General features: G+C 40.3%; 6 protein-coding genes across 8 annotated transcripts in view; 5 read left to right on the top strand and 1 right to left on the bottom strand.

Moving 5' to 3' along the window:
* med14 (mediator complex subunit 14) overlaps positions 1-1413 on the top strand; it is a 24441-nt gene extending 23028 nt beyond the window's left edge. For both annotated transcript variants that reach the window (XM_036540923.1, XM_036540922.1), the window contains 2 exons: positions 278-467; positions 980-1413. In XM_036540923.1, the coding sequence (XP_036396816.1) occupies positions 278-467; positions 980-1053 (264 nt within the window). In that variant the 3' untranslated portion in view covers positions 1054-1413. The remainder of the gene's footprint in view (positions 1-277; positions 468-979) is intronic.
* Positions 1414-2548: 1135 nt separating this feature from the next.
* LOC118786257 (uncharacterized protein CXorf38-like) lies at positions 2549-5511 on the top strand. The gene is made up of 6 exons (XM_036541373.1): positions 2549-2978; positions 3211-3345; positions 3612-3734; positions 4133-4282; positions 4538-4714; positions 5290-5511. The coding sequence occupies exons 1-6, from the start codon at positions 2769-2771 to the stop codon at positions 5428-5430; spliced, it is 936 nt and encodes a 311-aa protein (XP_036397266.1). The 5' UTR covers positions 2549-2768; the 3' UTR covers positions 5431-5511.
* A 1698-nt stretch (positions 5512-7209) lies between these two features.
* LOC118785368 lies at positions 7210-14927 on the top strand. Its single transcript, XM_036539985.1, has 21 exons — positions 7210-7420; positions 7828-7956; positions 8251-8376; positions 8556-8708; positions 8865-9047; positions 9802-9973; positions 10184-10291; positions 10508-10696; positions 10945-11076; positions 11222-11362; positions 11577-11792; positions 11868-12017; positions 12112-12252; positions 12337-12486; positions 12814-13020; positions 13103-13240; positions 13451-13663; positions 13745-13888; positions 14034-14339; positions 14471-14611; positions 14786-14927. The coding sequence occupies exons 1-21, from the start codon at positions 7214-7216 to the stop codon at positions 14884-14886; spliced, it is 3447 nt and encodes a 1148-aa protein (XP_036395878.1). The 5' UTR covers positions 7210-7213; the 3' UTR covers positions 14887-14927.
* Positions 14928-15561: 634 nt separating this feature from the next.
* On the top strand, positions 15562-18945 carry si:ch211-218d20.15. The gene is made up of 8 exons (XM_036541189.1): positions 15562-15715; positions 16124-16242; positions 16351-16411; positions 16640-16707; positions 16867-16969; positions 17638-17756; positions 17880-18025; positions 18288-18945. Exons 1-8 carry the CDS (start codon positions 15652-15654, stop codon positions 18391-18393), a joined length of 786 nt encoding a protein of 261 aa, XP_036397082.1. The 5' UTR covers positions 15562-15651; the 3' UTR covers positions 18394-18945.
* Positions 18946-25903: 6958 nt separating this feature from the next.
* ppp2r3b (protein phosphatase 2, regulatory subunit B'', beta) lies at positions 25904-53602 on the bottom strand. Of its 2 annotated transcripts, none has more exons than XM_036541109.1 (14): positions 53551-53602; positions 51677-52071; positions 38972-39157; positions 37617-37720; positions 36612-36714; positions 35120-35194; positions 34348-34434; positions 32292-32448; positions 31724-31772; positions 30539-30628; positions 30133-30308; positions 28925-29043; positions 28678-28784; positions 25904-26845 (listed from the first exon to the last, which is right to left on the bottom strand). In XM_036541109.1, exons 2-14 carry the CDS (start codon positions 52022-52024, stop codon positions 26701-26703), a joined length of 1746 nt encoding a protein of 581 aa, XP_036397002.1. In that variant the 5' UTR covers positions 52025-52071; positions 53551-53602; the 3' UTR covers positions 25904-26700. The 2 variants fall into 2 exon arrangements, with proteins under 2 accessions (XP_036397002.1, XP_036397003.1); XM_036541110.1 differs by lacking the exons at positions 51677-52071; positions 53551-53602 and adding exons at positions 42676-43035; positions 43180-43224.
* Positions 53603-57616: 4014 nt separating this feature from the next.
* LOC118786221 (SH2 domain-containing protein 1A-like) lies at positions 57617-65710 on the top strand. The gene is made up of 4 exons (XM_036541325.1): positions 57617-57876; positions 59394-59454; positions 60971-61112; positions 65514-65710. The coding sequence occupies exons 1-4, from the start codon at positions 57743-57745 to the stop codon at positions 65534-65536; spliced, it is 360 nt and encodes a 119-aa protein (XP_036397218.1). The 5' UTR covers positions 57617-57742; the 3' UTR covers positions 65537-65710.
* The last annotated feature ends 5369 nt before the right edge of the window (positions 65711-71079 follow it).

Raw genomic sequence — 71079 nt, 5'->3', positions numbered from 1 at the left:
TGCTTTTATCCAAAGCGACTTACAAGTGAGACAGTACAACACAAGCAAGAAGCCATATAAGGAGTTAACAATATTAGAAGCGCTGCATTACCAAGTTTCATTAGTTGGCCAGACAAGGTACAAACTAGCTGGTAGAGACACACGTGCATTAAACCATTAAATTTGAAGTTTGAGTTGAGTTTAGGATGTAAGAAATTTCTTTAGGTGGTAGCGATTCTGGTGATCAAGTGAATCTGACCCCCCCCCCCCCCCCTCTCTCTCTCTGCCCCTCCTCCAGCTCCAGCTGACCCAGCGGCTGCCCGTGCCCCAGGAGCCGGTCAGCATCATCGTGCCCATTGTGTACGACATGGCGACGGGCCTCACCCAGCAGGCTGACATCCCGCGCCAGCAGAGCTCATCGGGCGCCGCCGCCCTCATGGTCAGCAGCATCCTCAAGAGGTTCAACGACATGCACCCAGCGCGCCAAGGTGAGGGGGGGGGGGGGGGTTACAGGGAACGGTCTGGCTCCAGGTATTTCACTTGTAATAAGAAACAACTTGGATTTAAACAGTGGAGGGTATTAATGTGTAAAGCGTATGCCATGAAGGGCATTTATCCCTGAATAACAGTGGTGTGGTGTAATGGTAAGGAGCAGGGCTCGTAACCAAAAGGTTTCTGGTTCGATTCCCTGCCAGGGCACTGATATTGTACCCTTGGGCAAGGGACTACAAATGCCTCAGTAAATATCCAGCTGTATAAATGGACAAAATTGTAATGTAATATTTGTAAGTCACTCTGGATAAGAGCATCTGCTAAATGACAATAATGTAATGAATTAGTCAAGAATTAGTTAGTCAAGTATGGTGGAGCAAAGTAATTTCTCTGAAACAAGGCTTTAGGTATCAGAAATTTGAACATGTTCTACAGCTTCATTATTTTTGACTTCTTAGTTTTAAGGGTTATGCATGTTGCAATGGCACCCTTTCTTTCCTTTTCCTAGGTGAATGCACAATCTTTGCTTCAGTTCATGAACTCATGGCCAGTCTCACATTGCCCCCTGGTGGACGCCCTTAGCACAGCATCTCTTGGAATAGAATCCAAATTTGGGATTGCATTTCACAGCGAAGTGGGGACACTACACGCACTGGCTACCTGATGTCTGAGTACAGATGCCTCTTCTTGGCTGCAGCCATAGAACTTTTACAAGTCTGGTATATTATGTGTTAAAAAGGGAGTGGATTATGATCAGCCATTGAACACTATGTTTTTTATATAAAGAAGAAATTGTAAAATGAATGAAGAGCCAACTAGAGGAAGAACCTCTAGGGTAAAGCCAGTCATAAATTATTTTGAAGAGCTAAACAAGAAAATTATTTTTTGTTTTCAGAGACGCACTTCTTGAATAACAGATTAATAATGATAGATTTGTTTACCTACGGCTGTACATTATTTTATATTTCACTGTTTCAAAGAATTAAGACATTTAGATGAGTTTTGCAAGAAGCTATTCACGTTCATTTTTATACTGCAAGATACCGATATTGTTGAAGTATTGGACATGTGTTCCTTATTAGTACTCTATGTAAATGTTTTTTTTTTCCTTTTTGATGTCATGACTTAAATTAAACCCTTTTCAGTTAAGCCTGTCACTTTTGAGTACAGTAAAACTGTGACAAACTTTATAAGGCATATTTTATTATGACTGCTTTTGAGTCTGAAAGGAAGAATCTAAGACTACCTGTCTGTCTTTGATGAATTCTATTTAATAAATGGATACAGAAATATGTGCACAGTGTTTGTTGGCTTTTTAATAGTTCAGTGTTTTTAATGACAATTGTCTTTATGAACCTGTAATAATGCTGAAAGGTCAATAAACATAAACTAATAATTTTTCATGCTATAGTAGCCTTTACAAGGCACAAATTAAATACCCTCAGAACCTTTGGGTGATTTTCTTCACATGACCAGGGTGGGCTGCCGTTTTTCTTATTTCATCCCCGAACCTAACTTTGATGTCTTGGCTAATAAACTGGCAATGGAAGATTATAGCTATATTAGTTATGTAAAAGCATTATCAGTTCATAAGCACGTTTGAGCATTCGTCTCACTTTTGGCGTGTTAATTTGGTGCTGCCCAACAAGGTGAACGCTGCTGTCATAAACAAGATATTTGTAAATATAATTCACATTCATTCATTCAGCTTCTTTTCCCATACCTAAAAATCACTGTCCATTCAAAAGACCACAGCTTCCCCTCTGAATTGATTTGCTGTAATGACACAATTGGGTTTTATTTGTACCTGAACAGATGACCTTTGGATTGATTTTTCTTGCTGAAATCTTACGTTGACCCAATGCAATAGTAAATGATGTGTTTAAAATTAATTTTTTTTAAAATAAGAAATGCTCTGAATTAAAACTCAGAGGAGTCAGGACTCCTGTATTCCGCGACAGTAGTCAATGACTACAAGTCCCATGATGCATTGCAGCAGAAACAAGGCGAAGATGTCCAGACACATCCGCGAAATACGGAACTCAGTACATTACGCACGGACTAAACCCAAGGAACTGTTCGAGTTTGGAAAAACTGAAAGTACTTGATTACTTTGTGTATGATAATAACTTGTGAAGCACCATCGTTTTGCCTAACCAGAGTGACTGTCGACTGTTTAAAATCTCTAATTACGGCTGACTTGTGATACCGCTGATAAATATGATTTAGGTGTCTTTTATAAATCCAACTTCTCATTAGATCTTTGCAGACTAAACGTAAAGCTGAAAGCCTTTGAGATGGTCCACGAGGAGTTGAGCGCTCGTCTGAACGAAGTCGGCTACAAAAACTGGTTGAAAGCAGGCTACTGCCTCTTAAAACTGAAAGACGGGCTGCATGGCTATATCAACAATGAAATGAAATCTTTCCACGGCATCATTATTAGCAGTAATGATGTTCTGCAAAGGCAGCAACAGTGTAGGAACAACTGCAGACCAAATGGTAACCACGTAAGTAGCGAAATTCCGTCTTTGTTATGAAAGCGTGTTGGCGAGGGTAGTTGCTGTATTTATCCTGACAAGACTGAATAATTCACAGTAGTTTCTTCCATTGTGTGTGTCGCCTTAGAAGGAAATGTTCGCTATAATAAGCCGCAGGCAACTGTAACAAGATAATCCATATTCTGTATTTATTGCAGTTTATCGTTAAACCAAGTGACAGTTTGTATGCTCTTTCTGCAAGCTGCACTCTCTCTGTTGGCTGTGCGAGGAGTGGAAGAGAGAAATTTTACGGCATCACACCAACAGAACAGGAGTTGTGAACTGGGGAAACTGTAAACCTTGGCTTTGGCCATCTCAACACTGGGAGTTGGCAAAGGTAGGTGAATGATCTTGCACAAGCATCCCGCCTTTACACGACTAAAATGAATCTTGCTTTTGCCACTTAAAACGCTAGCCCGTGTTATTGCACAGGGTGTTTTTTCAGCCCAGCATTCAGATCATTTCCACGTGACAGTTATCTTGCAGGGTATGTGTTTAGTGAGAGGGGATTCTGTTGTATTTTGGGAGAATATGGGAATCTCCATGTTTTGTCTTCAGGGACTGTTGACAGAAACTTCGAGCCCCCCCACCTCTCCCCCACAGGCATACATGCCCAGAGGGCAGTCCAACATCACAGGAGCTGATCAATGTGATGCTGCTGCACTCCTGAACCTCATTAGCTTCTGCGATCACTTCAGCTTCATCGACCAACGGCAAGTGAGGGAGGTGAGAACTGAGAAATGGGAACCTCAGTTGTTCCAGATAAGTAATTTCTTTCCAGACCATTGCTGCAAGCCTACAGCCCAATTTAAAACACCTAGGGCAGCGTTTCTCAAACCTCTCCTGGCGACCCACTGTCCTGCGTATCTTCTATCTATCCTTGCTGCTTGAGTAAATCAGGTGTGCTCGGGTAATCAAAAGTGCCACTGATGAGTTCAGTCAGGTAGGTAGAGCAAGGATAGACAGAAGATATGCAGGACAGTGGGCCGCCAGGAGTAACTTGAGAAACACTGACGTAGGGTAATTTTTGGAGTGAGCCTAATGCTTCCCTCTGTGTAGTTCTTCTTATGGCCCTAGTGAAGGTTTGCCTTTATGATGTTGTTGCTATTGTTGTGGCTGATCAGGTGATCAGGCAGCGGAATGAACTGATGCACTCCAGTGAGATGCGGGTGTCGGCCCAGTGGATGCTGCAGTACCAGAAGAGCCTGGACAGGCTGCTGCAACAGCTCCAGCACGTCCCGGAGGTGGCCGCCGCCAGACGGGAAATAAAAGAGGTAAGTGGGCTGTAGGCGTGGTGATCCACTGGGCTGCACAGGGTGATTCCTGATGAGTGAAAATTCACCTTTTGCATTCACTAAAATTAAGCTCTTCCACCTCCGCAGAGGTGAAAGAGAATTGTGGAAGCTGAATTGTGGATCCTCCACAAAGAGCAAAGAAAATGAATGAATGAATGAATGAAATGAAGCTCATCGAGTTAATCTGAGTATTTGCTGGGCCTCTGTGCTCATGACTGTGCCCTGTGTGTGCAGATGCTGTCAGTGGATTGGACCATTTGTGTACCTGGGGCGGACAGCGTTGACGGGCCTGAGTGGACGGGGCTGGAACCAACGCTTGTCAGTCAGGTGGAAGCAGAGCTGCTGAGGGAAAAACTACAGGAGCTTCTGCTATATACAGAGGCACAGACTCCCGTGGGCCTGCATGCTCAGGTAAGAGCCTCTGCTCAGGCCAGTCACACTCACACTCACACACACACGCACACCCAGACACATACAGATACATACACACGCACACATAGATGCCTTTTCTCCATTAATAGTGGCTCACACAACACCACGGCAGGTTCGCCAGTCGTATATATATGTAGCTACATATTTTGTCCTTGCAACTGCTCTCAGACCAGGTAATAGATTATATGCACAGAACATATTGACTAGCACTAAATCTAAATGACAAGAGACAATTTATCACCATAGAGACCTGAGTTCCTTCTCCAGATAAGCAATTGGAGTTTAAATTTTGAACCTAAAGGTTTACGATGTTTGAAGAACTCAAGCTTCAACAATGCAGGTACGTTTTCAGCTTTCAGTGTAAAGTGAAAAGGGTAAACACTGTGCAGCATCTCTGGCACACGGTTGTTTTTTTAGGCCTCTGTTTTCCCACATTACCCCTGAATCAGGACTGGTTTGGTAGCCTGGCTAAATAATTCCCACAGGGTTTTACATTTTAGAGGGTTGTAACCCCTCTGTGTTTTCTCTGGTTAATTTCTGTATCCACTCTGCAGGACCTGTCAGAGTTACAGAATCTCCAGGTTTTCTTACGAGGCCAGCGGGATCTGGAGGAGCAGTTTCATGCTGAGCTACAGACAGTTCGGCTGCAGCTGCAGCAGGCTGGGATCCAGGACAGGGGGGAGCTACAGAACTGAAGAAAAAGGCCAATTAATTTGCCATTATTCTTTAGTATTTCTGAAGACCAAAATTTGTCTGAAAGGCATTATGCCAGGGTGTATGGGAAACAATGGAATGAAAGTTAAGAATTGTATAAAATATTGTAACTCAATATTGTGACCTTAATAAAACTGGATTTTGGAAAAATGCTTTATACAGGATATTCTTTCTATAGCAGCCCAAGGTAATAGCAGTCATGACATGGTTGAGCAATATTTTTCTTAAGAAGCTTCAGGTTATAGTTGAAACATTTCACTTGAAAACATTTCTCTCTCTCTCTCACACACACACACACACACATATCTATATATATATATATATATATATATATATATATATATATATATATGTATATGTATATACACACACACTATGTGGGCAAAGGTATTTGGCCACACCTGTTAATTATTGAGTTCAGGTGTTTCAATCAGACCCATTGCCACAGGTGTATAAAATCAAGCTCCTAGCCATGCAGTCTCCATTTGCAAACATTTGTGATACAAAATGGGTTGTTCTGAAGAGCTCAGTGATTTCAAGCGTGGTACTGTGATAGGATGCCACCTTGGCAATAAGACGGTTTGTGAAATTTCATCCCTCCTGGATATTCCACGGTCAACTATAAGTGATATTAGAAAGTGGAAGCGTTTAGAAACAACAGCAACTCAGCCACGAAGCGGAAGACCACGTAAAATTACAGAGCGGGGTCAACGACTGCTAAGGCGCATGGTGCGTAAAAGTTGCCAACGCTCTGCTGATTCCATAGCTGAAGAGTTCCAAACTTCCACTGGCATTAATGTAAGCACAAAAACTGTGTGGCGGGAGCTTCATGGAATGGGTTTCCATGGCCGAGCAGCTGCATGCAAGCCTCACATCACCAATGCAGTCTTAATGCTTCAGCATACCAAGACATTTTGGACAATGCTATGCTTCCAACTTTGTGGCAACAGTTTGGGGAAGGCCCTTTTCTATTCCAACATGACTGTGCCTCAGTGCACAAAGCAAGGACTATAAAGACATGGCTTGATGAGTTCGGTGTGGAAGAACTTGACTGGCCCGCACAGAGCCCTGACCTCATCCCCATCAAGCACCTTTGGGATGAACTGGAACGGAGATTGTGAGCCAGGCCTTCTCGTCCAACATCAGTACCTGACCTCATAAATGTTCTACAGAATGAATGGGCACAAATTCCCACAGAAACACTCCAAAATCTTGTGGAAAGAGCTGTTATAGCTGCAAAATACTGCAATATTGTATCCATTTATTAAATGCTCATTATTATTTATATATATATATGTATGTGTGTGTGTGTGTGTGTATATATGTATATGTGTGTATATATATATGTATGTATGTATGTGTGTGTGTATATATATATATATATATATATATATATATATATATATATATATATATATATATATATATATAATAATATTATTATTATTTTTTATTATTATTATTTATTATTATTATTTATTATTATTATTATTGAGAGCATTTAATAAATGGATACAATATTGGTCAAACTGATTTTTTTGTGTAATGTGTAATAAATTAAACCAGTTTCTCATGATTTGGTATTTCCTTATCATGTGATACAGTTTGATCCGGGCGGAGACTGCCAGTCCTTGAATGGAATATGTGCAGTTAGTAATGTGCCACGCACAGTCGTCGCTTCTAGCGCTTGAGATAGTTGACCGGTTTTTGCGACAGCATTGAAATATCAAAACGCTTTTTTAAAAACCCTATACCGCGGTCGCCATGGCGTCCCACAGTCGATTTAAAGATGAGAAGTACAAGAACTGGCTCAAAACAACCATGAGTCTACAGCTTCTGAGATGCGGTCTCGGCACTTTCCTCGAAAACGAAACCGAAACTTTCCACGATTCCCTGCGGAATAAACTAAAGGAAGCAACTTGTAAATTGAGATGTGACTTCAAAAAACCTAAAGACGACCCTTGGAAAATGGTAAAATGATTACTTGAATAAGTAGATGCACCTTTAAAGTTGTTTTCTTTTTGTTGCATTTTTGCATTTCGTTCCTTGTAATGCAATGTAAACTCTTCAGAATTGTTGGTTATCATTACTGATAGAGTAACTGAGAAGTGATTCGCGTGTTCTAATTATTATTGGCTCTTATAAATGCATCTTATCTTGAAGTACCGTTTTATTTTATTTTGTATTGACTGTATAGATACGCACGCGTGGGGTACACAAAGTAATGGAAATGCCAAATCAGACAGGACTCGTATTTTGGAGTACATCGAAATCACACTTAAAATTGTGTTTCCTATTAAATTCACTCCTAGCAACCAATATGTTTCTGCTACAAAATACATTTAAAATCAGACTAACAGACTTTTTTCCCTCAATAGACACCTCCACTTTGTGAAGATTGTGGACGCTGGAGAGATGAGATCAGAAAACACCACAAAGGTGGATTGATTTATTGGAATAATAGCACACCTTCCCGGTGGTCATCTGACAAGTGGGAAGTGGCAAAGGTAAATTAAATTTTTGGTTGAATTTAGTGGTAATTTTCATTGTAGAGAATAGGAATAGAGCATGTAAATGGGGGCAATATAGGTGTACATTTTAGACTAGACACCTGTAAACAAGATTTTATGTTAGTAACCGTGTTAGTGACTATTATGAGTATTCATATTATTGTAGGTATTTTGACAACCCCCCACCCCATGTAAGTGCTCAACTTTCTAATCAAAGTCCATACCCATACAGGCTATATATTGAGCTGAAGTTCATCTGCCTTGTTAATAGACATGTGTTTTCCATTGCAGGTCTACATGCCACGAGGAAACAGGAACCACAGCAAGTTGGATCAGTTTGACATTTCTGCGTTTCTTAATCTCATGACAAGTTGCAAACATTTTAATAAATTTGTAAAAGAAAAAGTTATTACAGAGGTACTGAAATTATTTATTTGAACTGTGTAGCTGTGTATATATCTTCCCTGAGTTGTTCCTTGAAAACAAAAAAGAGCCAAATAATGTAAAAACAAAAGTAACATTATACTGAGGAGAGAGAAAGTACAATATTGAAATCATTATCCACCTCTCTCCCCTGCAACTGTGAATCTCTGAAGGTCACCAATGTGAGAAACCAGATGATGCACTCACCTGACATGAAAGTGGCTAAAGAGGACATGGAAAATCACCTAAGAAAAATCCTGGGGCTTGTCAGTCACCTGCAGGTTCACATTCCAGACATGGAGGTGCTGTGCAGTGAGATCAACCAGGTAAGGACTTCACGGTAACAAATGGGGAGCCTCAGTCTTCTGTTGTATGCTCAGATGAACACCTTTTGCTCTGAGGATGCTGTGTTCTGAGACAGGGACTGTGCCATTTTATTGCTGATTATCTCATCCATGCTGCTGTTCTCTCTGTTCATCTAGCTTGAGAAGACAGAGCTCAATGTAATGTTGGAGGGGCAGGACACCAGTAGGGATGCTAGTAAGACAGATGTTATTAAGAATTTACGGGACGTGCAGAAGATGCAAGACTTGGAACAGCAGGTTCTGAAGGAGAAGATCGAGACTCTGGCTTTTCGTCTTGAGGAGGACAAAGGACTTGCTAAAGTAAGCGCATGTGTCTTGGGAACATACTGCTTCTCACCTTCTCCCCTTTGCACACTGAAACTGAGGGGGCAGTTTCACCCGTACTAGGTTCAGTCTAATTTGCTATCACAGTGGGGTGTCGGTCAGGACACAGGAGTCAGGTTCCGGGTTTAGGTGTTTATTGGGGATTTTGAATGGATGGATGCAAGGGTTTGTGGTGTATGTGTGTGTGTGTGTGGTTTCTTTAGCACAGACGCACACAACAACAGCACAATGTTTGGTCCCCAAAGGCTTGGTCTCCCCAGTTCTTCACCTCCCAGGTATTGTTGCGGTACTGAGGTGGGGGAGGTCACTACCACCTTTATCTTGTCCCGTATCCCCAGCCCTATTGAGGCCCTGATTGGTGGCCAAAGGATACGGGCAGGTCCGAGGGCAAATGGTGACCTGGGGGCTGTCCTTGGGGGTGTGCCTGTGACTCAAGTTCCCTGTGGGGGTCCTGCTGATAAGGGGAGCAGCAGGACCGGTTTGACCAGGTTTCAGCTGAGTCGTAAACAAGTGCCTGTGAGAGGTGGGGGTGGTGCGCAAACAAAGACAAAGACAGAGACAGAAACATGTGGCCCTTTTCTACTAACACTGTCAGTGAACTCTCTTGCTACACCCATCATTCTAAAAACTGTAAAAGATCAGGTCCAGCTGGGGTATTAGCATGGCTCCTTAATTTCGAAGATGTCAAGTTAACAGCTTCTAACCTGGGTATACATGGATCTGTTTTCAGACAGAGGAGTTCCTTGGGATGAAGGAGTTCCTGGATCAGAACAAGGACTTGCTGGTCCAGCTGGGTCCACAAGTGGAGAAGCTGAATATGATCCAGGAGAAGGTGGATCAGCACGATGTGCAGCTGAATGCCCTGATGGAGAAAGTGGACCAACTGGAGAAAAATGTTAACGGTGTGTGTGATGAGAGCGATCAGAAACTCGATGAGGTGACATTCATGAGACTTCAGCTGTCTGATCATTTTTTTTTTAAATCACTGTGACTAGCTATGTTGAATAGGCCTATGTTTTAAAGTTGTCTGATCTTAGCAAGTTTTTAGCTCTGTTTTGTTGTAGATTAGGTCTGAATTGAATTGCCTTTAATGTACAGTTAATTGTCAACAGAACCTGTTTTCAGTGCTGATGTGGTCAAATACAAAAACCATCTGTTTGAAGAAGCGAGGAAGAACAAATGGCCAGACCCTGAGTTCAAAGAAATACGCAAGCCTCAAGGTATCAAAATGAAATTTGATTCTTCATTTTTAAATTAAAATTGTAGTGGGAATTGTTGATAAACTAGCACAACATTGCCCTGCCCAGTAATTATATATTTGGTTAATTACGTGTGGCTTACATTTTGCATAATATGTACTTATTGTATCTATGTTGATAGTATAGATTATACAATGGAATTCCTGCATGTTTCAATCACTGATGTCTCTTTGCCAGGTTATATAGGACAGGTGGTGGTCAATGGGCAAACTTTCACAGGTGACCGTGTCCACCCCAAAGTGAAAGCTGCTCATCAGGAGGTGGCAAAGATTGCCCTTGAACAACTAAGGATGCAGCCATCAGCTATGGAAGAGGGCAGCCTCTCTGTCCGTCACACTGACCAATCAGAGACCTCTACCTCCCAAGGTGTGGTATTGCATGGCTATTTTTTGTTGAAGGAGAGAAATAAATGAGTGAGAAAATTTGAAAGAACAAAATGTTTGCAAGATATTGTATTCTTTTGGTGATTAATGACCAACATGAACTATGAAACTATCACTACCCTATCTGAAATTATGTAGAGACACAGTCATTGACGTTTCATTTATAATGGTGTGAAGGTTCAATGTTTATTCTTGAAACGGACTCCCATTCAGTGCTTCTTTCCTCAACAGTATATTTCTGTGATGTTACCGTGGACCTCAACACTGAGATTGTTCCATCCGAAGGGCACTGTAAAGAAGAAGCCATTCAATCTGCCTACAAGATATTAGCCTCCAAGTTTAGCATGGATGTGTCTGCAATAGGTGAATTATGAGAAAAATTGCTTTCTTGATTATTTTCTCCTCTTTTCTGTATTTTTCTCTTTGATGGGTTATTGCACACTAGTGTTTTTATTGATTGCATATATTATCTTAGTCACCATGACAAACATTATATACTGTATTTCAGATGCACCATATAAACCAGCAGTCCATGGGTACTTCAAGAGATGTGGTTTCCAACGGCCAGAAGAAATACTCCACACTGGTGCTGATGAGAAAGTTTACTGCAAACTGAAACTTTCTGGGCATTTTACTTTTCAAGGACAAGGTCAGTAGAGTTGATCTGGAAAACGTGCCGTTAACTCACCAAGTGTTCCAACATTTTTTGCTGCAAAAATTGTGAAACGCTTTAAGAAAAACTGGACACAAAATGGGCATTCAGTTCTTTCCTTAATTTATGCTTCTCAATGACATAAATGCCTGTAGACATTGTTCTGCCTGTCTGTAAATCCATTAACATTTTTGTTCTGGTTGCTTTTCAGAGGGTGCAAGCAAAAAAAAGCTGGCAGAGCAGCAGGCAGCTAAAGTGGCCCTCCGCCATTTGTCAGGGGTCCTTGGCCATGTGCCTGTGACAGGGGAAAACTACAAGAGTGCACTGAAGGAGCTGATGGAGGCAAAGAGCCTGCCACAACCCTCGTATAGTATCCCACAGATTCAAACCACTGAGAGAAAGGCCGCAGCAGAGCACCCAAACCCAGGTAAGGACAAGTCTCTTTAGCTCTGTTCTATCATCCTTCCCTTGCCCTGCTAATGGTGTGTTTTTTCCTGGGCAGCTTCTGTGGCGAGCAGTATCCAGTTCCCTGAGAGTCGTTTGACTCAACGTACAGTTACTGATGCTCCAGAGCTGCTGCAGAGAGGACCTGCCAGCCAGGTCACAATCCCTGCCACACCTGTCGACACCCATGAGTGTTCTGTGTCCTCAGGTGTGTAGAGAGGCTGCTGGTCTTTCGCTGTAAGTGTTACATTTAAATAACCTAACCTGTAGTAACCCTGGTGAATATCCTGTTTCTGGAACAGGGAACCCACTGTTTTTTGCTGCTGTGAAAGTTCCGGTGAATACTGTGTTCGAGGGACCAGAGGCTGATAGCAAGGAGGACGCAGTTGAGGAGGCGTACAGGGGTCTGGAGCAGGCTCTCACCCTAAGAGACGCAGCAACAGGTAACACACCTTGCAGGCCTGCTACTGTCTGATATTGTCCTTCACACACAAAGCCATAAGGGAGACTTCCCCTCCTTCTTACAGGGTCCACGACTGGCAGTGCCAGGCAGCAGGTCCATGACTTCTTCAGCCGAGCTGAATGTGCTGCCCCTGTGGAGGAGTGTGTGAACACCACAGAGGGGAGGTTTAGGTGCACACTGAAGATATGTGGAGATCTGACTTTTCAAAATCCAGGTGAGAAGTTAATTTCCGAAGTGAAGAATCAAAAACCATGATGTGGAGCAGAGAAGGGTATGTGTGGTCCTGTGGTAGTTGCATTAATTGCAGAATTCTATCAGTTGTTAAACTAAACAAATGCAGGTAGCCATGGGCTCAGTATTATATTGAGACCAACCTGGAAACTACAAAATTATGGCACTACAGGAACAGGCTTGCCCTCTCTTGATAGGGTGATTCATGGAGAACTGTGTTCTCATCCCCATTTTTTTTTTTTAGAAATAATATATAAATGTAAAATGGATTTGTTCTCCTCTTGTCTGCATTTAATTTCTTGTGCTTTAGTGGCGGCATCTAAAAAGCAGCAAGCGGAGCAGGCAGCAGCTAAAGAAGCCCTTCTGCGGCTGGCGGGGGTCCTGAAGTGGGACCATGATGGTCTGAATGAAAATTGCAAGGGGAAGCTTCAGGAGCTCTTGATCAAACAGGGGCTGAAGCCCACTTATTTGCCCGTGCCTAGAACTGGAGATACTGAGAAGAGCAGCGGAAGTGCAGGTTTGTGGAGCCGTCTTTCCCATTTTAGCTTAGGAAGTATGAGAAGCACACCTGAACAAACAGCAATTCTTTCTCTTCCCAGCATCTGCGAACAGCAGTGCTGGAGACCCCACCCCTGAGGCTGGAGCATCAGATAGTAATGCCAAAACTCTGGCAATGGCTCCTGCTGACTCCGGCCACCTTCCACCCAACAGCAAAGTGCCCAGGGTGGAATTTCCAGGTGCAACTCACACTGATTTTAATAAAGGTGCCATTTATCATAAGGTTGTTATGTTGTAATCATTTTATTGGTTCTAATACAAATGACCAAAAATGGTTTTTGAAATCTTTGCTTGATTTTCACTGTGAATTGAAAAATGTTTTTTTTACTTATGTACTGTATATCAAAAAATTTTCTCTCTGCATATATATGTCTGTTTGTGTACAACAGAGATTCTGAGCATGCTAGAGATGTCGGGTTATCGGGCGCCTACGGTAAACTGTGAAGGGTTCGGTATGGAACAATGGTTCAAGCTCAGGGTGGAAATCCAGTTGGCCAACTACACCTTTCAGAACCAGCAGGGTTACAACAATAAGAAAGATGCCACCCGTAGCACATACCTGAAGTTTGGTCAAGCCACCAAAATTTGTGGGCCAAGTACAGGTATTTAGCTCATTACACTTTTTCATAATGTGATTCCAAAAATATTGTTATGCCACTGAATATGTTCTTTGTCTCTCACAGATGAGAGCCAGTCTACAGGGGCAGTCAAACAGTATTTTGCACAGAAGGCTTTAAGCCCCCCCACTGAGGAATTTGTGAAAAAGGACAATAAGTTTTACTGCTCTCTGAAAGTGGATTCATGCAGTTTTCCTTATGAAGGAGAAGGTAGGAAATCCACTTACCCTATTCACTGTCGAAGGTGAATTGTGAGATATCATTCCATGTAACATAATATTCCATGTACCATTCTGTCTTGAGGGTGTGTTGATGTAATGATATAGTGACTCACAGGAGAGCCTCCATCTTTCAGGGCCATCTGAGGAGGAAGCAAGACAAGATGCATCCAAAAATGCCCTTTCCCAGCTTGCCCCGCTGTTTGGCTGCGAGTTGGCTGCTAAGGTGAGCAGCAAGGAGGCTGAAGAAAGCCTGAAATTAATGCTGAAGGAGGCTCATCAGGAGTCACCGGTGTTCCACAACACTGCCACACTACACAGAGCCACTGTTGAGGTTCTGTTTAATGCATTCACATTGGAGAGCAAGGGGCAGAACAATAAGAAGCAGGCTAGGAACCAACTGAGTGCCCGTATCCTCGGACTGCTGGGAGAGGAAGGGACAGGTGGGCACTCATTCACTGAGGTTTGCTATTACCTATTTAGAACAATGGATGGGATTGCTCGGATGTCTTTGCACTCATTTATGTATGTCTTAATAAATATACAGTCCTTTGATTTTATTCATCCTCTGCAGAGATGAGCAGTAATGTCAGTGCAAGGAATCGGGTTGATGACTGGTTCAAGCAGAAGGGAATCTCACCGCCAGTGTTTGAGGACACAGAAGGGCTAGGGGCAAAGGCCACGTTCTCAGTCAGCATAACCTGCTCTCCTCAAGGTAATTCATTGCGACCCCACTCACACAAAAACAGCTGGTGTGTGTCCATGTTTCACCTGTGCAAAATGCAGACGTTAAATACGCAGCAGTCCCTAATATGGGACAAAAGCATCGGCCAGAGCTGCTGTTCAGTGTTGTGATGAAACAGCTGATTGCTGTTCATTCCCTGGACAGGCTGGCAGCCCAGCAGCGATGCGGCAGTGAGAAAACTCAAAGAGGAGCTGCAGACCAGACTTCAATACCTTACTGTGGAGGATCCTGACCAGGGGCTTTGAGCTAGGAAGATCTGAAGAAAAAGACCACTATTAGCACTTTCCCGGAAAAGTTGTGTGTTTACGGCATCTTTTAACATATTGCCTTGGATATTGAAATGAAATGTTTCCAAATATACTTTAACACTCAAAGTACAGTAAATTTGCAGTGTAATTACACATGCATTTTTAAAAAATAGAATTTTACTGGTCTTATAGTATGGATTTCTGGAATAGATAGGTGCCTAATCATTGCTTTTCATCATCAAATTAGTTTTAATGATCTGTATTTAAATGTCAACTTATAAAGAATTGATTATATTATATTAATAAAAATAATTTATGGTGTGTGTTGGCAAGGGATGTTTATGTATGCATGTTTACTATATATGAGCTCGTATATTTTAATGGCATACCATACATTAATATTGAGTATCCTAAATATTTGATGATGATGCTTCGTTGCACTGTAAAGAATGTGTAATTGGTAACCGGAATAAATGCGTTTCATTTGAAATCATTGCCATCACAGATAAAGCCGCGCACTTCTAGAGATATTTCTGTTTGCAGTGTGCAGGTGTCTCCTTACTAAACTGGTGCTACACCAAAATAATTCCGATAAGGATCAGAGACGAATGCCGTTCTCCGCTCATGCGGCAGCGCCATCTGTGGGTGATTGGGTGACGTAAATTTACCGTTAAAATAAATATTCATTTCAAATTAGATGATAGTCATACAGACAGTCTGAGTCTTCCGGATAGGTATCGGGATCATTTTGCCGGCTTGGGAATGGCAGCAGTGAGCGCTACAGAACCGCTTTGCCAACCTTGCACATACGATGCCAAATTCAAAGGTAAGTCTTGCATCTCAACAGAGAGAATCGCATTCGTATTTTGACTGAGACGTGCAATAGCATAGAGAGCTACAGCTGTACTGTAAAAACGCGTTGTTTACCAGCAAACTGGATAAATGCCATCATTAGCACTGTTTCGTTTACCGTTCTGGAGGCTAGTTACGGCCATTGTTTCAATATTGCTGTCGTTGAGCACTCTGGAATTTCGAAAAATGATGTTTGTCTCCGGTTTTATATTAAATGAATTACCATATGCATAGGGTCAGTGAGAAAATGATGGTGTCGGTAAACATGTCCTTCGTTTGATTTAGTTATTTTCCTGCACAGTTTTGTGTGTTATTATCTGTTATTGTTACCGCTGTCTGCGTTATCATCGTCACCATTGTTGTCACTTGTGCACATGGTCAGTGGAGGTTCACTTGAAGAAGCCTCTGATGCCGATTCACCTGAGCAGCGAGCAGGTGGGCATGGAGATGCTGTGCCTTTGTAGCCAGTTGGACCTCCTGATCAGGGCACAGGTGCACCAGGTGAGACAGCCCCGCCCTTCTGCAGATGGAGCAAAACCCTCACTTCCTTATGGCCAAGGAACACAAGGTCTCACACCTTAGGTCAGCCCTGCTCTCCCTCCTCCACAGTTCCAAGAACAGCTCAAGCAAGACACCAGCCCGGTGGAGTCTGATTCCTTCCAAAGACAGAGTGAGCCCACATCACCCTATTTTGTGTTGTAACCGTGTTTAAGTTAAATCAGAGATGGCACAAAACTAAAATTGCAGCTCATCACACTAGAAAGAAAAATGACAAAGGAAATTCATGTACTCACATTATGACCAGTGTCCACGGCACTCCTTTTATAATATTTAGTGTCCAATGTACCCACTCTCTTCTGTCCCTTGGCATATTGGGCTTTTTATCCCATTTACACAGGTGCCGAGATTATAGAACGGATGTACCTTTGCCTAGAGCACCTGCCCAAACCTGTGCCGCAGCTAGAGGTAATGGGCCAGTATTAACTTATATGCGTTTTGTTTTTAATAGCACATGCCTTAACAATAATAATGTTTAATTACCTATAATGTCTGCAATGCATTGTCTTTAGTTAATCAGTGAGTGGCATTTTTTGAGTCAGTTGGATATGGTCTTTCCCTCACTAGGACTATATGGATGCAGTGGGCTTGTCCACCATGTTCCCACGTGTGGAGGTCTTCATCATACATGGCAGCCCAGTGGATATGCTGGAGAAACCAGCCATGGATGGTGAGAGACAGTATACCCAGTGCTGTCACTCACTCTCTCTTACAGTGTGTAGGCCCACTGCTTCAGCAGAGGTCCTCTGTATCCCAGCATTCCTCTGTCCTGTGTTTGATGTAAGATGATGATGTCACGGAACAAGCAGTGTTTTAAGTGATGCAGCAATGAAAAATGCAAATTTGTTTACTTATCTTGAATATAGTTACATAGTAATTTTTGGATGTGCTTTTTCAGCATGGATAGTAATTGAGTTTCTGAGTTTTAGAATAATTTTATGAGAACTGTGGGTTAACTGTGTTTTAGCATGATCGGAAAGAATTTTAACTCGATCCCTGTAGATAACCATTTATGGTCATTATTCAGCAACTAATCCAAAATGGAGAAACTCATAGCTTTGTATATTGGAAAATCATTATATCATTTCATTGTATCATGATTATACTTGCAGTATTATATTATTCCTTCAGCAGACACCCTTGTCCAGGGTAATTTACATAGAATAAATTAGGAGATATACTGATACTGGAACTGTGCTACTCAGACTTCGAACCAGTAATTTACTGGATATAGGCCCAGTTCTCTCACCACTCCTCCACATTGCTACCTGATGACTGCAGCTTTGGAACAAAAAGTGATCAGAAGAGCTAGACTTAGGCCAAGGTTGATTCTTGCAGACTACTTTCCCCACATTGGGAAGCTGAACCAGTTGCTGGTTCTTAGCCAGCAGCTGGAGGACGACGTGAAGCATCTGGGAAGCCACAAGTACATCGCACATCAGCTGTCCGTCATATACGTGAGTGCACTTCTGTGTGTCCTTTGACACACAGAATCCTTTGACCGCTTTCTACCACGGGTGTCATTTTCTTCTGTCAGTTTTTTGATCATAGCTTGCCTGGGTTTGTTTTGTGTGTGGCAGCAAGTCCTCAGTTCTTTCAAAGGTATCCTGCCATTATCCATTCTAAAGAGGGACATTGAAGCCAACTTCAAACAACTTAAAATGTCCCTGGTGACTGAGGAGGGGTCCAAACAGGAGCCACAGTTACCTGCACATTACGTCAGCTGGTAAGAACAAGGACTGCTCACACCTCCTAGGGGAGGTAACTAGGGCTTTTTTGTACTGAAAGTGGTAGATACGTTTAGATAAGGAGACTCGTAAGATTGGAGGAGTATAAATGTAGAACTTATAAACATCAATATGTGATTTACGACATGAAAAATAGAAGGAAATATTTGATATCTAATATTCTTTCCCTATGATTTTTCCCAGTGATCTTTCAGGTATCATGTATATTGTGTGTGTGTGTGTGTACATGGTTCATTACAGGATACTGGATGTGACTCAGAGCATTGTATCTTCTGTGTCCTCACTACCTGAGGAACTGACCGAAGCCCTCAGTCCCGCCATGGACTTCGTCTCCAGCCTCACATGACCCCAGCCTGCATGGCCTCCCCTGCAGCTCCATGCTTCCAGAATGGCTAGTGTCAGATGGGAGTCTGGACGGGTGTGCATGCACACTGCTGCTCAATGGATCAATTCATGGGGACTGAGTGTTGGGTAAAGGCCATTCAGCCATTGTAATATACGGAAAGAATAGGCTGTTGTATGTTTTAACATTGTACTATACAGTACTGTACTTCACATTTAAGAATACGATATTAAGCTTTCAGTTATTCCTGGGCTGGGCTATGATGCTGAAAGGCATTTGTCTCGGCGCTGCCAGAGTATGATCAGAATGAAAAAAGTACTATTTTTAGATTTTTGGACACTTTGCTTTTTCGCTAGGTGGTAGAGATTTATCTGCAGATTTATTGTCTCTTTTCCCTTGTTTCCTTGGAATATTTAATTCATTTTGCATTTGCATTTATCTGTCCAAAGTGCCATGCTATACACACACCATATTTCATTCTGCGTATGTGTATATCAGGCAATCCATGTTATAACCTGGTGCTCAATAGAGAGGTGAAAGGGTGCCAACAGACAACTGCACAAATATTCTCAGATGAAACATTTCTCATTACAAGATTATAACTTTAAAGTAGGAATTATAAGATTGTTTCTTAAGCTTTATCTTATTGACATAATTTTTGGAAGAGATTTCTCAAAATAAAGAAATCCACTTGGAGACATATTTGGAACCATGTATCAAATATATTGAATTTTTATATGTTTTTCATATAAAAAACTCCATTCTTATTTTTTAAAAATTGAAAGATTAGTTGATCAAAATTAAGGAATGATTAAATACATTTTCTTCTTCTTTCAGTCTTATGAAGGAACTTTATAAAACCTACAGGCAAATTATCAGAATAGTCACAGACAATATTTTCCAGTGTATTTCAATCCTCTTCATTTTGATCCTACTTGACATTTACTGGTTTACTGAAAAAGAATTATTTGCACCAACATCAATGGTGTACAATATTGCTCTGATTTCAGTTTGTACTACATCTCAGCATGTGCTCACTTCTTCTTTTGAGAATTTCCTTTGAGACATTACTCAGTTCCTGAAACACTACTCAATTGCATGGATAATCAGAGCTGAATATTCGTCTGTGCTGCTGGCAGCGTTGCACTGACTGTGATGATCTATGCACACTAGTTCCACCTTCAAGCAGACAACAGTCTTACTGTTAGCACCAGCTGTTCCTCTACCTCTGCCTCTACTGCAACACTGGATGTACCTGAAGCATTTGCCCTCTCACTGTTAGTGTACAACTGGGATTGCATACATCATTGCAGTAAATTTACATGGAGTCTTAAAGTACTCCATCAACCAACAGGGTGAATTGGTTGTTACTTTTAATGACAGTCTGCATTTGTTTTGTAACCAGAGTATTTTAAGTGTTTAAAACATCAAAGTTGGATCTTAATAAAATAAAGTATGTTAATTTGTATTATGTTTCAGAATATAATAGACTGTTACCACAGTGCTTTGTGTAAGTTCCTATTTAGATTTTTCATAAAATATGTGCAGTACTACTGAAGGTTTGAACCAGTCAGCAGCAGCATATTATGTGAGTGCAAATTCAATAAAGTGGAGATTAGCTACATTTCCATCTGAAAATCCTCTTTATTTCAGGTATAAATGAGTTGAGTTTTTAAACTGTGTTCAAACTGTATTAGGGATGATCCTATCCCAGTGTTTTTGCTATATCAGTATTTTTTGTACTAATATATTTGCATGTAGATTTCTGACATGCTTGTGTGCTTATTGATGGGAAGTGAGCTACTGTACATGACAGCTACTAATTAGACATTCATTGGTAGCACACTGGCTTACATTCACTTTTTTCTTTTTTTGTATTCATTGAGTGTTTAAAACTTGAAACTTTCTTTTGGAATATTGTATCAGGTTTTGTACCTTCAAAAATTTAGTTTGATGCGTTTGAGACATGAGATGGTTAATATATATAGGTAGGCACTAAAGTAACTAGTTATCTATGATGCCTTACATGCTGCCCTAAACATTGTTTATGGAATAATTTCTCGAGATTCTATTTCTAGAGATCATTACAACAATTTACACACACAGACATAAAATCATGATTGATTAAAAATGAAAGTTTTGTAACTGGCTCAGTACAGCAGCTTGTTAAAATTTTGAGCTTTATTAGCATAAATTATTGGTTACTTTATGCCTTGCAAAAGCAAAAAGTTATTTGTTAGCCATTGCTGGTATTTATAGGATTAGCTAATTTGTTCTATATCTCTGTAATTTACTGTATTGGTCTGCAAACACATCTTTTGAAGCATCTATTTTTACACAATGACAGGAACATATTAACATTATATTGAAATGGTTTTGTTATTACAAATGCACCAAGCCTGAGCTGATTCATGCCAGCTTTAGATCATTCAGTAATCAGCAATTTAAAACAGCTGTAGGTATTGCAGTAATCAGTTTACAGATTGGATGATTTGTGCAGGTAATTACGTAGAGAGCGTTCTGATTGGCAGCTTGGTTTTAAAAAGGGCCCCGCTGTGGTATTTATTAACAACTGATTTTGCTCATGCTCTTGCTTTATTTGCATTAAGATTGTGATTTTAGTTTTTATTTGTGTAGTGTTATTATCCGTTATTAGATTGAATGATTAGGCAGGCAAGCATCTGATGGTCCATTGTGGGTGAAGTTGTATGCACTTTTTCCATTGCCCTGCCATGGTTCAGACTCTTAGTTCTGAAGCACACTCCTCATGTAAGCCCCCCCCCCCTTCTCCACAATGTGGTCTCTGACCCTTTAGCAGACCTACTGAACTTATTCCATAAACTACTTGCTCATTGCCTTGTCGAGTGTTAAAAATGATCTGAAGGGCATCAACAAGAGTCAACAATAGCATGTAGATCTTCACCATTAAAATTAGAACCTCTGTGGTGTCCAACATGTATTTCTATGGGACTCCTAAGACTTCTGGTAGTTAAGTACCATTTATAAATTGCCATTAGAGAAAGTGTTCAGCACACAGCGTTTTGGTGGCCTTTACAAGACTTGCATGACCCATCATAAGTGAAATATTAATTTTCTTTTATTAAAGTGCAGGCATCTGTGAGAGTAATCATGAATCTCTCAGTCACACAGGATGACAACCAGTAGACATCAGTACGGCTAAACAAATGCCATGGATGTGGATTAATTCGTAAAGTAATTAATAACAGCAGATACAGGTGATGGATTGTGCGCAGTGTAATATCTGCCAGTGCTTGTACTAGCCATGCAGTACCTCACCTGTAATGTGGCATTGTTATTAAAGCTGATGTCGCTGTGTAGTCTCCAGTGTAATCATGTGTCCAACCTCCTTTCTGACCTTCGACCTCCTCTCAGTGAAATATTGATGGCTGTTGTGAGCGCTTTAGGTAAAAACAGCACATTATATATCCCACCAGGAAAAGCACAAAGCTTACTGCTTTTACCCAGAGGTTTTTCCATCAATAACTCACATAGAATGGGCAGTGATTTAAGTCAGTGGTGATGCCTCCCTTGCAATATGCAATGCTAATGTCAGTGGCATTTGACCTATTTGACACAAAACAGAAGAACTGAATGATTAAAACAAATAATGCAAATGATTTGATGAAATTTGATTACTATCATTTTAAAGTGCCTAAAATGAGAGATGGACTGCCTCCCCACAGCAAAACACTATTGTGATTAAACAAACAATATTTTGTACTGAACACTGTAAGGACTGATTTTATCAATCATTAAGCACCCTGTTGGACTGTAATATGAATAGAAACTGTGGCTATTATTCATGTTAATCTGTCTTTTTACAGTCTCAGTCTTAAACTGCACTATAGCTCATCCATGTTAGTTCATAAGTATCCCTTCCATATGACTATTCGACTATTTGGTTTATTAAGGGCCGTAGGATTGCTATGTTAAAATCTGAATAAATATCCCCCTGGAAACACTTTTGCTCCCATGCCAATTTTTAAAACCAGTTTGGTTTTGAAATTAGTTTAATATATACAGCATATAAAATACATATTTAAAACTGGAAGCCATGAAAGTGTTTGTTTGGACAAGCACTGTACCCAATGTGTTTGTATGTGTATATTGCGCTTTCTGCTCCATATGGGTGCATTTTGTGCACTGAATCTGTATTTGGCTGGACTCTTCATTTGGTGGCCAAACTGTGCAGTAGTTAAGTAATTCTTTCTAGTGAGGACTGAGTATCAGCAGTGCCTCTGACAGATTTTAATTTTCAGATTTTTTTCATTGCTGTTATGAATATCTCAATTGTCATACTATACTAATTTGCACCTCATTCAACAGTGTGCCATAGTAGAATTTATAACTTGTTAACATGGAATTGTGGTTAGGGAAAAGGTCTTGTAATCAGAGGTTTGCAGGTCATAATTCAGGATCATACTGCTGTTGTCTGAATTACTTCAATGAAGACCCATCCCTAAATACTTGTGTAAATTGTTATCTGAGCCAGGGCCTGACTGCCCACAAAAATGTAGTTTTCTTCTCCATGTTACACCATTGTCCAGCAGAGGGAAGCATTTCACTATATTTGTCACCATTGGAGATTGTGACCTCACACACTAACACTTGTTATTAATTAAATATTCCAGTTTAACATGTGTAGTCATTATTTGAGTTAATGACCGCTCTCAGTAAGGGAAACAGTAAATGCTTTGTAACTTTTTTGTTTTTTGCCTTATAATACTTATTATTAGAATTATCTACAATGCATACTTTAACCTTGAGTAAAAAATTGTGTCCAAAATTGAGAATTGAGAGATAGGGGGAAAAATCTATTAAATTTCACAAACAAGTTAAATATGTCATGTATTATACCTCTGCAATTCCGCAAGTACAGTTTATTGTACAAATACCAACTATAAACACACTCTAGAGCTATATAGATGAACCATTAAGAGCAGAAAACTTGTATGAAGGAGCCATAGTGAGCCAATCACACTTGTCTTTTTAAGATAACACAATACTAAGTCTGCTGACAATGTCAATGTTTTACATGCTCTCATCAATACCTCGTCTGCCGATAACTATCCTGTTAGTCATTTCTAATGTTCACAAAAAAGCAAGTACAATATGGAACTATAAGTTTGGAAGTAGTAAAAGGCAGACAACATAGACTTTGCTCCATATTTCCAGTTGTATAGAAGCAGACTATTCATTTAGGACCCACTCCAGGTCTTTTGTTATGGGACAAAGACAGTAAAATGTAAGATTAGGGTGATTGTTTTTAAAATGAAAATGTTATTACATTTCTGCTCATCCCTTAAGGGGTTAGCTGTGTCATATCAGAGAACATGTGGCCGTCACAGTCATGGTGCTTGTGGAATGGACATGAACCTTTGGCTTTACATTGCTCTGGGTTGTGCGTCAAAACATATACAGCATAATTTCAGTATGGAGTGAAGGGGTCCAACTTAGCTGCAGATGATCAAGTAATTTAATACTGTGCAGTTCAAGTCAATATAACTCAAAGTTGAATCAGTGGGGTCTTTAAGCACTAACAGAAGGCCACACAGCACCATCCCTTCCTCTTTCACACTGGCTTTTCTGATATCTGCAGCCTTTTTCCAGGTTACATGTTAATGGGACAGGAGCCTGTGCTGAAAACCCAAAAAGTACAGCAACACATGACTCACTCAGGTCAGTGACTCACTCAGGTCAGCACAGACTAGAACTGAAAAATTCAAATATAGCCAAAAAAAAAAAATACCACACTGAACACAGTGTCAGAGACAGGAGGGGGAAACTCCAGACACTGTCTGATGAACAGCTGGGCTAATCTCTGATTTATTTGGACTTTTACTAAACCACTCCAGTCTGGCCCTCTCTACAGGCCTAAATTCCATGTAATACAGGATTTGTCTGCCCAGGCATGGCTTTTGGGCAGAGGATGATGTTTGGATTCTAATCTCTGTGCTGATGTCAACATGAAGGCCCGGCCCTGACTGACTTCTGTACCGCACGCTATTCTGGGCTTCAAACTCGCAGCCCTGCTGCCTGTGTTGGAATGTATGACAGAGCTTACTGTGTACAATGCAGAGTCATGGATGATGATGTCACTGTGAAGATACTGATAATAGCCAGAGGCAGAGGAATCTAGGTCTCCTGATGCAGTCTGCAGTTCACCTGCAATGTTTACTGGATCAAAACCTCTCTTGAGTCTGGTGGCAAGATTAAAAGGGTGCGCAGCATTTAAAAAAGGCAGGCATGGTGAACATTAGAGGTATGCATCTAAAATGTTTGCCAGAAATAATGACAGAGAAATACAATTTGTGTACCATTAATAAGTTTTCTCCTGCTATCATTTTAGACACGATATGGCTAACATTGCTAAACAGGCAACAGCAGAAGCATCACTTCGTTACCACTGTGGAATATAGTTTTATCAACTGGATGTAGGCTGCTTGCCGTTTGTCTTACAACCTACAAGACTGTAACATATTTATAATCTTAATTATGGACAGTACACTCAAAAATGTTGAGCTGCATATAAATGTATGTACCTAATGTCATTAATGTCACTGATCGGTGATCCCATCCAACCTTGCCTTTTGCCACAGTCCAACCAAATCCTACTGCACAACTCACATATTCATCATCTGAGAAAATACATACAACAATGGTTAATCCTCTTCAATTACTGAACTGCCAACTAAATCTAGCTAAGTAGATAGCTATGTACCTGGATTACTACAGGACTGTTAGCTGATGGACTTACAATTTACAGCACAGAAACTGGCTGCCATCCTTACATTCTACCACATGTTGAACTGGCTGATTTTTAAAACATTTTAGTGATGACCAGCACTGTAACATCTTAGGATGTGCTTAATTTGAAGAAAAAAAGAGGCTGTTACATTTAGTACAGATTACACACCCATTAGGGTCTCCCCTGCTCTACTTTCAGGGCAAGGCTCCCTCTGAGAATCTGAATGATTCTTATACTTGCATGATTCTCATACATAACTTGATAAATATATATTATTATAAATGATAATCCATAATCCATCCAATGTCACTCAAATAAGGTTAAAATAAATGTATCAACTCTCACAATCGCAACCCAGTAGAGTAGGGCTGGTGAGTTAATATCACTTGGACGAGTTTTATATATCACTGTGTACATGCTCTTACCACTCACATAAGGCAGAATACTGCATCCACGTCACAACTGTGATTTGAGTTTAGAAACTGAGTATTTTCACCCGTGAATATTTATTGAATATTCTTTATTTTCAATTATTTGAACAAAATAATAAACATCCCAAAACGTATTCCTCTTCTCCCTTAATGAAAGTACATTATGTCATGAAGTACTTTTGCTGATAGAAAAACCAGGAACTTTGGAACATAATCTGTATATAACATTTAGAAAACCTTTACTGTAACACAGCAAACACAAAATAAGTATTTACAACTATTTATAAATATTTCTAATAATTTATAAGCCCTGCTCTACAAAAAAGAAACACACGTTAAAAGTATGATACAGTACAAAACAAAGGAGAACCTCTGAGACTGAAGTACATTATTGCATTTTACAAGGCACAGACATATTCTACCGTTAAAAGGAAAGATGCATAGATGAGACATTTTCAGGCACCTGGCTATACCTCTATATAAAACAATAATCCCTTACTCTTTTGAAATTATGCGAAGGTATTGCATTCTGTATGTTAGTTTGGTTAATATCTCTGGAATGTTATATTAGCCAATTCTATGAATGACAAATACATTGCTTATATACTTAGTGCACATTCAACATTTCAAGTGTATTTCAGTGGCTAAGCATTAAGTTCCAGTGCAGTGACCCCCAAGACCTCATCACATTCTGTACACATCTATTCCCCAAAATCACACACAGCAATTTCCATAATAAATACTAGAAGCGCTGCTATGTACAAGTGGTACAACATTCCTCTCTACTGGCCAATCACAATTTTCTAATGGCATTTCTAGTGGATTTGTGCCCCACAAGCAAGTCTGTGGACTGTTAAAGACGGTAAAAATAAAGGGATCCATTGCTACACAACTGTACTGACTGATACAGGGTATAAGAATCGACACCAGTGCTGTCCTCCCGTGAAACAACCTTATTACAACCACAGTATTTTGGCTACTACACCATTTCCTGTTCCCATAGTTCTGTGCAAATGGCCTACAGTTACACCTACAGTCACTACTCAGAGAAATGGTGATTCTGTGGTTCCCCTCTGCCTGCCCGTCACTCTAACAGCACCATGACAGACGTCATTCAAAGTCATCCTCGTACTCGTACTCATCCAGGTCCAGGTTGCAGTGGGGGTTGGGGATCTCAAAAAAGTGTCTCTTTTCTGTACGCAGGCTCAACTCATTGGAGATCTGGTGCTCTATGGGGTCAATGGCATTGTCGTACCTGTTGAGAAAGAAAAAGGTCATTGGTTTTCCCTAGTCAAATCTGACAACTGTGCTGTGATGTCTGCAGTTTAAAAACCCAAGGTACTTTGACTTGATACTGTGTAATGCACCATAATGTACCTTGAGTCAATGGGACACCTGTAGCTTTGTGCAAATTTGTTGAAATTATAATTAAGCTGTAATTTCTTTTGCTAGAATACAAGAGGGTCATCTCAGTTAATTATAAACAGTGAGAGGTTCAGCTAATTACATCAATGTTGAGGTGGGAAGTTTGCCACTATAGTTCTGACAGGCTAGGTGGTCAGCAGCTAACTCCGCATTTTGGGTTTAAGTACGCTAATACACGCATCATTCCAAACTTTTGGTGTCTCAGAAGAGATGGATCGTTTAGACTACTGAGCCAATTATTACGCCTCTTGGAAAAGGTTTGTCTAAAAAGCACGCATCACTGGTATAACGGCCCACCTCTACATCACTGTATGCAACAGTATTTTCACTGCCCCTCCCCCATGCTGCACAGTTCGCTTTCAAACAGAGAGAGAGGGAGCCAGAGGAAAGCGAGATGGTGAGAGGTTCAGAGCCTGCTGAAACATGCTGGAGAAGGGGAGAGGATATGGGGAGTGACCGCTGAACACCTGCACCCTGCTGTGCCCTGCGGCTCACTTACTTACCTGTCAGCTTCACCTCTACTCAGCCTGCTGCTAGAAGTCAGTGGAATTCCTAGAATTGCCACACAAAACCAGTCAAACAAGTCTGCCCTATACTGCCCTCTGCTTTTATGCTGGGGATTTAGGAGATGAACCAGCCGTGATGTTAGATTCTGGAAGAACAAACACAACTGTTTACCAGCTTTGGGTGCAGCTATGTAAGCATGAGATGATACATTCAATCTTATGATATGACACGTTTTCCAAAATGGTTTTCATGAGATAAAATGATCACTGCACGATATTCCTTGAGAAATAATGCTGACGGGAACGAAAATATAACATGACTGAACTAATTTTCTTTCCTTTTTTTCAGATTTCAAACCCTTAGCCATGGCAATTTTCATGATGTACCATGGGTTTGAGTGCCATATTGATTTTATAAAACTGATCCATAATTCTACTAAGAGGAGACACCGAAATGAAAAAGTTGTATTGATTTCCTAACACTGAAAATGACAGTAGTAACTAGCTTGTTACAGTACATGACTTTCTAATCATCATTTAAATGGTGCTGCTGGATTTGCTTGCTAGTAAACGAGTTAGCTAACAAGCTGGATTCTGAGACATCTTCATTTCTTATTAACAGTACAAAGCAGAGCTCAGTTGCTGGCTTACCAGAAGAACTATTTACTTTCCAAGTTTCCATCTTCAATAACAACTTAGCTCTTCGTGATGTGAAATGCATCAGTTACAATATTGAAGTCTGTTAATGTGAAATTATATTAAAACAATGTGAAAATTCTGTATATTGGTGAATATTATCATAACTGAAATGCAAATAAACCAACACAAAAGACAGATTGAAACTAATTGTTTTACATACTTTTTGTCATAGCACTGCTGAGTGCTATTCGACAGAAAGAGTAAAGCAAGTCAAGCAAGTAAAAATTCAACTGACATATTTTTGGAAAATGATTTTGAAACCGATTTTGATTTCGCAGTATGCTCTCAGCACCATAAAACATTCTGCCATTTTCTGATTTTGTGAATTCTAAATAACGTCTCATGTCTGGCTATATATGATGCGATATAAAGTAGTGTGTGTAAAATGTAATGTTAAATCAATTTACATATTATAGCAGGCTCCTTAAAGCAAAATAAAGACAGGGTAAGGTCTCACCCATCGTTGTACTGTTCGTTGGCTGTCTCCTCTGCCACTAAGATGTCATACTCCTCTGCAGCGTACTTCTCCCAGTCAGAGATGTCCTGGCCCTCTGTCTCTCCCTCCTGTGGATAGACGGACAGACGGATGCACACATGCAGACACAGACAGACAGACAGACATCCCATTACCCATCAGTCCTAACTCTTACTCGACACAGAGTATGTAGATATAACAGTAGACCCCTTCTGGGCTTGATCATTACCCTCACAACGGAGAATGGATCCTTCTGTTCATGGTCCAGGTACTTCTCAATGTTAAAGAACGTGTCAAAAAATATGTGGGACAGCTTGCACCTCTTCAAGTCATGAAGTGTGATCTTTCCTATAGGAAATACGGTGAACGGGTGCTTAAAGGCTTAAAGGTGATTCATTACAGATTATCACATATACACCTCATTCAAAATCACCACAAAATCATCACAAAAATGTTAAATTGTGTTATGATGCGATACTGGGGACGACAACATACACTGTGATCTGAAACACTAATAGCTGTTGGTGCAGTATGTCAAGTGCTAGACTTATGCCATTTAAAGTTATAGAACCAGTGTTAGAGTTAAGTTATAGATTACCTGCATTTGACTAGCCAATAAATACTACTAAAATAACTTCTAAACCAGTAAGACATAATGAATAATGAATGAAATACATTTTGAAAAGAAAACAGAATTATTTCATTATAGGCTTTGCCAGTTAAAATACAAATTCACTTCCAAGGAACATGTCAAGGTTCCCACTAAGGCATCTATGTTTTGTCGCAAAACAGACAGAAGTTAAAGACCCTGGTAGCTGGCTGTCTTGTCAACACTTGCTTGAAGGTACTATTCAATTCTGCAGCCACAGCACTATGTGAAATTGCCCTAGACAACGTTGCAGTCAAGTGTAGGCTGTGATGAGCTGAGCTGAAATTTTCAGTAGGCGCGTGCATAACCACTTCAAACATAAAACCTCCTGGCATCTCAAATGACTGAAATGGAGGACACTTTTTCATGCACAGATACGTTCCATTCTTATTCAACAGATTTCAACAGATAAATATGCTATAATTAATCAGATCATTTCCCATGTCCTACCATTGACAAACTACCGCTAGCTTTGTTTGTGCAGAGGATATGGTGTGAATTAAACTATTCATGAATTGTGTTGGGGCTGATCATTTTATCCTTAATGAGTAACAAAATAATATTTTTTTATTGACAGACTTCCAAAACATAATTACACTTGTAGAATACCACAGAGCATGTGTCTGTTAGGAAAATAAAATGGTGAAACAAGAAACAAATATTGTGAACAAAAGGTGGCTGTGACTAGCACAGGGAATGAGATGGAACCATTTTCTCAGCTCATGCGGTTTCTCGCAAGTGTGTAGATGATACGACCTGGTCATTGAGGGGTTTTTAGACCCTGGTACCTGGGATCTCAGGCTTGACAAGGTCCAGCATTTGGCAGAGGCAGTCCTCAAAGGGCAGGGGTTCAATGGCCATGGTCTCCAGCTTCTGGCACTGCTCCTGGTAGAAGTACTCCAGCTCATACATAGATAGGATCCCATCTCCATCCAGATCCATGCACCGAAACCAGTACTCTATGCTGCAGAGTAAGAACGTTTCCATCGTGTGCTACATGTCAGTAACAGTGCCAATGGCATCAATTTCCTCCAGTCAAACACAACCAAATATGGAAATCTGCGACAGGGTACAACAACTGACGAAGCGTCTCAAATTATTACAAATGTCACTGTAACTGTATCAAATTAAACTAGGAAAAAGAAAATGAAATTCAACAGCAGACTGACAAAATTACTTCTGCGACTACCATACCTGGTGGGGGTCTTCTTGTCCTCTTCAGAAATGAGGAACCACACAAAATCCGCGTAGCTCATTCTCCCATCCCTCCTCACTCTCTTGTCCCTTCAAGGAAGATGGACTGCAGCTCAGCACCCATCATCCATCACTATTCAACTACGCAACATTAGCATACAGCAGCTTGCTAGCTAGCCAAGTGGTAAAAATATCACAGAAAGCTTAGCTAGATAATTACTGGACATTTTAATTCAACTTTAATTCAATAAGCTCAGTGACCCAGCTTGGTAACATTAGCTACCGAATACTAATGGTCACTAGCTAATTAAATATAAATTTAAGACAGCTACATAGCTAACTAATGAAGCCCTAGAATTGGTCAACAGCTTCTGTGTCTGTCTTTTTCACAGAAAACATGTCTGTTATTCAGAGGCAATTTAACCATTGTAGCTAAATGTGTTGGTTCTTGTGCAGTGATTTTTTTCTGCTTTTTCCTCCTTCATGAAACACTATTTTGGAATTGCTAACTGCACATTTGGCTCGTTTTGCTGTGACAACCTCTACATTTGTGCAGGGGTGAGACCAATGCAATCCTCTGATACAATCATACTCAGCCAGATGTTTTTCACAATAAAAGTCCAATGATGCACCCCAGCGAAGTGGCTGGTGATTGGAGAAGAGGCACTATTCCACTAGCATCACCAAGCATCTCACAGAGGCCTAATAACTCATAGCAGCGAGATGAGGAGGCCCTGCCGATGTACCCAGTCCTACTCCTGCAGAACGAAGTTAAATTGTTCCAACACTGTGGGCTCCCGCTCATTGCCGGCTGACTGAACCCCTGCCATAGGGCTCAGCCTGTGCACGAAATTCAGAGCCATTTATGTGGGACATTTAAGCAAGAGCTTTTTACATATAGCTGTTTAAAAAAATTCCTCCACTGCCACGGCAACGATACACTGCTTTATATACTATGGTGTTAACCTATGTGACATTGTTTAAACGCTTTAAATTAAAAAAAAAGTCTGGTATATTTCGATACAAAGCTGTGGGATGAGATAGTTTAATTCTTGTGTAGGAAAAATAAACTTTAAGAAAATCAGACAACTAACAGCTCACCACAGATTGGATTCCTGATTTATTAAGTTTGTATGTCACATGCAGAATCACTGATAGCTGAAATGAGAGGCATGGTTACCTTACCTGGTTACAGTGCCTGAGAATATCCTTTCAATCATTTTTTGGGAAATTGCTGTGAGAGAAAGAAAAAAACCCCTCACATTAAAGGATATAATACAGTATTTAGGACCAGCATTACGAGTCACAAATGTCCCAAACCAGACTTAATCCGTTATTCTGGGTAATAAATCAAATCAAGTTTTACCATAACACTATGTAAGTGGAATAACTTTATGAGTTATTTTCTCCTTTTGCTGTCATCACTGCTCACTGTAAGAAAAATGCAATAAACCCAGACATTACGACACACTACAGGAAATTCACAAAAGGAGTTTCTGAACAACTGGGACCTCAGAAGAAAACATCCTATTGTCCTATTGGTCTTAATTCCTCTTATATAATGCCACACAACAACAGGATATGAAGAAGTTACATATGGTTAGGAAAAACCCAGAGAGGACAAAAACCCTTCAGTGGACTCACTTCCAGTAACATGCTGTAAGCAGCAAACAGCACAGTACAGCCACAATGACACTCTTCCATTACTTCAGTGATCAGTGGTGTGATACAAACTGGGCTGGGAGAACAGTACCTTGGTCATTGTGCCGAGCAAGGTCTCTCTGGTCAATGTAGAGGTCATGGTCTGTGTCCAGCTCCCAGAACTTGCAGTAGATGACGTAGAAATGTTCATAGGAGAAATAGTCTGTTAGCTGGTTGACATCGTCTTCTTCCTCCAGGAGGGCCACGTTCTGTTGGGGAACATTGATACAGATGGGCAGCTGTGCAGGGCAGTTATAGAACGGTGCAGAGCAATGTATAGTTTGTAAACTGGCAAGCTTCAATTTGCACTTCAACTGAGCAAGATACTCCAGCTTTGCTGGTTAAGTAAATATTAAACCGCATAAATCAATGATATGTAGGGCTATCTTTACTAATGTTCATTTGTGTTGTTAATTAAAAATCAATAACTTCTTTCAGGCTTTCTCACCCAACTTCTTGCAACTGCCAACTAGGCCTGACTTTTCTCACACTCGTTATGCTCAGGCTGTAGCCTTAGCTGACTGAACCACTCAGGAGCCAGAGCTGCTATTTTTCCCCAATTGTTTGATTCGACTCTAAGATGCTGTCATTTCTGATCACAGTAGTATGATTTTGTTTGGTAAGTAGGACTGTGATACAGTGGCTAATTTGCTTTTAGAAGAAAACTAAAGCTAAGCTACATTCAAAACTTCCCCAACAACTGCATGACACCTCTGTCATAATGTCCTGTTATTATCTTGTCTCACTCTCTGGTAACCCTGTACACATGACGAGGGTGACATAATCCCCTAAAATAACTTTATGATGATTGTCTCTGTGGCTGGGCCATTTTTTAATAGTCACTGAAACTGTCTCCTATTTGGTAATACCAGGAGGAGGGAAAGGCTGTTTTTGTTTCAGAAACGGACAGAAATTATTTACTCAGAGGTCACTTACAATAGAACACAGCTGGTGAAGTGATACACAGTATGTCTTGAACAGAATTTGCACTTCACATAGAATGTTTGCTTTAACTGTCAACAGATTTTAATTATTTATGCCTCATTTCCACAAAAGTCTATACACATTCTCTATTTTCAACATGAAAATGCTTCCTCACAAGAATCTCTACATCAGTTTTCTAAAAATGACTAACTTTTCACAAACATTACCAAATACGCAAAACATTAAACTGGAATGCATGCAAATTTTTAGGAAGTACCTCACATCTGTGCCTCTAGTCAAAGCTTGTTTTCCCATCTCCTTTATCTACAGGGCATGACTGTCCAACAGTTTCATGCAGATGTACATATAAATTGAATTCATAGCTTGACAATGGTATGTTAGTCCTGTATATATTATGTGAGCAGTAATATGCTTTCCATTCTTCATTGTAATTAATATTTTCATCATGAATTATAAAGGAAACACTTTTTATTCTTAAAGTGCTTGACTGATTTTTTTCTATAAACATACATTTCAGTGAAATACACTTGAAATGGCTTATTTCAGTTCTTAATGGAATAGCTTTTTCTTGAATTCAGTTGCTTATATTAGTGCCATGAAAAACTGATTGCCCTGGATAATATTTATTGTGAGAAAAAGACTCAACTCATTGTTATAAAAAATTCAGTCCTTGTTTCCTTTGCATTACCATGTTATTACAGAAACTGTGTTTGACAAGGAAAAAATGTCTTATTAAAAAGGAAAGAACCTGCAACAGAACTAGATAATTTCTTTGTTTCAGTTAAAAAAAATACAAACATTCATTTACATCTTTGTTTTCTTTGCATCACCAAGTTGTTGTCTTACTCTTGTGCCATTTAAAACAATTGATTAAATATGTGATTAAATATGATCAGTGTTTTAGACTGTTTCGTAGTCCCAGGATGAATGTATCCGAGCTGCCCTGGATAACGGCATTTGCCTTGCAAAAACACCACTTGGAGCACAGTTTAGTTTACAGTGTCAGAGTGTAAAGTTCACCTTCCACCTCCTCATCACTCACACAAAAAAACATGCAAACCACCTTCTTAAGGCATGGACACCATCGCTGCAGTACAGTGAGCCTGACCGGAGCAAGTCAGTATTCCACTAAACGAAGACAAAGACAAGAAAAACCTACTAACCTGCAGAAAATTGCTTTTCCTGAGTTCTGAACATGTGATTCTTCCTGTCCAAGACCTGTTCACGTTATAAAATATCCTCTGAACAACCTGTCAACAAAAACAGAAAGAAAACACTTAACCTGATTAGGTCAGTGACTATACAGGCAGAAAACACAAATCTGTGCTTCATCTTTGACAGTCGGTCATTTGCAATGGAGACGACAGGGACTACAATGTTTATGTCATTGTGAAGTATTACCATTTTTAGCAGCTCACATAACTGCAATTTTAATGGCTCAATTTACAAGTTATGAAATATCTTTGAAAATATGACCTGACATTCTGTCAGCCTGAAAACACTAGGGAATGTTTTTGGTATGTTTTTGTGTTCACAACAGGCCTCATCCTCAAACTTAACCTAGTAAATGGTGTATAGCTGCAACATACCAATTTGTCCTCTTGTATAAACAGATATAGTTTTATGTGGCAAACCAGGCGTCATCCCTTGATGACGTCAGGTCTCCAGTTTCAAAGATACTGGATATAAATGAAAAAAAATCAAAACAATGCATAGGGTTGCCTTTTGTCCACCCTGCTCCATTAAATTAAAATACAAAACTCGATTTACCTGCACAGGGTCTGTGCAATTTAACATGATAAATCTGCAAATGTCTAAATCAGGACTCAAAAACTTCCTTTTGTTAAATCAGCACAATATAATGACCTGGTTCAGACAAGACACTGAAATGTTTCCATCAGAGAACGAGAGCACATGGTCTTCATAGCCACTTACTGTTGTAATGTAGCGAGAGTGAAAATCAGACGCCTCCTTCAGAAACGCAAGACCAGTGTGTGTGTTTACCACATCCTGAAAAACACGCCGTTTAACAATGTTAGCTCTTTCCCACACCGCGCTCAACTGTGAAGGAAATGGGGCAGAATTCATTTCACATGCCAGAGACCAAGGAAGAGAGAAAGAGAGAGAAAAAAACTGTTAAATCACTTTAATTATACTGAGTCTCTGGAGCACATCACAGAGAATGAGTGCATCGCTTGGTTTTTCCAATTAGAGCGATAAATATGCGCTGCGGAGTGGGATGAGGGCCTCCACTAGAGGCGTCTGGATGCCCTCAGCACAGAATAAAAGGATGGTGGGGAAGCAAACAGCTCGCTTTCAGAACCTACAGAAAACAGCTGCTGCGGCTCATGTCTTCTTTTCCATTCATCAGTGTTAAAAAACCTTTAAATGCACTGTATATACATACTTAAATGTATTATTTATGTGCTGTGTGCTGTACTGTATATGCAGGTAATGAAAGGCTCTGTTGCCTCCACTTTTCTTCTTTCTCTGAAGTGAAATTTTGACGTGCCTGCGTATGCAGGCAATAAAATTAAAGCCTCTTACAGTATTTTCGGATGAACACAATGATCTTTGACCCTTCCCTCGCAAAATCAAATAATAGAAAAACACATAAATCATTTCCCTTATGAAACCGGTGGGGGGGTGGCGATGGTGGTCAAGTCTACTCTGCGGCAATACTTATTTCATTCATCAAAACAGTCAAAGCAATTGCAGTGGCTGCGAGATACAGATTAAACTGCGGGTGCCAGAACGCATCTCCACTGTAAAGTAGCTGGAGGTCTGCCGGACCGGGGCTGCCTCTCCATCCGGAATACCAATGACACGCCTCACACAAGCCAGCAGTGTGTAGTCCGCAGAGAGGGCCGGCACAGCCAGCCCCACTGCTCTACTGCAGAGCCAGTGCTGCAGACAATAATGCCCCAAAGTCTGGCATTACATGCATTTCCCAGAGCATTAAATGTCTGTTATACTATCCATGTCATCCTTTACAAGGCCTCGTCATCATTGTGTTTGAGTAAAGAGAAAAATATTAGCTGCACATAGTATCAAACAAGCATACATTTTTTCCCCCACCAAAATGGTAGTATTTAAAATGGATGTTTTATATTAAAATATACTAACACATCCATTTCAACCACAAAGTGATGGGGTATTGTCCTTGTTTTGACACACCTGAAAAGTGCTTTAACCCCCCCCCCCCCCCCCCCACACACACACACACACAACTGGCCCCATGTGAAAATACAATCAAAATAAACACGCAGGGACAGGAAAGGGAAGGGATGTATTTTCCACTTTTCCTTTGCGATCAGGAGTTATGGACATCAGAGACCAGCCTCCAGGGACAGACTGCCTTTGCCCGAGCAGAGACAACGATCTCTGAAACACCCCCCCCCCCTCCCTGTTTTCACAGCCCCCATACCTGCAGGAATGGAATAAAGTCCTCTTGTTCCAGGTAATTACAGCCAGGCTTGGCCAAAAGGTGAACAAATTTGGATGCGTCATCATGACAGGTTTGCAGTGTTCTGAAAAGCAGGAACAGATGGTTTCAGGATATATCCTCACTGAGCAAACAGTATAGACTCAGTGATCATTCCCCTCAAACACACTACAGCTATGGTTCCCCCCTTTAATTATCTCTCTCTGGTAGTACTAGCTGCTTCAAAAATTTTACTGATCATGTACCCAGCTGTGGTACTGAGGGGGCAGTCCTCAACATTTTGCAGTGAAAAATCATTGTTTCATTAGTGGAGAAGACCCCCACAATGCCATACAGGAGAGCTCATTAAAGATGAATTAATCCTTCTACCTTGTAGAATTTAATTCACACAAAATTTAAAGACTCATTCCAGTTTATCACTGCAGCCTGGAGTCGCTATACCACAGCAGCGGAAATCAAGAGCAAACAAACAATATTATACACAGGTAATGACAGAAAATTGATTTAAGTATCACTTTGAGTCAAGTAATTGCATAATGTGGTATTATCATTTAAGGGATGTAGAGTCAGAGTAATTTCACTGAAATCAAGAAGTACTCAGTGCATTTCATACACTCGGATGCAGAAATCCATTCCAGCCATTTAATTTCCCAACTGTACAGCAGCTCTTAATGAATGAGCTGTTTGAACAGGTTTCATGCAGTCCTACTGACCCTTCAGAATGACGTGTACTCTCAGAGGACTATTTACTCGCATTTTTTTCAGGCCCTACTAACACCATTCTGAGCCAACCACACACAAAAATTGTAAAGAATAAGACACTTCACTTAAAATTCCATGATTGCTATTTGTTTAAAAAAAACCCAGCAGCGTAAAAAGAAAGAGCAGTCACAAACGCAACAAATATGGCCTGTAGCCACTGTTTGACTGAGGGTGCTAGGCAGAATGTGGAAAAGAACTTTCAGCACAAAAACACCACTGTCTTACTTCCTCCACATTGCGATGAACTTGTGAACGGAGACGAATCCCGTCCTGTCGCCTCCAGCGGAGTAGAACAACGGGGCTTTCCAATAGAGAGGACACTCACAGGCCTGCAGAGACAACAAGCGCTTCAACAAAGACCTCAAGTGTGCTTCCTTCACGGCGCTGCCAGCTTCACACTGCTGACATTGTGTCTTCTACACAAAGAATCCAGACGTCTTATTGACAACTAATAGAAAAACATTCGTCATCAGTAACCATCACCAATCACACAATGTCAATCCATGGAAAAAAAGTATGTATGCTTAAAAAAAAAAAACAATGGTTGAATGGTAGCCTCAATTTTGAAATGAATGAATACTTTTTATTTACAAGTATGTGAACACAAGTCTGTCTGTTAACCCACCTGAATGCACTATTGTGGGTGGTTTGCACTTTGGCCAGGTTCTCACTAACCTCAGAGAGCTGACAATGGCCAGGTTCTCACTACCTCATAGAGCTGACAACCTTTCCCACAATCATCTAAATGTGCTGAAGCAAGGCAACTTAAGGAAATGTCTACTGGTTGAGAGAAACCTACATGCAGCATGAACACCTTGAACAACAAATTAAAATAGGTCAAGAAAGTTAAAGTGCTAGACGCCTCCTACCCTGTGAACTTCAATAAAAGTCAAAGTAACTATCTGTGTGAAGTACATACAAACGTTTTTTGTGAACTGTGTTTCATACAGTACATCTAAAACACAAGAAAGTTTAGCGATTAATCACATTGAAAATTACCCAAATGATCTTGTCTCCTTCATTCTTTTCTGCCGAGATTAAGATCACTAGCTGCTAGCAGAAATAATGTGTAGGATCTCTAGCAAGCAGGCTTCACCCAACATGAATAACAAGTGGGTGTTTTACTGCTGCGTTGGTGCAGAAAAGTGAAATGTAACAGCTGTCATTTTTCCTCCTCTGACCCCCCCCCCCCAAAAAAAAAAAAAAAACTTGGATGGTGAGAGCACCGGTGGATTTGGAGAAGTGGTCAGATACTGCAGGCCGTTTACTTAAAATGTGACACGAATAAACACAAGAGAGAAGCAGTGATTATATCTGTAAATGGCACTGTTTACAGTGATAATAGAGTTCACATATACAGACCTCCCTTAGGAAACCCAGCCACCAATTTTACTGTGACCTCAAGTTCCCTCCAGGTCACCAATTGCATACCACAGCATAGGTGATAGTATTTTTTATTGGTTGAAAAAAGGAAAAAAAAAATTCTCAAACTTGTAAACAGTTATAAGCTTGAGTTAATTACACTAATGAAAACGATTTTGCTGGGTGGCTAGAGACTACATGTTACAAATCACACTTACCTTGGCAACCTTCCCCATGTCCTCAATGGTCGCCCTTTCATTGGGGAATTGCGAAAATATTTTCTCAATCCTGGAAATGAGAGTGTCAATGTTGAGATTGGCTTTTGGCCGTCCTCGGGGGAAGTAGAACTTTGGAATGCTTTCACTTAACGCTGGCGTAATTGGCTCCTCTTTCTTGACCTGAGCCTGCCAAAACGGACAGAAATAAACACTGTTAGCCAGGGGCTCATCCACAGCTCCCATTCCTCAGCCCCATTTAAAAAAGAATTACTGTTGCTCTACAAATCCTGTCTCTGTGAACCTTCGCTAAAACGGCTTTCAATTAAAACTTGTGATGTGACATGAGGTATGGGTATAATGCACTGCTAAGGGTCATTTAGGAAGAGGCTGGGACCTGAGTAGTGCTTGAGGTTGCAGAACATACTGTCATATTTTGAAGGTAACGCTAATAACCTTATTTGGACAACTCTATTCCTAGGCTTAAACGAGACACCATATACAAGCACACCTATACTTAAAAAAAAAAAGCCGAAATAGACACCAAAACAAAACTGTGTGTATAAAAAACACAAAATACATCTATAAATTACGCATTTGGTCACCACCCAGTCAAAAAGCAATTAAAAACACATACTGTGTAGATGCAGAGGGGAAAGCTTTGTTTGTGTCACTGCATTCATGATAAAACTTCTAACTTTCGGTTGGTTTTTTTGGTTAGCCTTCATTACATAAAATGCTATTTTGGAAGTTGAAGTCAAGATGAAGGTTGGCACCCACATGTATTCTGAGTCAACTGATCTAATCTTTGCTATAAAAGATAATTAGGCAAGGTTTTATGCTCTAAACATCCTTGAATGAACTTTCAGACACAACAGCAAATGGAGAGTGGTGTACTGGCTGGCAGCAGATAAGAGTACCAGGGAGAAACAGTCCTAAAAAGACTGATCAAGTGCCAGAGGATGACTTCAGCCAAGAGACACGTTTGGTCTGGGAGGACATGGGACTTGTGGACATAGATATCCTGTGACACTTGGTCGGTCTGACTGCGATCACAACGGATCACACTCAGGGAAGCCATTCTTGACACAGACATGTGCTGGTGCTTATACAGCACGAATATTTGATTCTGTTCTGCGTAGCCCAGGACATTGCTTCACGCCCACTGTGCTACAGAGATATGGAATACATCAGGATTTGCACAAGATTCACAATTACATGTTAAAAGATGAATAGGGATCCCGGTGTTTCATGATTCATGGGAAAGACTGAACAGCTAATCACATGTAGGAAATCCACCTTTCCACCTAATCAGCTTCCACTGCAAGATACTGCAACAAAGGTTTTAATAACGAAACATTTCAAACCTCAAGGAAACTACAGAGCATTTCACCGGTTTTCTCAATCAATGGTAACTGAATGGTCAATTACCACTTCGACGTGTAAGACTGCCAGTTGTTTCAAGTTGTTTCAGTTTTGCATATATGTGGGTTTGTTATAAGGCAATCATCAAAGGACAAGACGGGACCCTCTGTGCCTTTAGGGGCCCAGGCCTTTGGTCTTCAGTTCACTGTGTGTTATGTGGCTGTTCTGTGAGAGGACAGCAGAGGCACGGTAGCAATCAGTAACCTAAAACCCAAAGTATTTCAGTGCCAGGGTGCAGCTGTGAAGCAAAGTGTGTGACCTAACACTGTCTCCATATGACAGAGCCCATCTCCACAGACAGGGAGACACAGCTTTGTCTACCATACGTTTAACAGGACCGGGGGGTTCAGTTAAAGACATAATAAACATAACTATACCCCAAGGAGTTCCATGAAGGCAATTAAGTGTGGCATAGAGGTAAAATAAATCCTCATACAGGAAGTAAAATCATGAGTATGACCACAGAATGTCCCATCCTTTTAAAGGTTTTTACCATTACCTTCAATATGAAAAAATTATTCTGTATTGTTTGGAAATCGTCAAATAGTAGAGCTTCCAGTCAATGAAAGTCTTCAGCTGATGTACTGGCAGCAGCTCATTATTCTTCTGACCATTCAATTTCAAAAGGCCACAGGATGAAACAGTATTTTTCCTCAACAAAGTACAACAATTTATTTCTGAGCGATCTAAACCATGATTTACTAACCAGTTTTCAGAAAGAAAGACCGACCTCCTACTGCTGTTTTTGGGAAGTCTTACAGGACAGGCAGAACAGAAGGACAGGCACATCTACCCAATGTCATCTGAGCAGCTCATGAGCATCTGGGCAAGTTCCGGTGACAACAGAAGCCTAGCCTGCATACTCAACCTTACTCCAGTGGATGAACGACAGTGTATTACTTCACTGAGCTCCTAGTCATTGGGGGCAGACATACCTGCGCTCAAACACGTAGGGCTCAGGATACCCTTAGAACAAACACCTTAACTGACTGAACCACTCAGGAGCCCTCATCTTTCTTAATTCGGTTGTTACGAAGTATTCACTTAAGAGAGCTTGAACTAACAAGGCCCAATATTAAACAAACTAATGAACTAATATTAAAAAAAGAAAACCTTCAGTATGCTCTGTTAACAAACATGTCAATAATTTCATTAAATTAGCAACTAAGACATAAATTATACTTCCCATTGAATGCTTAATTTTAAATATCTAAATATTCATTGTTTATATAGTGTACACATCAGAACAAATACACACTTAAGATGACTTAAGTGCTAAAGTAATCAACCCAAGCAAATGTCAGATAAGCTCATCAACAACAGAAAAGCCACTTAATAAACTTTCAATCTGCTAATACAGTTGGAGGAACAACCCCGAGGTCTCATACTCTACAACACATGGTATTATGGCCATTACGTGCTAAACTCTCACACTCTGAAACTCCCATACTAAACTAAATCAAAACATCAGCATGACCCAACAATCTCGCAATCTGATCTATGCACTAATGCGATGAGCCGGGCAGCTAACTCTCCTTGAGCATTACTGCACCTGGAGATTAAAAATACAGAAGTTCATCTATTCCCATACTGAACAGCACACTCGACACACACATGCCCATGTAGAGCTTTGCTGTGGAGGAGATGAAGGAGATGAAGAAACACTCTCACTTGTGATTGAACTGTATCTACATATATGGCCTGGAGCAGATTTAGGTTCGACTCCAACGCTGCCTGTGAGTTTCCAGTCGCGATTCAAGGCTCCTGCTCTGTGCTTTGGTGATGACTTTGTTGTTTGGATAAAGAGGAAACCATGACAGGGAAAGTGACCAATGAAAAGGACGGCACATCCAAGGCCCTTGCGAGATACTACGTTCACGTTCGGAAACATTCCGCGTGCCAGAGGGATTCCGTTCAGCACAGCCCGCGACAAGATAAATGCTGCTGCTCTTCCCTTCTTCACCAGTGTCAGACATGTCTATAAAAGGGAACAGACACCTCCAGCGATGGAGTGCCGCTGCGAGTCCCCTTCTCAATGCTAAGCACGAGGAAGTTCCAGCCGCTAATCCCCCTGTGACATGCTGCTAGCCGAACACGGCAACCCAGCAGGGCAGCACCGAGATCGCCCGCCCCTGCTCAAACAGCCCCGTACAGTACAGCCTATGTAAAAAAGGCATACGCATCAAACCACACAAGAAAAGCAGAAAAAAGATCCGGAAAACGGGCCCCTCGCTGATAAAATGAAAACAACAACAACAACAAAAAAATTAGAGACAACCTGCCTGTCCTTGCTGGAAGGCTTTCAGCCTTTTCTTGAAGCGGGAGGGAAGCACAAAATCGCAGCCCCGGGCCAGCAGGGCCAGCTCCTTCCTCAGGTCGGGGTCCTGTCGCAGAGAGAGGTCCTTCATCCTCATAACGCCGCGCCGTGACCGTAACCACCTCCGGTAATCGCGGCGGATAATCTTCCCCTGGCCGTCCCCGCCAGACGCTCTCCTCCGCCTGGCTTTATCAAAGCCGGAGCCACTTAGCAGCGAGCAGCAGCTGTGCCTTTCAGCCCTGCAATACTCCACCGAGCCGCTCTGCTTCAGCCTGTTGTTCTCTGTACATCCAAGACAAGCTGGCTGCGATCAGAAAGCCCTATCCTGAAAAGTCACAGGAGGGGAGATAGGGCAAGTGTGTGTGAGTGCATGTGGGGGGGTGGGGGGTGGGGGTGGGTGGGTTTGTGGAGCTGGCCTTTCCCGTTTGCATTCCACAGCTCACATAGAAGGTTATGTAAAGAAACAAACCTGTTGTTTTGCAGTCCTCTGATAGGAGGTCCAGTTAACTCTTGGGATGCAGCAGAATGTCAAGATTACATCCCGCGTGGGCCTCTTTTCTGCACCCCCCCCCTCACTCTGTGCTAATCTCCTTCTGTCACAGGCAACTCAAGCTGTCTCCTTTGACTGAAGTATCCAACTGTTGGGTTGAGGTCTCTGCACGTTTTTTTTTAAAGCCTCATGGGGCGACCACTTTGTACTTTGATGTACGCTTGCCACTCCCGCTGTTCTCCTTGCTGCCAGAACAGAGCTGCAGTGTGATGACACTAACATTACTGTACCATGGTAACATTATTAAAATCCAAGTGCTCCCAGAAATCCAAGAAACCAGTCTCTTCTTACATATCCTTTAGTCCTATCGGTTTAGAGAGTGTGTCTAAGTTTATGTTCACTTCATGAAAGCTTATGTGAGCTACTGAGGGTGTTGGGGGGGGGGGGCATGCGTTAGTCTAGCAGAGAACAGGAAGAAACTGTATCCTAGACACATCCTATATAAATTCTTAATGTCTTTCTTCCCCAGCTTCCAGCCATGCCATCTCTTATTATGGCTGATAGGGTCAGTCGGTGGTATGCAGGGTGGTGGTGGTGCTGAATTCAAAGAATGATGGCCTAGCTAGTCTGGGACTATTAAAAGACCCTACATGTTCTGTTTTGGCAAAACCGAAGAAACAAGATCTGGAGAAACAAGTTTATCTTTAGTCCACCACAAACATCCGCTCTCGGACTGACAGCTATTACACATCATTTACATGCAAGAACGCTGACCCAGAGCTACAACAACATTTACATATGTACATGGTGGAGGAGGGCACTGGTAAAAAGGTAGTTTCATTCTGAAACATACATCTTATTAACAGGAACAGAATTGAGGCACAGCTGAGCAGAAATGGGGGGGTGGGGGTGAACGCACTCGAGTGGTGAGGTGGCCGACCGCATGACAAGCTGCTGCAAAAATAAAGCACATCCCTGGCTTAAACGATCTGTATTTTTAGATGGCAGATCAGACGCAACACTGCACAAATCATTTAATCAGAATTCCACTTCCTGTTATTCCCTCAATAACAGGATATTGCGCAGTTTTGATAAGCCTGAAAAACAGCTGTTGGAAATGTATTTGTGCCATCTGCTTTTGTGTCCCTGCAGCGACAGGCAATAAAAGAGGAATGTATGAGTGAAAGTAAACCAACTAGAAATGAGTGATCTAGAGTTTCTTCCATAACCAACTATTACGCTATTAAAATCCGTTTCATTGACACATAGGAAAGGCTTTCTCTTAGCTCTAATGGCTAACATTCAACAAAAGAGCTTTCTTTTCAGGAACAGTGTGAGCTGGTACTGACTTGAATGAACTGATGATCTGTCTTGACAAGAGAACGGAGCAGTCAGTACACACTGATTTTTTCCAACAGAATCAGACATGTTTTTTCACACTGTGTCCAGTCAGGTGGCAAACTAAATGGACAAACCCCCAGAAAGCCTGCACTTGCCCTGGAGAAAAACACTAACAGCCAATACTAACAGAGGACCTTCGAACATTTCAAAAGAGGATGTTGTTAAATCAGTAGACACTAGACCTCCCTAGAGCACTAAAGATTCGACCCTTGAGAAACACTGATATGTAACTTCAGAAATACACTAGACAACACAGTTTCACCAGACACACCATAAAGGAAAGGACCAACCAAGAACTAGAACACCTTGAACTGAGGTTACAGCTCAGTGCAAACTAAACCAATTAAATCAGCAACCAAAAAGCAATACAAATGATACAAGATAAAAACATTAAAATGTGTTTTGACCTTGGAGCCCTTCAAAAGATGCAAGAGCCTAATAATGGAGAATCCTGATGGTAATCAAAGGAATAATACAGTAGAGGCACTGAAGCTTGTGGTGAAAACAAATTTTGACTGAGATATACATGGACCAATGGGCAAAAAGAAACAGTGAACGAGCCCTTTAGATTACACTGTATGCAGATAAGTGACGGTGTGGACAGCGTGGTACTATTGACTTTCTCCTGTTGCATAACACCCATATAAACACCAAGTATAAAATGACAGAACTGCCCAGCAGCCTGTGGGAGGGCGTAAGAACCAATTAGACAGTTCACAGAAATGGCTTCTGGTGAGGTGCAAAGGGCACCTTCAGCTCTTCTCTTTAAAAATAGAAAACCCTGGGAAAATGTTTGGTTGAAGATACAAAGCAGTGTTAATGCCATCCATTTTTGCATTCCCACCAAACACTACTTTAAAGTGTTAAAAACTTTGCTCATACTTCCTAAAGTGTTTTGGAGTAGCTCAAGCAACTGTTGATATATGTATAAAGTAAAGTGGTTATTCAATGACATACCAGGTGCATTTTGACAGGGGATGAGTAGCCCTCTTGCAAACTCACTCTCTTATGCCTGAAATAATCCACACCTACCTACACCAGCCTGCTTCAAAATCCATGTTTCTCCTGTTTGTGAAACCAACACAACGGCCATCCTCTTTACTGACACATGTAACATTTCACGACATTCAATGCCGCCTTGGAGGAAGAATTTCCCTTTCATTTTCTGATTTCAACAGTCTGCACCCATTCTACCCACTTCAACTGCAGGCAAGATCAATGTGTGCAGGCTTGCTCGGCCCTAAACCCGACCAGCACTGGAAAGTCCTGTCTGTCCTATCCAATTCTGTGTCCTAGACAGGACATTCACTAGGATTAAACAGAAATCTGTGCAGATTAAATACCGCTGCAAGTTCGGTGTAATTTACAAATTACAAGTTAAGCTTTGTTCCAAGGTTAACAGACAGCATAGCCTACTTACAACAGCAAGATGTATGAAACACAGTGAGAGTTGTCTAGCATTAGGGTGAAAAGGTACTGTTTGTGTCCCACAAAGTAACTCAGAGTAAGAGTAACTCAATCTCAATGAGTGAAAACACTTCTACAAGTATCTATGTATAATGTGTTACAACCAAGGATAAAGTACACCAATTATTAGCTCACATATTTTTTTGTCTACACCTGTATGTGAAAAGATACCAAAAAAATTAAAATTAGGCACAGCACACACTTTGATAACTATTCAGATAACTACTGAAAAACAACTTGCTTTCTTGAACCTCCACCACCAAGAGTGCAACGCTACACAGACTATACTGTCAGGACAAACTGCTAAGCCTCTACTTGACAGCCTGTGTCATTTCATTCCTCTGTCCATCAAAATGAAAGCAGTTTCGTTTTGAAGAACTATTTCCTTTCATAAGTCACAAGATTAGAGGCTTAAATTTTAAATGATAGTAAAACCAGAATGACAAAGCATTCAGTAAAAACATTGAAGCACCCCATAAAAACCATACAATGTGTTCATAGTGCAGATCATTAGGTTTGGAAGAATCTGATGTGGGCCATTAAAAAAGATCATAATCTACACAGTTCTAGTTTTGTACTTGTGAGAAATTAAGGTTTTAATGGTAGAAGACTGACTGAATCCTGTGTAAAACAGGGGGAACAATATACTTACTATGTTTAGTTCTATTAAGGCAATAATGTCATGAAAAGCACTTTAAGATGACAAAATGACATGTGTGGACACTGAATAAAAGGGAACTTAAGTTATGGCATTCTTCCACAACAAAAGGCATGAACCAGACAACTGAAGTACCCACCAAATGAAAACACACTAAAATATGGAACTACTTCAGAATCAAACAACGAAACAAAAACCCACTGTTGCTCCGACTGAGAAGTGAGGCGGCAGTGTAGCATAGTGGTTAAGTACATGACTCCCTCTGAGACTGGACTGCTCATGTATGCTGGGTTATAATACCTGACACTTTGATGAGCGCTCTAATCACAGGCACTCCTCTCCTTTATTATGCTTTTGTTCTAGCCATGTGGTGAGACTGATGTGCACACAGCCCACTGCCATTACAACACACAAATAACTGATACAGTTTATGTCGTGCCCATGAATGCGTTGTGCATGCTTTACGCATGTTCGCTAGATACAGGTAAGCTTGACAAAAGGTCAGGACACAGACCATGGTCAAAAAATATTACTTAAAATATTTCCAAAAGCTGAAGAAAAATGTAAATGATTTGATGTAAAGGTCGTTTCCAAGGGCACTGATCTATCCATGGATTTATAAATGCGTCCTAAATACGCTCAACAAAATTAGATGTCTAGAAGATAAGAAAATTGATCTCCCACTATTACCTTTACAATTAATGCATAAACGAAGTCACTTCTCTGTACGCTGCTGGCAAACCAGCAACAAGAACACTATGCTGCAAACTCAATTCTGCCTGCTTAATTCCTGCACAGGGGAACCAAGGCTATCTTTATCAGTGTCTTGTGTCAAAGAGCAGCTGTCCTCAGCTGCATCAGCATGACGTTAATTGAATTTTTGAACTAATCCTTTGAAGAATGCATTTGTATTCTGGAATTTCTGCGGCTTTCTTAAAATAGAGTATTACTTTAGGCAGGGATCAGAACCGCTTTAATGCACAGCGACATATTGCGGGCATATGCCGCTTACGTCACATCAGAAAGTATGAAATGCTCAACAGTTGTTCCGTCTCCTAAACACCATGAGGATCACTGAAGCGATGGAGACAGCCTGAATGTGAAAGGCAATGCCACCTCACATCCATCAACCCAATACCCCTTTCACATTGAGGGGAAAAAACATTAAACAGAAAAACAAATACAGCCAAGTGTATGACAGATTTGATGCCTACAGATGCCTCCTATCAAAAGACCATTATTTGAAATCTACAAAGACAATATAAAAATTGTTCGCCACACATGCCTTTCCACTTGTATGCATTTATGGTTATATAAATTGGCCATTTCTTTCAAAACTTTCAAGAAGACTAGTTTAGCTTTTATTACTTGTGCTTCTATGGTTACTGCCTAACGCAAACCCCTCTGGTGCAGCAAAGATGGAAATGACAGAGCAGCACACCTTCTTCCTTTAGTACATAACACACAGCCCACCTGTGTTTCCACTTCATGTCCAGTTTCTCAGCCTGATGGATGACCCTCACCTGGCGCTACCCGCAAGTCAGCGGCTCCACCCTCTTGACCCGATGGCGCAGAACTGCTATGTACTTCTAACCAAGCCACCCCCATCATGGCCAGCCAGGGACACACACTGAGGTCAAAATGTGAGGCCTAGAGGATACAGCTGCATCATTAAAATAGCATACGAAATGAGCGTGGAAGAACCCAAATGCTTCTATGCTTCATGAAACATCACGGGGCAGGCAACTGTCCTCTGGTAGTGTTACGCCTTACTTTTCCTTTGGTCAAGTTTTTAGAGGGATTTAGAGGGGCTATTCAGTCCTTGTATATTGCATTTGGTCCTGAATTCTTTTTTAAATTTTCTAAATCTTTTCTTTTTTTTAGGTAAGTATACAACATTTTTACTTCTTTGCGAACACCAAACTGTGGACTAAGTGCCGAAAATATTAATGGCTCAAGTCATTAGCTCCCTAAGACAGCATACTAAAAACTACCCCTTAATCACAAGATGAGATTTTAGAGTTTTATAAATACAATTTAAACTGATCTGAGATACATCAGTTCAAGGAGCCACCTGAAGATATGTATGATATCCCGAAGAAAACCCAGTCTTTTATGTCAAAGAGCAAGCAATTTACAATCAGAAACAATTCAGTTAAAAGCCTTCCACAGTACGGAATAAAGACAGGAACTCATAGAGAGAGAGGAGAGAGATGTTTCTTTGCCATTGCTAATGTCCAGCACAGTCCCGCTGGCTTTCCACTGTGCTCTGATATGTCAACATGCTGGAACTCTGGGGCACGTGGAGACAGCTGTCTGGGCAGCTCAGCGTCATCACATTTCAGGGCACTCACATCTAGGAATGTTTTCTTCACCCCACTGCAGAGGGCAACTAGCAAGAGGGCCGACTACTACAGCTTTTAGGTAAAAAAAAATAAAAGGCTTGGACTAAACAAAGGAACTATGTAGACATGAATTACATGCTCAAGTCACTAAAACAATCAAAGCTGTCTGTGTTTCATACCCCTGTCTGTTGGTTATTTCAGTTAGTTTTCATTAGACTCACTACAACTGAATCTCTCCATAAAAGGCACTGAGGACTGACAAAACTATAACCCACAGAAAGTGTTCATTTGTACTGTATGGATTATTGTGTATTTACATGGTATTGTGCATTTATGCACTTCGAGATACATACAAAGTACTATTGCCTTTTTCAAACATAAGTTAATAAAATATATGTAAATAAAAAACAAAACAAAAAACAAACACCCTTTATATATAAATGTTCTATGTTAAATGATAATGAATGCGAACTGCCGATATTTCTCCACACAACCTTAGGAGCCCTTTTCCAAATCCAATTCACCACTCGAAACACTGCTTTAGCCTCAGTCAATAGAAAGCACATTATGCCTACTTTTAACCACTCCATAAATTAATTCAATTAAAATGCACTTGGTTCCCATTCCACACTGAGTATTTGGGTGGCACTGCAAGACTGAAAGGTGCTTTCACAACACTGCAGACGCACAAACTCCTCAAACCCAAAGCTGATCCCATTTCAGAATGCGGGAGAGGAATCCCAACCCCTCTGCAGCGGCAAGGCCGGAGCAGCTCAGCATCCTCTTGTGGCAGGAAAGGGGAAAAGTAGGGGTGGAAACACAGATCACAACATTGTGTCCTGTCAATCAGATGTCCCTCCCACAGCAGAGACAGCAACACAATGCCCAGTGTGCTCAAGTAGGAATTACTACAGAAATATAGCAAGTTATTGCCAGTTGTATGTTTCATCCCCAGGCATCTCAGAAGACATTCAAGCAGTAAAAGAAAACAGAAAATCCAATTAAAACAAAGCACTTTCAAATTCCTTTTCCTTGGTTGCTCGGCCCCCCCCCCCCCCCCCCCCCCCCGCCTCCAGCATTCAGACAGCGCAAGTCACAAGGGCCCAACTGGTAAACAGCCCCTTAACTGAGATTCTGGCACATTTCAGCTGGCAGAGCGTGAGAGGCACGCTGAGCCCAGCAGTGTCCAGCAGAGAGCGGCCAGCTCGTTCCCGCAGCACTGCGTCTCAGGGCCGCAATGGATGGACGGCGGCCAGTCCACTCCGCGTCACACGCTCACGCTGCAGGCCTGGAGCGGTGCCCGCTCAGCAACCCGGCGGCACTCCGCTCTGCCGCTCTCCAATCAAAGGGCCCAAAAGTGCACCGTCTGCAGTCTTCCTCACATCCGACACAGCCAACAAACAATACAGGAAGTGTTGCAATCATATCTAGGCTACAAATCTGACGAATGTGAGGGGAAAAAAATGTGACAGGTAACAAATGTAACATGAGAGCTCACTAAGGCTGCATACACGCCTAAAAGGACTTTCGGGTCGAAAATGTCTTGAAAAAGTTGTCATACCTCTGCAGCTCCGTGTTCGTACACACTCATACACACGTGCAGTAGTGTGGAACTTACTACCTAATTTTAAGAAATCCCTTTTTTGTCCTCTGAAAACTAATCACAAGTGTTTTAAGATCAAGTGTTGCAGGAATGATAACCTCAACACAGATCAAAAGCTTCAATTCAACACGCCAATGTTAATCTGTAGAGCCTGAAAATCTGAATGCAAGAGCATGCAAGACCTAAATATAACCAGAATTGCTTCATAAATTGCAATCAAAGATATGGTTTTCCTGCTTACACAGGCAAGAGCCCCCCAGGACAGTATTTCATATGATTTCATTAAAAAGGCAATATACAGAAAATAATTCTGCCATTTTTTTTTTATCAAAGATTCATTTTAGTGTTAGGCATCTGAACAGATGGGTACTGCGCAAACTGGAGAGAACCCCTAAACCGGATGAGAGTGGAATTTTTCAGTGCACCACAGCAGGGCACATGCCGATTGGAGGACAGGCGGCTCTGACATCACCGAGGGACTCTGCAGTCAACCCATGAGACATTAGTGGGTGCCGCAGCTGAGAGATGAAGGAACCCTCGCACAAAACCTACACCTGGCAAAACTAAGCCAATTTATCCCACAGCTGTAGGCTCCCCATCAGTTTCAGCTGTTGTCAAGCCTGGAGTCAAACCTGGGCTTTAAGACTCAGAAGAATCACTAAAGCTGAATGAGCCGCTCTGAAGCCCTTAATTATTACTGCCCCTGCAATCAACCACTTTTGACTTCACCCTACCATACACCACTTAACAGCTCTAAAGACCCAGCAAAGGCCATTGTCTGGTTGCGTGTTGTAGTCACTCAGGATGACTAATACTGTAGCATCCTATGGATTTGAAAAATCACCAATATGGACATACGAAGTGTCCACAAATATGAACCATTTCCTCAAACTGTTGTATATCAAACGTAAAACCCATTTCAGTCACAAATCCATGTGCTTTACCCCTTGTCCCGCTCACCCTTAGAGTTGCGTCAAAGAACCAGTAAATGACTGTTCTTACCTTTTTGCTGCTGACCGATCGGCGCAGTGCTCTGCAGTTGGACCCTGCTCGAGCCTGTCCACTGTTCCCAGAGGGCAGTGCGGTTGAGGAGGGACTCGAAGGGGCGTTCCGAGGCGAGGAGGCTTTTTCCGTCCGGTTCTTTGGAGACGAAACGTTGTTGTTCTCACTGCAGGCCGACACCTTCCTGCCTCTTCCATCGCTCAGGCCCGCGTCGATCCACTCTCCACTCTTTATCCGTCTCAGGCAGTCTTTCAGCATCACCTGAGTGCTCACCTCACTCAGCCAATTCAGGAACAGCTCGTCCACTTTCATTTTAAGAACTGGCTGGAGGACATGTGGTGAAGGCATTTTTACTTTCCTTTGCTTTTTAGAAGCTACCCTAGGAAAGAAAACACCTGCCAAGAGAAGGTAATAATTAGACCCTTCACAAAAGGTACAACTGTATAAACACGTAGCACAGAAATATAGAGCAGTACACTGTACATATGAATTCGTTTTTTTTTTTGGTCTTATGCTGACAGATGGTATACATTTTTTGTATTGGTGCTGCTATGGAGCTGTGATTCATAGTATTCTTAAGCCTCATTAAGTACATGTTTAGATCATTGGTATATATGAAGATAGAAGATAATTTCAACATGTTGAGTACATCTTTATACCTGTGTATTTGGTATTTCAGTGCTTGTCCCAGTCACGTATCTACGTACATCACCTGGGAACTATGTTGATGAGTAGTGTTTTGACGGACCAAGCCTAATGGACTGCAACGTATCATGGCATCATAATCCACCTATACGCTTTCCTTTGTGTCACTAAAATATCTGGCCTTGGAAACTAGAAGCATCACTCGTTTGCCCTCTGGACAGCTTCATCATCTCGGCTCAATTAGCAAATCCTTCAGTAGCCTGTTTTGCTTTTGTCTATCTAACCATCAGGCAAGCTGCCCATCATATTGAAACACTATGTTCGCCGCAACAATAGCTAGCTAGCCAGACAGCAAGCAATCTGTCGAACTGTGTGTGCAGCATGTAACACGCAAATAGCGTTGGCTAGTTATACTTAGCTAGTATCTAAGGAATACTTACAGGTTTCCCGCCGGCTTTCAAAGATAATGAATGCCCTAACAATCCGACACTGTGTCGAGAGTTTGAACCACGGCCAGCTAGCTAGCCAGTTAATAAACGTTACTGACTTCAGATGCGTTTTACTGAAACTCGTTTTAAGTAACCTAGCAAACTATCTAGCTAAATTAGGTCAAGCTGTCAAGAAAGCTAGCTGTCTACCGAACTGCCTCTCAAGGACAACTCTCCGGCATCATTATGCATATTATCATTTGCTACAAAATACAGACCAACTTACTAACTAGCCATCAGTTCACTAGAGCGGCACCAGAGATAGTTAGCTAATGTTAAATATTACAGTAGCTACATATTAACTAGCTATACTACCTACTATCTCGCCAATCTGGCTACGTTGTAATCTAGTCAAATGCTTAGTTGATCACAAACAACTACCTATCAATCTCTACTAAGTTTGTGCATTTCACTTCAGTATTTAGTGACCACGTGCACACAAATTTATATATAAAAACAACACTGTATTAGAAATAAAATGCACCGATAACTGACAAAACGTAGCTACCTTAAAATCACGATCTAACTAGCCAACTATCGCTCAAAACACGACGCTAGCAGGCTAATGACAGCGGCCTATTTGGCTCAATGGCTAACGTTACTTTTCACTGCCCCTGTAAAAGTGCATGCAAGAAAGAGGTGTAGTTCTATGGAGAAGTCCTATTTATTATGCCTAAGGAACATTCTCAAAACTTTCATTTCGTAAGAGGTTACTTTAAAGTACATTCGCCCATAAATTACCTGTTTCCCAATATATTGGAAGCGTTCACATTGCAACGCAGTTCACACTGGTCTCAGGCTCTCGTTTACCCAGGTAACCGGGAAACACAACTATCGCGAGAACAGCGCTTTGTGCCCTCCAACAGTTACCGTGGTAATTAGGTGCGGTGCAGACTGAACCGAAGTGAACACTGTTGAAAAATACATATATGTCGAATACATTTTAATATCTTTTGCATGTACTTTTAATACTTATTACTCAGGAAACATCATCCGGTACATTGTTCTTACCTCTCCACTTGCCGGCTAGCTACCGTTTCAATGTATATTTCCTTAGAATAAAGCAACTTTTTATTCACAAAACTGAATACAACTTCACATTTTGAATATGACCGGCTGTGCACAAGTAGAATGTAACTGAGGGCAATGATTATGGGGCCAAAGGACAAACAATGGTTCAAAATGGGGACAAAAAAGAGACATCTTTTTTGCAATTGTATAAAAGGCTTAACAGCTTTGTAACGCGCTTGGAAACATTTTCAAAATATTACTCAAAAGGTTTTCAGCTGATGAACTTGTAATCAGTGTCTTACCTCCATCAAACATATTCCATTGTGGTATCCAGAGCGCTGGGGAATGGACTGATACCCAAGCATGTTGGCCTACTCCAAGTAAATTATTACCGATGCTACATATAAACATAAGAATTATAAAACAAATGAGGGAAAAAATATGCAATTATCCATTACTCCTTCGACAGAAATAGAGTTAATTCAGTTTCAAACTTTCAAATATTGGTCAGATTTGTAATTTCATGTAAATGTAACTTCATTGCTTTAGAAGATTGCTTCACCAAAAAACTGAAAGTAAATCTGAAAGTTGACAGTGGCTAAATTGATTATTCCTACAGCATATATACTTACCTCTAGTGGCCATATTGTTTCACCTGAAAACTTCTGCTTCATATTGACTTCTTATTGAACTTATTAAAGGACATGCCAGCCAAATGCACTGGTTAATTAGATGATTTTGTAAATGATTGAAAACATTTTATAATGGGTCACATTGAAATTTGTCACACTGCTGTGGACCAGTTCATCTTTATACCCAGTGTGACACATATTAATCCAGTGGTGAATATGATTTACTAACTTTCATTTATATGCAAACTATTGCATTTGTTATCTTTCTAGTTAACTAGTTAGCCTGTCACTTATGGCTATTTTAAGCAAAACACACTAGCTAATTGGGAAGCTGCTGGTAATTTGAAAGGCTATAGCTTCCATTGCACATCTACCCAAGTTGGTGGGACTTGGTGTAACTTGAAAAAGGTAAGGAGTTCAGCTCACACATTCTCGCACTTTGTTGATGGAGTGGAAGAGCAAGTACTGCCACACCAGCTATCAGTGAAGGCTGCAATCTATCCAATACTCTGTAACACTGACATTTTTCTCCTGTGACACAAGTCTATACAACCTCTCAGACTGCGGATGAACTTACCGGCTCCTGTCACTGACAGCTTGTATTCTTTGAGAACATGGTCAGTGAAGTGATGCATTGCAGGTAGCAACTAACAGGCATTTAGCTAGCAGATGGACTAGCCAGCTTACATCATTGGCATTAGTGCAATGTTATTAACTTTAGCTACTAGGACAGCAATAAAAAGCCCATTAAAATTGAATTCAGAATCCAATTTTTACATATTGGAATAAGTTCTCAGATACTAAGGAAGTTCAATTTATTAGATAATTTCAAATAATTTATCAGTAAGATGGTTGTTTCTTTGATGTGTTTAATAACTTAATTATTTCAGTACACAGTGAGGGTGGTGAATTAGGATATCTGTAATTTACTGCTGTGAACTTGTTAATATTAGTGAGGTGACTTACCAAGACCTACAAACAATTAACTAATTGATAACAACGTTACTTGTAAAGGTGATTGTTTCACTGATAGAACCAGTCCATATTTGGCATTCTATGTAGAACTTGATTTGCTGCTCTTGGCCTCCTATTAAGATGATTTTTTTTTTACTTGTATCTTATTTTAACTTGTACCTTTTAGTTGCATGAGATGAACATGAGGAAAATTGTAAAGTAAATTCCAACCAAACTGTCAGTCACATGTATGTAGCATTGACTATTTTTTGTATTTTAATAGTGTGGAACGTCACGGTATTGGGTGTTCTTGAGGTACCAGAAATGCAAATGTCATCTTATTCCTTTTTGACGACAGTAGCAGTAGGAGAAGCCAACTAAAACCAAAGGGAGAGTGTCCACCAGGGGGAAGACAGATGGTGCTCATGCAAACCATACTGTAAACAAGCAGGAGGTCATTAGCTTGGATTTGAGTTAAGAGCATCACCTCGTCCACACAAACAGTTCTCAGATAATTTGGCAATGTGCACAGAGAAGCAAATGTAATAAAAGCAAAGTAGGAATTGAGAAACCAGGGACAGAGAAGAAGTCAGTATATGCCCCTGAAGATTAATGTTAACTTACATATAATCAAAAAAAAGGAAATTAATTTAAAACTAAATGAGCATGTTTTTCTTCATAATATTACCACAATGTGCTAGTTATAAAAACAGATCTCCTTGCATCGTTGCAGGTTTGCATGTGATTTACTTTCGTTAAAGATGATCATTCCAACTGGCAAGTTTGGTGAAGAAGATATTTGCAATGCTTCTATTATCAGAAATGTCCTTGTATTAGGGGTATCATAATTAAGATTTGTAACCAAGATTTCATTTTGTCAACCAATTGCAAAACTCAATGATGAATGTAGATCAAATCACTCAACACACACACCTTCCCAAGTAGAACCATACTGAGCTATGGAACGCAGGTGGCAGGTGCGGGGAGGGTTTTTTTTTTTTTTTTTTAATTTATAACGATCACTGTCATTATAGAACACAGCAAGCTGTTTTTTCAGACATGAGTAGTGCTTCCTTTTCAAACTGCAGCTCATGTGGTTTGTGGTGTTAACAACTTGGGCATCAGTCTGCATACAGTGAGGAGTTTGCAATGTGTTTATGAAGACAGCAACACACAAGCCCTTCTCAAATGCAAGCCTCAAGATTAGGTGACAAACTTTTTTTTTGTGTATGAGGAAACAAAAGAGATGTCATAAGGTTCAGATGTGAACAGGCTCAACATAATTTTGAGAAAAAAATGAAAAGAAAATAAGAATACGTTACTTGTTGCACAGACAATTATTCAAACAATGTCAATTATTTTGTCATTATAATTACCTCTGATTATTTGATTGCATCGTACCATCATGCTGTACAACTGCCGACATTATGCAGCAGTTGTAAAACTTTTGCTGAAGCATTGAGGGCAACTGAAGTGCTATGCAAGCGGTTGTTGAATTTGTCCAAGATTCCTTTTCGAGAACAAACTATACCTACAGCAGACACTTACCTGCCTTTATAGCCATCTACAAAATGAAAGGAAAATTTCCGAAAGACTAAAGACAAGGGCATGGAGCGATAATCACATAAAATAGTACGTAAAATACTGCCTCTATTGAAACACATGCATTTTATTTTTTACATATTCTTTATTTGCATTGTAGACACCCTTATCGGGCAACCTTTGGCTTGCATTTTTACCTTTTAGACATATCAACGGGAGCAATTAATACACTTTGCTCAGGAGCATAACAGCTCAACTCAGAATCCGAACCTGAAGTCTTCTGGTTGAGTGTAGTTCATTAATGACTTCCCACACTGCTGCCAATTAGAGTTAATAATATTAAAGTTAATAATAATTATCATGCTCCTCTAATACGCGTATTAAAGGGTGAACAGGAAAAAAAAGAACACAACGAACTTCTAAAAATGCAGGAAAGCATTAAGACAAATTCCCAAATCTTAAATGCTGCACTGGCTCATATAATTAAAAAGTAACGTCTTAAAACATACATTTAAATTTGAACTGAGTGCATCTCTCTCTTCACTTTTTTTTTTTTTTTGCAATTATTACATGTATGAAAGCTATTCGATATAGCTACCACCGGTGTCGTATTTGCCTTCTGCTACATTGAAAAGTATTAAAACCTTTTCCTGTATGAGGCTTTCATCTGCGCGCTACCTTCTGTCTGGCTCAGGAAGTTCAGCAGTTTCAACCTTGGCATACCAAACTCACCATTGTTCTCTATCCACCCTAACACGACTTGCTTCACGGAAGGAGAACATTTTCGAGGAGCAATGTTTCAGTCAGTATACTACGGAAAAATTAGCAAGGAGGAAACCGAGAGACTACTGGAAAAGTACGGTAAGGAAGGGAGCTTTCTCGCAAGGGACAGCGAGAGTGTACCTGGAGCCATATGTCTGTGCGTGCGGTAAGTGCAGAATGGCTATTCAACAAACTGAAACAACAGTTGCAGTTTAGCAAAATAAGTATAACAATCCAGCACGCAAGCACAACTATAACTTTAAGCGAAACGCCTCTAACAGAAGTGTTGCTTCGGATTAAAGTATGGCATCGCCTAAATACTGTTTTACTTCCAATTCCAAATTTGCCGACCTGATAAGGAAAATAAATGACAGTGTTTTTGCTGAAGTAGTAGCCGACGTGCAGAAGGCTATAGTTTTGCTGCTATCACTAAAAAATATATGGCCTACTCTGATATTTTTTAGCCTGAGATTATCAAGCAGAAATGTTTTCCAACGCAGACTGTATATTATACTTGAACAGACTGGTCTTCATCTGGATTAGAGGCTAGTTTAGTTCTGCATTTTGAACGTGTCAATCAGTATGCCCATCACTTTAAGAAACGGTATATCAGGGGGTTTAGCAGTGCACAGAGTGCGATACAAGGATATCTCAACTGTCGAATCAGCTCATTGTTGTTGCAATAGGCTATAAATCTGGTCCTGCTATTTCATTACGGGCACCGAAGAAGTTTCAGCAAACCATCCATCACCCAGATCTCTAGAAAAATGCTGAATATTTTGAAGAAATTGGAGCAGTTTGTATGAATAAATGATTTTATTCTCTTCTATAATTTACAGTGTCTTCATGGAATAGAAAGTGAAGCAAAGGAATTAAAGGAAAAATGGGAATATCAACAATTCATTTCAAATTGTATGCTACACTCGCCCCCATTACAATAGTGAAGTCTAGTCAATTTAGTTCAAAGAAATTGGGGGAAAGGGGCTATCCCCACCAACCTTCTGTTGAACCATACACACAAAAATGCTTGCTGAGGATGATGTAAGCGCTTCAGAGTAGTTTTCATGATTGAGTTAGGAAAATTAGCATGAAATATTTTTGTGCGATTTCGTAACAGATAAATAAAATAATAAACATAAAACAATTCAGGGCAATAGACAAAAGCATAATGTGACCAAATTTGCAAGTTAAATTGAAGAAGTTAATGGCATTGAAATACTGGAAGATTTTTTTATAGAAATAATAAAAAGACTAATATACTCAAAATTGCAACCTCAGTATTGAAAACTGGTGAATATTTGTTTTTCTGTCTTTTGTAACCATTATTGTCTTATATCATATGATAATGTGAAACCTATTACGCTGATTAGGTTTTAATGCTATAGAAGAGCTTATTAATTCAAATAAGAAATAAGATGCAAGCACAAATATTTAGTTTTGTTTCTGGTCTAATGATAAATATAAACATATACTGTATGTTTCTTTCAGATGCAATGTCAATAAAAATAGAGCTCCCAGTCCTTTATGAGTAATGCATTATAATGATGATAACAATGGTTATTATTGTGATTATTTGGCCTGAAGGAACATTCAACAGATATTAAGCAATGAAAGTGTTTATTTACTGGAAGCAAATGTGCTGCAGACAATATTTCTCAATTTCTCTCTTCTATTCCGGCATAGGAGGGCTTCCTTTGTCCGTACTTATCGGATTTGTCGGTCTCCTGAAGGCTGGGCCATTAAGGTGAGTTTAGTTTACATTTATGGATTAAGATGCCCATGCTATTTTAAGCAATGCAACTACCACTGGCATTAACATGAGGCCAGAGTCAGACATTGTCTTTAACTTGATGTTTTCATTTCTGAAATTGCTTTTCTAAAATAAGGGTCTGTGTGCTTTCAATGAAATCAATAGTACTGAAGGTATCTGTTATTAAATGTGAGGCTGGTAGTTTCTTTTGGAGTCTTATAAAATGCATTATACTGTAGAAAAGGTGAGTAGTGGTGTCTCTTAACTGGGTTTAGGTTTAACACATTGGGTTTATATTTTTAGCAGAAGGACAGATTACCTATAAAACAAGCTACATCATGGTCAGCTATTAAAAGTAACTCAGTAGGTTTCCTCCTGGTGTTTGAGTTTTGGAGGAGGAACATGTTTCGGTAAAAAAGAAAAAATCTTGTAACATTTTAGTTGAATTTTGTAGATTTTGTAGGAAATGTAGGAACTCATTTTTTTCTTAGAAGACAATACCTGTCATAAAATATTTGGAAAAGAAGAACACAATACATATTGCATAATTCATTTTTTTTTACTCAATGGCATTTTAAAAGCATCTTCTACAGAATAATGATCATTTTAAAACGATTATCTAAAGTTCTAGAAGTTCTAGTAGCAGAAATAAAGGAGTAGCCTTTGTTGGATTTAATAAATTGTTGAGGCATATTCAGCTTTGTGCATCCAGACATGGAGTGGTTTTAGCTTTTTTTTCTGTGGCATTTGCTTGCTCGTTTCGCTCAGTGCATGCATAGCCCACACCTGAGTGTGCGGTCTGAGATGGCAGGTTTTCGGCGCTACAGAGACACACGAAAACAGAATCAGACATACAAAAACAAACGCACCGATGCGTGGGCGCATGCGCAGGCACACACATGCACACATGTAAACCATGGGAAAATTAAATCAGCTCAATGATATTTTTAAATATGTTCAGAATTTGAGAGGATTCATGAACTAACTGCTGACCTTGATATTTGAGTGGGACGTTAATGATTTGTGCTTACACATCTCATTTGCTATTCAGTGGAAATGTTAACACACTTTTAAGTGCATTCTGTCACTCACACCTACTGTATGATTCATAGCAAAAGGTGCTGCTCTGAAGACATGGTTTAGTGTATATTGTATGTCTGTCTGCCTGCCTGCCCGCCTGCCTGTCTGTTTGTCTGTCTGTCTGTCTCTTTCTTTTTCCACTTGCATTTTATACCCTTAAAGGCTAATATTACACACTGCAGTTCAGATTCAAAACACTTGAAATGTTTTGTTTATTTCCCACAAATACTCCAGATTTCTAGTTCACCCAAATTATAGTTTTTTTTTGTACAGCGCTTATCATTATTTCCATGATACAATGAGCCTTGTGTGTTCAATTTTGCCCTCATAAACTGGATCCTGATTCTCCATGCATGAATAACAATGATTCATCTGTGCCTGATTCGAGTTCCTCTCTCTCCTTCTTATTTTGATTCTCAACATATTGAAGACGTCTCCCCATGTGAAGCTGCAGAGTTTTGAAACACTGGACAAACTTATTGATTGCTATAGAGGAGTCGCCCCAGACAACATGGCACCCCTGCTGCATCCTCTGGAAAGAACAGCACTGGGTGAGGACAATCCAGATAAAGGTACACTATTGAGTTACAGCTTTCCCTGAAAATAGAGTGATTATATTACTTAGGAGAATGGTTTTGTATTTAAATAAGTATACAGCATCAACAACAGAAACAGCAATGACAGAAAGAGATGACACATCAAATCAACACACATGGTCTCATCACAGGAACATAATGCACTGAAATGGTGACATTTTTGATGCAATTCATTAGGTTTGGCATGCATTACATACAGAGCGTGACATTCTCTGAGGTATGACCTCAGTAGGGAAATCTCTTCAACATGTGTGACAATGCAGAGATGCAAATGGAAGCCTAATTAAACTGCACCTGAACGCAGACCATTATTATTATTATTCTCCTTCAGCTCTTAATGTCTGAAATGGGTCACCAAAATGCCATGTGCTCATGGACACGATCCAATTTGTATGGGCTTCCGCAACAGAGCCTGAGTCTGATGACTCAGAGTGAAGCACAGGTTGTGACTGAGCTGACTATCATGGTGAGTTGTGAAGGCCAGAGCTCAGTCATCATGCAGGGAATGAGCAGGTAGACTGGAAGGCCTCAGAGTAAGTTCAGTCGTTGGCTTGATACTAAGCGGTCTCTAAGATGGTCTGCTATGCTGTACATTCCCTGTCCATCATAGCTCAAAGCAAGCGAAACCAAAGCAATGATCACTGATGTGCAGGTTCCAGTTTTCTGCAGTGGGACAGGACAGCTCTGTAATTTGTTTTATATTTCGTTATTAAAACTGGAAGACAGTGCGTTTTGCAGAAAGGGAACAGAGGTGGTAGCCAGACATTTTCAAGTTCAGATTGGTATTATTTTAAGTCCATTGTATTTATGATCATTGTGATGATTATTTTTGTTATTTGGTTTGCCCTTTACTGTAAAATTGAACATGCATCCAGGAAGAGCTAATTCTGTGACATTAGAGAATGAACTGAGAATCACCCACATGTACACTTTCACATTAACTTCTACGCTTGCAGTGTGGTGAGAGAAATGTCAACGAAGCCATTTCATTTCAGGGACCTTGTGGAGACATAAAAAACTTGCAAGTTTGGTTTTATGATAAGATAAATGTGTCTTACTTTTGAGAAAGTTATTGATTAGATCCTCTTTGTTGCCTTCCTTGATATTGTCAGTAACTACAACATGACGCATGTGGGTCAGAATGTTTAGAGGCCTGCAGTGTAATCAGATACTTTTCCGTCCTCGGCAGCAGGGGCTCTCTTTTAGAGCTTTAATCAATAACAGAAACAAAGAAAAAGAAAATGGGGGGTTTTGAAATCATAAACTATATTCAAAACATAATTACTATACACAGTTAGAACTTTGCGAAGACTACAAAAAGTTGTTTTATTCCTGCAGTGGCAGAGAGTTCAGAGGGTCCATCAAATCTGAAACCGGGAACAAGCTTAAGTGAAAAAGTGGTTTTCACATGAAATCTTCCAGTAGCACAGTGAAGCAGTTGGAACTCTTCATAGATGTCAACTATGTCGGCTTGCCCTAAAACTCAAAGAGCATTGAAATAGCCTGCTTGCTACATATGTTAGCGTAGTGCAAGTGTCGTATAACGTCTGATGGTGGTGAAACAAGGCCGTCTTACTGTGGAGGCTGCATTTTTGTTGTGTCTGTAAAATGTACGAACCGCTTTTGATCGCAGGGGCAATCCCCCACCTATTATCGTACTGCCTTTAGTCACTAAAGAACGTGCCTCCCTGAGTCACCACAGACAGCAAAAAAATCAAGCTCTGGATGTGATTGAAATCAGGAACACATTTAACACACTTCACAGATTGTAATCGCCGCTTTGATGTTTTATGACATTAACAAATCAATAGCAAGATAAACTCCCTTCACCCATCAAGATGATTCCATTGTAATTTATTTTCATGAGTTTGGTGCTGCTTTTCAGGTGTTCCTTGCTAAGCTGCAGTAAGCTTCTCACTTTGTGTTTGTGATATTAAATAACTTACTAATTCATTCATTCATTTAAGACAGGATTATACAAACACATTTTTCCAAATACTGAAAGTAATTCATGATTCCTTGTATTTGTTGTACGAAGCGAAGGCCAAGTTCTGGCTCATGAGGTTGAAAAGTACAGAAAATGCACTATAGTAAAGAATTATTCCAGGTAAACCTGATACGGATGTCTTGAGAAAAGCAAATTTAAAATAAAGAACAAATCAAATGTCACCAAGGTACTTTATGTTATTTTTTATTTTATTTTTATTTTATTTATTACAATTCAAATTCTTGATTATACAGTTCTTGAAAGTAAATCATTTGAATTGACTATTCATTTCAGGATAGAGACTATCACGCCTTCCACGTTCTGATACCTACGATTTCAAAATGAATCAGTGTGAGTTTGAGTTTTGCAGAGTGAGCTTTGCACAATATGGCCTTTAAATTTCAGTGTTCAGTTAAAGTGGATTGTGCTTTCATCTTAGCCTATGGTTGAAAAACAGGAGCACATAGATCAGAAGAGTTCCAACAATCTTGTACACCTGTGGTGACATTTTAGCATTTGTTATAAATAGCCTGCCATCAGAACCGCACCATTTCACTGAAGATGGCAGTGTGCTGCAATGTTTGAATCTTTAGCCTCGTCAAAACATTGAGTGCTGATCTTTTGTGAATGTGGCTCATTTTAATTTCAGTCCTGATTATAGACTATTACTCTGTTCAGACCATACTGGAACTTTGCTTCATTTTGTACCACCAAAGTCATATTGCCCAAATTTATGCTTAGAAAATAAAATGTTTATTTGCTATGTGTTTAGAACATGTATATTTAGGTGGGCACTGATTTGGCTGAAAATAGAGAATTTCTGTTTCCATTTTAGAATTAATTTCTCAAACATTCTCTCCACAATTGAGGATACCAGTGTGCTTTTTAGCCAGCCCTTGGAGTTATTTACCAGGGTTTTACAACATATGGTTTAGAGGTCATTGCCTCAATATATGTGATATTTTGTTCTGCACACTGTAGTCAGAAATAGTCGACCATTTTGAGAATAGTAGTTTATTACTTGTTTGCTGCTGATGCTTTGTATCCTAAAAACACTTGCAAATGAAAATTGCATTGATGTTCACTCTGCTTTATTTCCATTGAAGTTGTGTTGTTTTTTGCGTGAGAACTGTACAGTGATATCTTCAATGGAGAAACGAAATAAAGTGAAGCACACCTTTCATCTCTGGTGTTGCTTGGTGACTGCTGCTGATGCTACCATGGCTGTACCCAAAGCTGCACATTCCCCATAAACCTTTAATTATTAGGTTATAAAAAACGCTTTCGCTTTTGTAAAACAGAAAATAAAAAAACCTTCTCAAGGCAACTTTTGTTTTCATAAGGCCCGGAACAAAATTGATCTGCAGAGGACAAAATGTCTTTTATTAGACTTCAATTGATCTCCGAAGTTTTGACTTTTTTTTTTAAAGAAAAAGAAACATTGTTCTTGCCTCTCGAGGCCTTGTTAGGTTTACCTTTCATCATATATTCATGAGAGAGGGATGTGCCAAGGAAATGAATCCTAGATGTGACATAGCTAATAACGTACATTGCTTGTATGTCTGTCACCAGATGTCATACCTACAACATGTGAACACTATCCCTCTGGGTTATTAGTAGACCCCAACAGTTACAACCAAAAAGTCAAAGTGATGTATCGTCTCTCATCATATAAAAAAACCACAGTAAAAGAAACCTGACCATTAAAGACCTGTAATAGGAAGGATGGCTTGACACATTTCAGCTGATTAGGGTCCAGTTCCCCTATAGATAGGCCCCATGGTGTTCTTTTGTGGTCAGTACCGTCGTACTGTGCTTGGAGGCATGTAGCATCAAGCAGTATTTGGAGCACACTTACATGGCAGAAGTGTATCGACACAGTGTCTAAGCTCTCTCATGCCCCATCAATGCAAAACCATGGCAAATGGCCAGCAAAGTTAGTTTAACAGCTCGTGAACGCTGTGTGGCCCTCTGCCCTATAGGGGTCACAATGCACCTGCATGTAACCACACCACCTTGGTCAGCACAGTTATACTCATACTGGGTCCAGAGACATTTTACTTATTCATTGTGGTGAATGTAACTCTAAATATATACAGCCTTGCAACACAATACACCAACAGCAAGCAAGGACGTAAGGCTGACCTTGTTTATTGTGCGATTTGTAATGCTATCCTCTTCCAAATATATCATACTTGGACTTTATGTGTGCTTATACCCCTGTCCTCTACCATAGAAAAACAGGTGGAGGAGTAAGCTGAGGTGTTAGAAACTGAATTGAAAGTTAGCAAAAAAAAAAAAAAAAATGGAATAAATATTTTGAAAGACCGCAGTCAAAATGAATGTGAAACAATGTGTTTTTAACCTATTGTCTCTTGCCTGTTTGACAGACCCAGTGTATATGGAGATGTGACAGACGATAGTCAGTCGATGACCTGCTTTCAGCCAGCCGGCATCTCTAGGAGAGACCTCTGCTTGCCCTCGGCCCCGCTGCGTGAAGACTGCAGCATTGACTGTGTGTGTGTGGGTGCATGTGTGCATGCATGCCTGGGTACATGTGTGTACTCTGTACAGAACTTGTGTGTATGACCCACCAGGTTGTGGGATGCATATGTGTGTGTACACTGTATAAGTCAGTGAGTCAGAAGAAATGTGTGTGTGTGTGTGTGTGTGTGTGTGTGTATGTGTACACCATATGGTCTTGATAGGGGATGTGGTGTGTTTGTGTATATGCATGTCTGTGTTTACGTTGTTACCAACAACTACAGGAAACCCTGTCTCCCTACAGCGCTGCAGTACGACGTGAAGTGAAGAACGTCACACTTTACTTTCAGTGCTGGGGCAGTGGGGCCCGAGTGCGGCCCGCACAAACCGGAAGCCCATTAAGACTTACGTCTGGCCGCAATCTAAAAAAAAACATGACTTGTGAGCACATATCCTCCGTTTCATCAGGTCATACATTTCTAAAACAATGTAAGTGTTGCATATTGATATACAAACAGACCTGCTATCTGCATTGTCATGACTAAGCCCCAGTGGCTGAGATGCTGTCTCCATACTTTTTGCGCCTAGGCATGTCTAGTTGCATACAATTACAGTAAATACAGTTTCCTCACATATGTCACCTCGAAAAGGCTCTTTTGTAACACAGGACAGAATTTTTTGTTTCCAGTTGAGGGGGATTATTGGAGATTAAAAGTGGCAAACCGCGTTTGTTGCACATTCTTTTTGGTTAATAGTTGAACTTTTGTGTAAGCTATTTGGGCTTATCAAATAATTACTGTCAGACCGAGCATTCCATCAGTAATAAATGGAGGAAAAAGCTAATTTATTGCCATTTATGAGATATTTGATGGTATTAAGTATTCTTTGAGGCTGATAGGTCCCGCTGCTTTTAAGATAAAGGGAGTAGCCATTACATCACTTCTTCTACATTATTTCATGAAATTAAATAAATTGCTTTTAAGTATGTTGCCCAGAAAACACTGACTAAAATACTTGATCTGTTTTTTTTTTAAATGGTTGATCAGCATTTTTTGTAATGTTGTTTTATCTATTAATTTCCATCAAGATTAGGATCTGGTTTAATGACTTAAATATGGGAATGGGAAGATTGTGTTCCATTTTCCTCTAATGTTGCAAATACTTGGCGCGACACAGCAACTGTTTTCTTTTTTATTCCTCATCATATATCAGCAGTGAGAGCATGGAAATAACTAGGTCCAGATTAGTTCATTATGCCAAGGTCTACGGTTTTGTTTTGTGCTTCTGCGTTAGTAAATGAGGCCTATTCATTATCACCTAGGGCCTCACCCCTGCACATACTCCCCAGCCTTCTTTCATTTCCAGTTCCCTGAATTTCACCATTTCTTTTACATGACTTTATATAAAGCCCTTTCCCTGAGTGCAGCCACTGCTCCAGAATAGCTTTGTGTGATTCAGTGCAAAAAAAAAGGGGCGAAACTCAGAGACTGTTCAGCTGATTTGGTGAGGAATAAAGTTTTTATGTTTTCCACTCCAGTATTGCTGCCTAGTCCAGACGCTGGAAATCCAGTCATGTGTGGTGATGAACCATACAGCTCATACAATACAGCACATAGTGTCACTCGTAAGAAGAAAGCCTGTCATTCTTGTATGTGCTGCTGTACTGATTTCGCAGTGCTGTAGTGTGTAGTGCATCATGTTATGTGCTGGCATTTTTCAAGGCCTTTAGGATTAATGCTACCATAGGCCAGCATAAAGCTAAAGGGTAGAGTTACTCACTGTTTTTAACAGTGGTGGACTTGTGGTTATAACCATGGTTTTAACCAGAGTGTTACAGGTTTGAATCCTGGAACTGACCATTGAAGAAGGTAATTCAATTGCCTTGATAAATATCCAGCTCAACAAATGTATTTGTGAAAATGTGGAAGTTGCCCTGGATAAGGGTTTCTGCTAAACACATGCTTAAATTCTGTATTGCTGTAATGCAACATTAAAATGTGAATAACGGAACTGCATCTATTTTCTATACATAAGATTCTTCTGTAAGAATAAAACACAGGATATCTGCAACATTGTGGGTTATTTCTATATTTTTATATCTGCACTTGGTTATTTCTAGAGAAAAGGCTAACAAAACCTACCAAAACCTGCTTCAGGTTAGAGCAACCTAACCAAAAAAAATAAAAAATAATATTTTAAATGCCTTGCTTTTAAACAAGGCATTTAAAAATATTATTTTTAATAAGCAGGAGGAGAGATTTGTGTCTTATTTTCTAGACACATCAAAAGAAGCGAACTGGTCTTCTGTGGGAATGGAGGGAGTGCTCATGCTCCCTTTATCTCTGCCAAAGAGTCCATGCCTCTTCACACTGTGAAAGCCTGCTCTTCTTTCAAACTGTTTTAATTGAACTGATAGTGTCCTAATTTGCATATTTGTATCACTTGTTCACAAATGGCCTAAGCCCAGTCCAGGAACACACACACACACACACACACACACACACAAAGTTACAATGATGGAAATGTATTCCTTTAGATATCCATATGGGCCAACATTTTCAAGCAAAAATGCAAAGATTCAGAAACACTTTCAGTTCAACGGCCAAGTGCCTGCCAAGAAACACTGGCGTACACTTCAGATGTTGACATCACATGATCTCTAGGAGACATCCTACATCTCTGTCACAAATCCTCACTTTGCCTTACTATATTTTGATCTGCTGCCCAAAAACTGAAATGGGGGAGGAAAAATCTGGCAGTCTATCAAATGTTAATGAAGCACTTAGTCAATGCGTCTCGATCTTCATGTGGTTCCATGTTTACCCTGTGCGTCTTACAGAAACATGCTTGTCTGCCTCAACGATGACAAAAATGCAATCCCACTCTAAAGGAATTATCTGCCTTCAGTACGTTAGCCCACCTTTCAAAGGATTTTTTTTGGAACCTTTTCACTGGAAATCTCATCTATCTCCTTGCCATCTCGTCATATGAATAACCTGCTGTTTTATATGCGCTGAAAAGGACACACACTTTTCACATCAAGGGAGGCAGAAGCCCTGGCAGGGCCCACTGGAAAAAGGATGAAAACAAGTCACCTAGTAGGACAGAATCAATGAAAAGCAATTACATTAGAGGGCCTGGGAGCAGGCGGTGCGCATACCTGCGCAGCGTGCCGAAGCCAGCCGGCAGAGCGCCCAAACCCCCCCAACACAACCACCACCGCCTGGCCGCCCGGCTCACAGACCCCCATCAATACAGACCAACAGAGAGGTGGAGATTAATAGGACCAGTTTCTGGCATCACTGTCTTGACTCTCTAAAAAACACTTTGTCTTTATGTCTGAAAGTATGCAAGGACAACCTCTGTGTGCCTGTGAGTGTGTGTGTGTGTGTGTCCTTCCCAAACAATGTGCAGTCGTAATTATTATCAATTAACAGAACAAGGTTGTCGCAGCAGGGGAAAAAAGGGCATAAATAGCCACAGGTTGAGAGTTCTTTTGTGTCAGTGCATGCGGGCCTGGCGAATAAATATTCAGGGTACATGATGTCCGTAGCCAAGCTTTGTTTATTTTGTGTGTTTATTTTGTTGCATAAACATATGCATACATATACGCATGTGTATGGCCCCTTTACTGCAATGTAAATGTGACTTGTGAGGTGAAAAAATAAAAAAAAGATTTTTTTTCCCCACTGAAAAATACATTTATCGCTGTTTGAATAAACCCCTATGCCACCAATCACACTGCAAACAGTTATGTCAAATAAAGTAGAGAGGGAGGGTACATTTTTATATCACATCAGACATTGAGGCGCTGTATTATATTACATATCATACTGTGCATTTGATTAGTTGGAGGAGCAGTTATCTAATAGGCCATACACTGTTCTATCATACACAGAAGGGAGCAACAACTCAAGCTGTGACATCCATGGCTGCACGCTGTATAGCTGCAACTACTACATGATTGCCACTAGATGGCAATATATCCCACATATACTGAGCGTATGAGCACAGCCCCAAGAGTGTTTTACGCGCACTTGCAACGTGTGACATACCAAAAGAATTTTGCTAAATAATGCTTTGAGACACAGAGGTTATCAAAACAAACCAACAAAGAAATTGCACCTGACAAAATGTTTTGATGTTTGAATTAGCTGACACTTCTATAAAGATTGCTTTTGAGCAACGGATTAAAACAGATATTGTCATCAGAATCATGAACATACACAGGCTCTCACATTAGGGTGAAAGTTCATAAAAATAGGCTTCAAAATAAACCAATATGAAAGGCTGGTTATACACATAAAATCTGCATTTTTCTTCAAGGTCAAATAAAAGGCAGACAGCACATTTTTCAGATGAAGAGTGTTAATAAAAAATCCATCTTTTTTTTTTTTAATAAGGGAATATGCATTCCTGTGTACATTTCCAGTCAGATAGATGCATCTACAGAATAAATACATAAAATAAATATAAATACATTTAATATAAAATATATAAATGTATGCATTATTTCCAGATATGTTTTTACTTAAAGCTTAAAGGAAATATACAGAGAATTCAGTAATTACACACAAATCTACACTGAAAACCTACTTTGACATTAGCTGTTAGAGTTTGCAATATGTAAAAAGTAAAAAGTAAAAAGGAAATAAGTGAAAATCATTAACCCCCCCCAACAAAAAAAAAAAACAAAACATTTTGATGTGATATAAACAATTGCTCACAAATGTGAACACATGCAGCTTATGCATATCAAATATCAACATTACAGAGGTCCATGATAAGAGTGTATCTGAGCGGCAGCTGGTCCCGTGGGGGCCATGCAATGTTTTGAGTGTATCCTGTGTGCGGATCCAGACAGCAGCGTCTCTCCTCCTTGGTGCCCAGTGCCACCCATCTTTGCCTACAGCACACTAACTGCACCGTGGAGCGCCTCATCACTGGCTTTCATTATGATGTCAGCACTTCACTTAAACACTATTCAATATCTCGAAGAAGACCGTCGGTGGGACATCAATAAAATGATACAGAACAGCACTAAACAGCGATTCCTTCTTGTTGTCCAGTTAATCTTTGCATTGATTTATTGGATGGCACGCCATTTAATGCAATAAGATCACAACGATTACGGCTGGCTGGGAAACAGGTTGTTTGTGTTGTGTGTTTCTCAGAGCATCGATCCATTGTGGTTCACCAGGACCTCAGTGCTCCTCTCTGTCCTCAGGCCACAGACTGTGCTCTCAGTCCTGGCCATTGTGGAGGCTGAACACACTTTAAAAAACATCATTTGGGAAATTAACCGAATATAAGCTAATGATTAATATCATTTTAAAAAATCAAGAAAATTTTAAGGAAACCATGGATTCTTAAAATACAAAATCTTTCATCAGAAACAGTCCAATATGCACACGTGTTGGGGAAAAAAGAAATTATTTTAAAAAAATGAAATAGCAAATATTCTTAGATCTG

The sequence above is a fragment of the Megalops cyprinoides genome, chromosome 11 (assembly GCF_013368585.1).
Source record: "Megalops cyprinoides isolate fMegCyp1 chromosome 11, fMegCyp1.pri, whole genome shotgun sequence".
Taxonomy (NCBI): Eukaryota; Metazoa; Chordata; class Actinopteri; order Elopiformes; family Megalopidae; genus Megalops; species Megalops cyprinoides.
Note: the sequence above shows the minus strand (reverse complement) of the source record. Positions and strands in the feature narration are given on the sequence as shown.

Coding starts and splice junctions, on each gene's coding strand:
- LOC118786257 (XM_036541373.1), top strand. CDS start 2,769: ATGGTCCACGAGGAGTTGAGCGCTCGTCTGAACGAAGTCGGCTACAAA. Junction 2,979..3,210: donor GCAGACCAAATGGTAACCAC/GTAAGTAGCGAA, acceptor TCTTTCTGCAAG/CTGCACTCTCTCTGTTGGCT. Junction 4,283..4,537: donor CCAGACGGGAAATAAAAGAG/GTAAGTGGGCTG, acceptor CTGTGTGTGCAG/ATGCTGTCAGTGGATTGGAC.
- LOC118785368 (XM_036539985.1), top strand. CDS start 7,214: ATGGCGTCCCACAGTCGATTTAAAGATGAGAAGTACAAGAACTGGCTC. Junction 9,048..9,801: donor AGGACAAAGGACTTGCTAAA/GTAAGCGCATGT, acceptor ATCTGTTTTCAG/ACAGAGGAGTTCCTTGGGAT. Junction 14,612..14,785: donor CATAACCTGCTCTCCTCAAG/GTAATTCATTGC, acceptor TTCCCTGGACAG/GCTGGCAGCCCAGCAGCGAT.
- si:ch211-218d20.15 (XM_036541189.1), top strand. CDS start 15,652: ATGGCAGCAGTGAGCGCTACAGAACCGCTTTGCCAACCTTGCACATAC. Junction 16,970..17,637: donor GGAGAAACCAGCCATGGATG/GTGAGAGACAGT, acceptor TGATTCTTGCAG/ACTACTTTCCCCACATTGGG. Junction 18,026..18,287: donor CCTGCACATTACGTCAGCTG/GTAAGAACAAGG, acceptor GGTTCATTACAG/GATACTGGATGTGACTCAGA.
- ppp2r3b (XM_036541109.1), bottom strand. CDS start 52,024: ATGCCTTCACCACATGTCCTCCAGCCAGTTCTTAAAATGAAAGTGGAC. Junction 36,715..37,616: donor TTCATCGCAATGTGGAGGAA/GTAAGACAGTGG, acceptor CCTGCTTTTCAG/AACACTGCAAACCTGTCATG. Junction 32,449..34,347: donor GGAAAAGCAATTTTCTGCAG/GTTAGTAGGTTT, acceptor GTTCCCCAACAG/AACGTGGCCCTCCTGGAGGA.
- LOC118786221 (XM_036541325.1), top strand. CDS start 57,743: ATGTTTCAGTCAGTATACTACGGAAAAATTAGCAAGGAGGAAACCGAG. Junction 57,877..59,393: donor GCCATATGTCTGTGCGTGCG/GTAAGTGCAGAA, acceptor ATTCCGGCATAG/GAGGGCTTCCTTTGTCCGTA. Junction 59,455..60,970: donor CTGAAGGCTGGGCCATTAAG/GTGAGTTTAGTT, acceptor AACATATTGAAG/ACGTCTCCCCATGTGAAGCT.